Source organism: Melanotaenia boesemani, chromosome 20, assembly GCF_017639745.1.
Source record: "Melanotaenia boesemani isolate fMelBoe1 chromosome 20, fMelBoe1.pri, whole genome shotgun sequence".
Lineage (NCBI taxonomy): Eukaryota > Metazoa > Chordata > Actinopteri > Atheriniformes > Melanotaeniidae > Melanotaenia > Melanotaenia boesemani.
In genome coordinates this window covers 22,811,591-22,883,679 of record NC_055701.1, presented here as the reverse complement: position 1 = coordinate 22,883,679, position 72,089 = coordinate 22,811,591, and the positions used below count along the sequence as shown (strand labels likewise).

The window sequence follows — 72,089 nt, the reverse complement described above, 5'->3', positions numbered from 1 at the left end:
ATTTTACTTCCTGTTGCGCCTCTATCATCGCCAACCAGTCTGCCCATTCTTCTCAGACCTCAGCAAGACATTTTAGTCCAGACAACTGCTGCTCATTGGATATTTTCTTTTCTTCAGACCATTCTCTGTAAACTCTAGAGATGGTTGTGTGAAAATCCCAGTAGATCAGTGTCTGAAATACTCAGTCCAACAATCATGCTGCATTCGAAGTCACTTAAATCCTCTTTCTTCCTCATTCTGATGCTCAGTTTGAACTTCAGCAAGTTGTCTTCACCATGTCTACATGACTAAATACATTGAGTTGCTGCCATGTGATTGGCTAATTAGATATTTATGTTAAGCAATTGAACAGGAGTATCTGACAAAATAATGAGTGTATTGTGCTCAAGGCTCAATCTTTACAACTTTATGTAAAGTGTCTTAAAATGGACTATATACCCCAAATCTGGGTTTTATATTAAAATGCGCTGGCCTTCAACAAAATGTAATGAAATACAGTTAATCGAATCCTGCTCCCAATATGTGGGGTAAGGAGCGTTAGAGGAGCATTGGATTTTTGACAAGCCTTCATAGCTGGAGGAAAACCAGAGTTAAATGAACATCTGTGTCCAATATCTTTCATGGATATAAATAGGCTTACCAACTCTGCACCTCATCACATGACAGTATTACATAAACATTAGGTTTATGTCTGTGAACGTGGGGAATAACCAACGCCATCACAATCCAACAATCTTGCACTTTCAGCTGCAGCCCTCTAGGTGACGCTTTTCAAAGCTCTCCTCTAATATTCTCTACATTTTGTGTGATTATCCTAAAACAGTATTAACCAGCTCATGTATGACAACGTGCTGTTGAAACGTTGTAATCCTCTTGTGTCAGGCCGTGTGCAGGTTTATGGGATGATGATTATCAGATATTGATATCCAGTTGCTAGTGTGTAGTGCTGTGTGATAAAGTTCAGAAAGTCATGAAGTTATGAAGTGCTACTTTAAAGAGAAATTCTCAATATAATCCAATTACAATCCAAGTCACTACAATCCAAACCCAAATATTGCACTGAATCTTTACTTCAATCCAATCTTCTGTAGGGCCACTCAGCATGCACAGGTCAGTGGGCGGTAGTGGTGAGGAAAAACTCCTTTTAAACATAAGAAAAACCTCCAGCAGGGCCATCTGCGTTGATCGTAAGCAATATTTTTTTTAAAGCGTTAGACCAGCGATTCAAAACAGGAAGCTAGTCCAAATATGAGCTCTTAAAAGCACAAATGCTATTAACATCGCAGGCACCACCACTATAATGTACAGTTAGTTTACATGTGTTGTAAAGAACCGATAAAATAAGATGTTAGCAAAAACTTTGAGGTGTACATAACTAAGAGAAAGCTACACAACATGGTTCAACAATCAAGCTTCTGCTGGCTGCTAGTAGCTAGCAGCTGAGACTTTGACTTGCTGAGCATGCATGCAATAATTGTTAGCTTCTAGAAGTCAGTCCAGGCACTGGCACCAAGGTTCTGGGAGGGGTGTTAGCTTGTGACTAACCTGGAAGATGCTAGCTGTTAGCACTGTGCCTGGCTAAACAAGTGGGTGATCTCCATCACTGATGCACATCCCCATTTACTGAATAATTAAAAAGGTCTATTTTCAGACCCAAGCCACAATAAAGCCATAAAGAGTTTTTTTTTTCTTTTATTGGAAGCAAATTTGATACGTACAATTTTGAGGAACACAAAATTGTTTTCTGGGGGATGAATGATCGTGGCAGTTGGACTTTAAAAGCAAACTGAGAAATGCTTTAAAATATGAAAGTAAATAACTTCTGACTGGTGTAGTTTTACACAAATGGAGTTATCACTATTTTTCTCAGCTTTATTGGATGCGGCAGGTATGATTATAACAGCATAAATGCAGTACTTTTCTGTCTTCACCCTCAAGGACTAAAATACACTTAAACTATTTGTCTTGAGCACCTTGATATTGATAATAAATACATTCACAAAATATCTGAGTTGACCTTGTTGTCCAAAACCTTTTGTACAAATTTGAGTAAACAAAGATTAAGAAAATTTTGAACAATTTAACCATTCAACTAAAAACCAAAATGAATTACTCAGGAAAAATTCACTTTAATAGTCAGTATGATCTTAGATTTTAGAGCACTTAGACTTTGACAGATGCACCCGTCTTCTCGTGTCTCTGATTTATTCATTTTTTCATGTAGTTCAAAACCTGCTCAGTCTGCTCTTCCAAGGCTAGATAGTACCTACTGTCTGTAAAATAAATCTGGTTATAAAAATCCATACAAATGAAAAAATAAACTTCATTCAGAACTTGCCACAAAAACAGTTCTTTAAAAGGCTGTACATGCATCACACAGACTGTACGACTGACTTTATAAAATATAGCACACACTCAGACGAGAGAAAAAATATCACCACTTGAATTTTCCATTATAAAACAACAAGCGTTGCTTTTTTCTAATAGCTACAAACTGAAATTCATGGTGGGGATTTGTAGCACCTGAAAACAAAGGGTTTGTGTCTTTCTTTCTGAGCTAGTGAGGCGTATGATTATTATTTTAAACCCCCACTTTGGCTTTTATATTGTTGTGTAATTATTGTTGATTAGGAAATCTTGTTGTTGAGCTGTCCAGGGTATTTCTCAAATCTCCTCTCTGCCTCCTCACTGAATGCATCACCTGCAGGGAGATTAACAACACATATGTCAGTTGAACAGTAAACAAAGAGCACATTTTGCACTGAACACTGATAGCTGCAGGTGTTTCTCACAGCTTACCAATGTGGCAGTTATGCAGCCATATCCGGTGCCCGTCGTATTTGCAGTTGCATTTCATGGCGTTGTTAGTGAAGTCACTTTCAGCCACCTCGAAGTTTGGATTGATCACAACCTGAAGAGGTTTAGAAAAGTAAACTAATGCGTTGAGTGTAAAAGAAAAGAGTGGCCAGTCTAAAGCGTTCCTGAGTGTGTTTTTATTTCATGCTAAATTGGATTCTTCCAAGGCTAAGAGTAATCAAGAATTAAAATTTATGTGGCCACCAATTACAGAAGGTTAATGTCACATTTAGACAACAGTGAAGGAAATGCCAGCTTAAGAAGGTTATGTTTTTTTAATTGTATAGTTTTTTTTGTGTGGGTGTGTTTTCTTCCACTTAACATAATACTTTACTCCCACACATACTTGCAAACATCATTACAAATACCCCAGTATAACTCTGATTGGTTTGCGTAAATGGCCTGAGTAGGCTCCAACCACTCCTGTGCATCAGTTCTGCTGAAATCGGAAGTTAAAGAAAGTGTCATTGGATGCCAAGAAAAGCACCCTTCCAGTCAGAAATAGGAGGAGGTGCATAATCTGGCAGAGCGGTCTGCCAAAACATGCCCCTCCTGGTAAATCTGTCTCTTCTGGGCCCAGAAGTATTTACTTTGAGTATGTTCATAATATGACCATTGATAAATGTTGTAAGCTTCTAGCTTTTGTATATACTTAAAAATTCTCTAAGACAATTTAATCTGTTTCTTAATCAATATCAGGCTGGTAGAGGTTGTTAATAATAACATCTTAATGATAGTGAAGATAAATGAATACAAGGTTTTAAGGAGTGTTTGTCACAGGGTTCTTAGATCAGCACAACACCAGTTCTTGGCGCCACCTACTGTGGAGCGCTACTGTAAGCTATCCAAAATCCCCCCAAATAAAAAACAAAACAAAAAAAAAAAAAAAACAGAAAGAAGCCCTCAAGAAATAAACAAGATTATTCTTAAACTCTTTGATTAGCGTCACTTGCTTTGTATACTCTGAGTCTCCTATGCCCACCTGCATTATGTAATTTCCAGGTTTGACGTCTGTGATGTCGATCCACTGGCAGTCGATGTCATGGCGGTACAAATCCCAGCAGCCCACAGTGATGCCCTGTTCACCAAAGTTGGCACACTCGTATCGTTTGGAAACACCTGCGTGTCACAGATGAAATACCAACACAGCTTTATTAATGGTCATGGAGCAAATCATTATTTGAAAAGTTTAAATCACAATGGATTTCAAACTTTAATTAGCAATACATGGATTCATTATCAATATTTTGATAAAATATATCTGGATAGCAGAAAAATCTATTATCTGAGTAATTATTTCTATTAAAGGCAATGTGCTGTCAGTATAGGTGTCACTGTCAGCATCATCAATCTCACCCTCTTGACAATCAGTGTCTTCCAGGCAGAAACTGGCTTTGTGACCCTCTGCCACTTTGGAACCGTTTGCGTTCAGCAGATCATAGTGTGTGAAAATATCCATGCTGTGATAGTGGCTGCATGACAAGAAATTGTTAATTTAAAAAGGAGGAACATGCATCAAGAAAATATATTGACCCCACAAAACAAGCTGTTGTTCTTTGTTCCTGACTACTTACTACTTACTACGTACATTAGACATCCAGACACCAACTTTTATATTTTCGAATATGCTGACATGAAGAAAATTTCCTTTCTTTTTAAAATAAAAAAATTGAAATAGATCTATATATATGAAAAGAAGTCCTGTTTTCTTTACAACTACAACATTACCCATGACACGCATGCCAGACCCATGAGTGCCGCCCGGCCTTGGGCTTGAAGTCTGCTCGACCGATGTTGTGGATCTCAGAGGAGAAGCGAAGCAGGCGTCGGTGTCCGTACGGCCAGTTGGCCTTAGCAGCAGATTTTGACAAGCAGTTCTCTTCTGCAGCACAGTAAAGCATATGCAGAGGGCGGTCCTCGATGTAAACCGTCTGCTGCACCAAAGGTGCATTTAGGACGAGATCCGAGGCCGCTGGACACAGGTGGAGGGCGGAGGAGGATTAGGAGTGTTATATTGCTCATACTCTTCCTGTGGCACTAAAATATCTTTGAAAACAGTTTTTGAAAAGATATACAGTGAATAGATTAAGTTTTTTACTATTATATTTAAACATTTCAGATTTATCAAGAGTGTATAGTCAGATTTGAGCTCCATAACTAAAACACACATGGAATTTAATGAAAGAAAAAAACCCCAATGGTCACTGAAATCACTTGAAACTGACAAAAGTAATGAATAAAAATTTACTGAAAAATAATCAATGAAAACCAGGCGTTGCTTTTAAACTAATGTTCAACAGAATCAGTTTAAAAAAGAAACTAATGAAACAGGCCTGGAAAAATGATGGCACATTTAACTAAATATTTTGTTTTTTTAAGGAAGTCACTGCAAATCAAACTTTTTTCTGCACATCTCAACAAGTATTTTGGCCCATTCCTTGTGAGCAAACTGCTCCAGTTGTCTCAGGTTTGAAGGGTACCTTCTCCAGAAGGGATGTTTCAGCTCTGTCCACAGATGCTCAACAGGATTTATGCAGGGCTCATGGAAGGGCACTTCAGGATAGTCCAGTGTTTTGCTCCTAAACATTCTTGGGTGTTTTTAGCTGTGTGTTTTGGGTCACTATCTTGTTAGAAGACCAATGACCTGCGACTAAGATCAAGCTTTCTGAAACTAGGCAGCAGTTTATAATCCAGAATGCCTTGATAGTCTTGAGATTTCAATGTGCCCTGCACAGATTCAGGACACCCTGTCCCAGATGCAGCAAAGCAGCCCCAGAACATAACCGAGCCTCCTCCATGAACTTAAAGCTGATGTGCCTTGCCAAAAAAACTTCAGTTTTGTTTCATCTGTCCAAAGGACTTTCTCCCGGAAGCTTTGTGCAAAGCTTTGCAAATTCCAGTCTGGCAGTGGTGTCCTCCTTGGTCTTCCATGAAGTCCACTTTGGTGCGATCTGACCCTCATGTACGTTGATCCATCTCTTTACTTTATGACCAATTTTCCTCTTGTAGCCACATCCAGGGAGGTTGGCTTCAGTCCATTGGACCTTAAACTTCTGCATAACATGTGCAGCTGTAGACGCAGGAACACCAAGCTGCTTGGAGTTGGTCTTATAGCCTTTAACTTTAACATGCTTGTGTAGGATTTTCTTTCTAATCTCCTGAGACAACTCTTTCCTTTGCTTTTTGTGGTCCATGTTCAGTGTGGCACACACCATGTCTCCAAACAGCACAGTGACTACCTGTCACCCTTTAAACAGGCAAACTGACTGATTACAAGTTTGAAGACACCTGTGGTGCTAATTAAAAGACACACCTTAGTTTATAATGGAAAAATCTGTATTGACTGTATTGATGAGATAGTAACTATCTGTGAGAGAATAATTGTGACCAGAACTGTTTTCACAGGACACTGTTATTTTAAGGTCAACCTCTGGGAGTGAATACAGCTGTAAATACACATCAAAGGACCTTATTACCCTCCGGCTGTGATGGGTCAACGTGAAATCTGACTAGTGGATGGGACAACAGTTTTCCAGGGGGTGATGCCGGTATATAAAGAAGTGTCCTGGACTGAAAGCCAGTTCTAACACTGTCAGCTGGCCTGTGTTCAGCTTGTCTCCTGGCTGTGTTGTAAACAATTGCAGTAAACAGCTGTGTCTTCTCATCGATCTGAGTGTCCATCGTTCACTGAGAGAATTTTCCCAACAGTTTAACATGTCATTAAATTATCTGAATCGTTTGTAGGGATGCCATCATTTTTGTCCAGGCCTGTTTTATTAGTTTGTAAATAAGATTTTGTTGTTAGACAATTGAAAATGTCTAATTTCCATTGGTTTATTTTCAGTAAATTTTTATTTATTATTACTTTTTGTCAGTTTCAAGTTATGTCATGTCACCACTGTGGGTTTTTCTTTCAATAACGGGGTAACAACAGTTTCGTCTATGTACATATTTGCAATATTTACATTAAAATTATTGATAACATGACCCAATTTCAGCAAGCAAAGCCACATATCTGACTGTTCTAATTACTTTTTGTTGCTGAACTCACTCTCAGAGCAGATGACTCCTGCTGAAAACTTTGCAGCTGCTCGCTGGCAGCTGACCGTCTTGTGATGCTGACACTGACTCAGAGACATCTCGTTTCCTACACACTTCACACCGCTCATCACCATCTCGGTCACGTTACTGCTATCCCAGTACCAGGTTTCCTTAGAGGAGGTTGGACAACAACAAACAGAGAAGCATGCAAAAGAAAACAACCACATGATGATCAGGAAGTTTTACATGTGGAGCTGTAGGGACTGTAGAAAAAGGCTGTGGACTTTGGGATTATTGGAGGGTGATAACTTTGTTTGGTAATGAAATTATTCAATAATCAGAACATATTACAAGCCACTAAAAACTACTGACACCCTTAGTAGAAATATATATAAACCATAAACAATAACCAAGCAGATGTAATTTATTAAGTCACACAGGAATTTTTCTTTAGATTCAGTTTTTAAAAATATCAAGTTTTTCTTTTATATTAAATATTTTTACTTGTTAAATATTTCTCATTTACTCATGTTAAAAGTAAAAAAAATATGTTATTATTGTTTAGTCCTATAAAAAAAAATCAAATCTTAAAATGAGCCCAGAATTTGTCTATTTACTCTACTCAAGTCAATAAGTTAGATTTTATGCAGAGAGCCACAAAATAACAAAGCAGATGGGTTTTGATGAGTTTTTGTTTGATTTTAGGGGACTGACGTCAGAGGAAAGAAGTATGATGTGTCTACCCATTAAAGGAGAAATATGCATACAAGTTATTTCCTGTCACTGTGAAATTTTACACACATGCTACATCATGGTTTCCACTCCCATTTGTAGCCACATATTCATCTTCATTAAGATATCATTTACTCCACGATGACATGAACCTGACAATGAAATTGTAAGAGATTTCCTGCAGTTCTCCAAGAACAGTTACGAGGAGGATGTCCAAACATCAGCGTTGGTGCAGCTTTGAAACTGACAAACACCAAAAACTTTTGGTGATCTACTTTTCAGTCCAGAATTTGGTTCTAAAACTAAAGAACACAAAACATGAAACACAACCGAAAGACAATTTGAATGAAATCATTTACACTCGGCGGCCACTTTATTAGTTACATGTTAAATTTTAGCATGAATATCTAATCAGCCAATCACGTCATCATCTCAACACATTTAGTAGACATGGTGAAGACGACTGAGGAAGAAAGGGGGTTTAAATTACTTTGAACGTGGCATGGTTGTTGGTCTGAGTATTTCAGAAACTGCTGATCTACTGGGATTTTCACACACAACCATCTCTAGGGTTTACAGAGAATGGCCTGAAGAAGAGTATTAACCAAAATAACTTCTGATTTCAGAGGTCAATGGGGAGATTGATAATGTATACTTTTGAAATCCTAACTGGGAAATTATTTCTCTGCATTTAACCCATCATAGTGACACAAGGAGCAGTGGACTGCTGTATTACAGTACACAGTTAGAAGTTGGGGCTTAATGTCCTTGCTATGGGTTGGGACCTTTGAGCCAGTTCAGGGAGATGAACCTGTGTTCACCAGCCCCATGTCCATCTCTCTTATCATTAGGCCACAACTGCGCCTGCTGGTTACAAATATCCAGTGAGCAGCAGTTGTCTGGACCAGAATGTCTTGTTGATGTCAGAGGTCAGAGCAGAATGGGCAGACTGGTTGGAGATGATAGAAAGACAATAGGAAGTCAAATAAGCACTGGTTCCAACCAAGGTCTGCAGAACAGCATCTCTGAACACACAACACATCCAACCTTGAAGCAGATGGACTACAGCAGCAGAAGACCACACCGGGTGCCTCCTGTCAGCTAAGAAAAGGAAACTGAGGCTACAATTCACACAGACTCATCAACACTGGACAATAGAAGATGGAGAAAAGGTTGCTGGTCTGATGAGTCTCCATTTCAGCTCCAAATTCAGATTGTACGCTCAGAGTGAGGTAGAAGAAACATGAAAGCATGGATCCATTCTGCCTTGTCAACAGTTTAGGCTGCTGCTGGAGGTGTAATGGTGTGAGGGATTTTTTTTTTTACCACACTTTGGGCCCTTTAATACCAAGATGCCATGGTTAAACTACCACGGCCTACCTGAGTATTGTTGCTGACCATGTCCATCCCTTTATGACCACAGTGTAGCATCTTCTGATGCTTCTTCCAGCAGGATAATGCACCATGTCACAAAGCTCAAATCATCTCCAACTGCTTTCTTGAACATGACAATGAGCTCACTGGACTCCAAAGGCCTCCACAGATCTCAATCCAACAGAGCAGCTTTGGGATGTGGTGGAACGGGAGATTTTTATCATGGATGCAGCCGACAAACCTGCAGCAACTGTGTAATACTGTCATGTCAATATGGAGCAAAATCTCTGAAGGTTTCCAACACCTTGTTGAATCTCTGCTATCAAGAATAAGCCAATTCTGAAGGTCAAGGGGTGGTCCAACCTGGTACTAGCAAAGACCTAATAAAGTGGCCAGTGAATGTATGATCAACAAGATGGATGGATAGCATAAAGTTAAAATCTGAGCCATTAATTTGTAGTTATAAAACATAACTTCAGTATTATTTGGACATTTTTTCTCATCATGTGTCTTCTGGCTTAAAATGCCAAAACAAACAAAAAATCCAATGCATAAACTAATTTTATTATTATATTATTATATTATATATGTACGAGGAATTTACTTTAAAACATTATCAGACTTGTCCTCATTTCTATGTGTTTCCCATTTATTTTGCTCAACTCACAGTATGTAAGATGCATCAAAACAAATTTGGGGTAAATCTCCTGATTTATATATCTAGTCTACTTACAGTGATAGCATGCATGGAGTAGCCGAGCCCTAGCTGCCTGCAAACCACCATGGCCTCCTTCGTGGTCCAGCCTGTGCTGCACACTGTGCCCCACTTGGACCCAACCTGAACCTCGACACGGCCTTCATAACTGCTCCGGCCGCCCACTATCCGGATCTGCAGAAAGGTCCTGCTGGGAGTCAGTGAGGGGGACACACTTCCTGTCCTGTCTCTGAACTCTGCGCTGAGATTACCAGTGTTTAAATGCAGACCTCGAGTGGGTGGAAAATATGCCACAGAAGCAGAAGTCTGGTTAGTCTTTTTGTAGGTGAGATCAACGTGGTTTCCAGAAGAAGTCACTTTTTTGATCTACTCACATGGAACTGACATTTAAGAGAATGCAGAGGAAGAAAACTCTACTGCATATGGAAATTATATTATGCTGTCATATATTAATGCATGCATGTTCAAATATATTCCAAAAATAAATGTAGTCTGCTTTTAATCAAGTCTACAAAATCTATACATGTTAACGAGTCTGTCACTAAAAACTACAGATGTGAAATATTTGAACATATATGCAAAAAAACTGAAAAAAATTAAATACACCCAGTGGACATCTTATATTACCACACTCAGCTTCTTCTGCTGAGCCAGAGAGATGATTACATAACAGTAAACACACTCCTGTTGAGAGGCTGGATCCAGTATCTCAGAAACAGCTGGGATTCCTAAATAAAGCCCAATCTGGACTTTATGAGGAAGCAGGAAAGGAAAGGATCTTACCTAAAATAAGGTATTAAGCAGAGCAAACTAAGGTGAAACCCCACTGAGTGTACCTGACAGCATATTATATTTGCATATGTGATGTCCATGATAAGGCAACCGTTTTAAAAGTTGTCCTTGGTGGTATTAATAACCTACTTGCAGGCCTTGGTTAGCATAGCCCAAGCCCAGCTGCCTGCAGGCCACCGTGGCCTCCTTGGTGGTCCAGTTCTCACCACAGATCAGACCCCAGATCTGTGTCCCGTTAGGGTCTGAGCTCAGCACCTCCACACGGCCCTCATAGCGGGTTCGTCCTCCTGTGATTCGGATCTGTGCAAGACCAAGTGGTTAAGCAAACAGCGCAGAATGTAGATACACAGGAGCTGAAATGAATAAAAAACTCCATCTCAGACTGATGGAGCTTCTCCAGATGTCAGAAATATTAAAGCTGATGTTTCAACAGAATATTTTACTGATGGACAAAGTATCTCTGCTTTCATTGATTACAGGATAACTTTTAGCCCAGCGCCTGTGTATCTACAGGAGACACTGACAGCAGCAAAAAATCTAAACAAGTTAAAAAGAAATCACTGTTGTCAAAAATCTGATTTTACTTATAAATGATATGGTTTAAACAAAATAATCTGACCAGTTTGATCTGAATTCAAACAATTTAGTGCACACAAACACAAAACTTCAGATATTTTGTGACAACAGTGAAGAAGAACAATTATTTAAAGATGTGAGATTTCAATCTCTAAATCTCACATGTTAGTACATGCAGACAAGATTGTTAAAACAGCAAATAATAAATGAATAAATAAAACAAACAGGTCTGATAACATTTTTTCCATCCTATTTTCCTACTCTAATGAATTCAACTTGATGTGATAAACTATTAAACCTACAGTATCTTCCACTTTCTAATCACTTCAGTGAACATAAAAAACTCAAGTTAACAGATCAGCAGCTTTAAAATCAAACATTTTGCTATGAAGGTTCAGGTCTGACCGAGTTCTCGAGGCCCATGTAAGGCACGTTGCAGCGAACAGCAGCGTCCTCCATGTGTTGACAGTCCTCTGATGTGATGTTTTTAAAGGGGCAGTTCCAGATTGACTTCTCATGACCGAAGCACTTCACCTCACTCATGTAAATTGGACCCATTCCTGGAAAAACACAGAGACAGTAGCTCAAAAAAGTCATTCATGGAGCAAGTTCAAAGATTTTCAGGCAAAAATTTGGTCAAAGGAGATGCAAAGTATCTGGTTGTTTTTGTTTGTGTTAACAGCTTCTTTAACACAAATAAACTCACTGGCCACTTTATTAGGTCCACCTTGCTATTACTAGGTTGGACCCCTTTTGCCTTCAGAACTGCCATAATTCTTGCTGGCAAAGATTGAATGAGGTGTTGGAGCAAATTCCTCAGAGGTTTTGCTCCATATTGACATGACAGCATCACACAATTGCTGCAGACGTGTCAGCTGCATCTATGATGAGAATTTACCATTCCACCACATCCCAAAGGTTAGACTGAGATAATAATGTCTGTAATGTCCAACCAGTCTGCTCATTCTCCTCTGACATCAACAAGACATTCTGGCCCAGACAACTGCTGCTCACTAGATATTTTCTCTTCTTCAGACCATTCTCTGTAAACCCTAGAGATGGTTGTGCGTAAAAATCCCAGTAGATCAGCAGTTTCTGAAATACTCAGACCAACAATCATACCATGTTCAAAGTCACTTAAATTCCCTTTCTTCTTCATTCTGATGCTCAGATACAACCATACAACTACTTTGTGTGTGTGTATACATGTGTGTGCGTGCGACTGTGTGACAGACTTTGAGTGTTTTTAATTAACTGCTTTGTTATCTGTTTTGATGTGTGTTTTATTTTGAATATGCATGACATTTCTTTTTTCATGTAAAGCATTTGGGCTGCTTTCAGCATGAAAAGCACTTTATAAAGTTTTTTGATTTCATATATGTAATTTCTGTAAAAGGAGTTCTTCAGTGGTGTTAGTTTCCAGCTTTTAGTTGATGTTTCTTGGTCTGGTTCAGTGAGCTGGTGGTCTGACATTGATCTGAACACAGCGCAGGTGTGTTACTTCCTCTAACACATCCATGACGAGTCTCCACAGCCAACTTCCTCTGTGGTACAAATCATAATGTGCACACACGAGAAAAAATATTCCCTCTCAGAGTTTCTGAGAACTGCTCCTCAAAAGCCTGCTTGTTTTTCCTTTGATGGAATCTCTGGGTAGCTTAACCAAACACACACACCTCCATCTTGTTAAGGAAAATCACTAATGAGAAAACTACACACAAACACTCACACACACACTGACAGACTAGTTTTATGTGTAGATCACTGATATCCTGAGTGATGTGGCTAGACATGGCTTTAATTTTGTATAATTAAATGACTTTCCCATTTTTTCACACTGCTTTTAAAATGTGGTACACCTACAAGAAATGGCTTCAGCCTTTAGGAGAGTATTTTACAACAACTTTCTACATTCGTAATTATATAAAATATCATTAGTTTTAAATGACACATGCTAATCCCTACAGATTTTACTTCTTCGTTGTCACATGAAAAGCCCATGGCCAACATGGCCTAACAGATATAAAGTCTTTTCTGTTCTAAAACTGCCACATCACCACTTGGGAGCCATCCACAAAGCCTTGCAGACCTTTCAGTTTTTCCTTCTTTGTTTCATTGAAAGCTGACATTTAAAAGCATATGGTTTTATTTAAATCTGAATTAGTCATGCAAGAAGATTAAAAGCATGGATCCAGCATTCATGAAGAATAAATTGTTTGGCCATAATAATCAAGCTATTGTAGGTTTACATCATGTCTTAATTTGATGTCATTAAATTCCACCTTGGCTGAATAAAAATTCTTTTCAAATATCAGCACTAGAGAAGTATCATAAAGTCATCATGGGCAAAGAGCAGATGTTCTTGTTTTTACAATGCAAAGTTTTCCTGCAGAAACTTTTTTCAGGGATCAATAGAATTCCTAACCTTAAATCAAGTCTGTTTTTTGTTGCAATAAGCAGGTATCTGTTATAAATAATGTCTTTAGGGTAATTTCTAAAAAGACTTTTCTTTATACCTGGTGGTGAGGATGCTGCTTATAATTTAGCCCGTCATTTTTCTTATCCGTTAAGTCCAAATCTTCTATACAAAATGATGGCAGCATGCATTCCAGCATATTCAGCGTTGTTTTTGAGAAAGCAATAATTACTACTACTGGTTATTATTTTGCACGTTCCATTTTTGTGCACATTGCTCCTGCAAAGTTTTAATGTCATGTGACATGGCTAAGTTGTCTGATGCAGACAAAAGTTCGACAAAACTGGTATGCATTGCTTTAGGACCATCATGCATTAGGTCAAGTCAGTGCTGCATCAAGCCAATGGCCCCCATACACACATGATGTATGAGGCTCTAGAGTTTACAAAACTACTTAGCAAGCAGCACACTGAAGACCAGGGAGCTCTTCATACTAGTCATGGTCAAGGTTCTGGAGAACTACTGATTGGGGTTGGATTATTCAATATCCCACAAGAAAGAATATGGCACCACAGCATACCTGTTAAAACAGGGCAGACTATAAAAACCCACCAGCCCAGACATGGAGGGTGTTAATCAGAGAAGAAACATTCAGGCAGGGCTAGAGGCATGGCACAATCCAAACATGTCAGCCGTTCATCAAAGGGGCCAGCAGAGCCAAACAAGACAAACAAACATACATACTCATACTCACTTTTACAGTCATACATGTTTTTATGTCAATGGGGGGAGGCTTGAGTACTTAAAGAAAGCCTACACTGATACAAACCACCACACCATCGTGCAGCCACAGAGAAGCAAGAGGCCAAAACTACACCTAAAGGGAGTCTGTCCACAGGAATACCTCATGCAGAACTTTCCACAAAAGTAATTTTCATAAAAATAGTTGAGTTTACAATAAAGCAATGGAGACTCTTTAAACATATGAACAAGTCCATTCTGTGACTCCATAAAGCATGGTGGTGGCAGTATTATGGTGGTGCATTACATCAGAAAGGCCAGAAAAAATGATCAGAATTTTCCGTAGTATTTCTTGGTTTGTTTCATTATTGAAACACTGCACCTTCGAAGTGACAGGTATGCTGTGTTGAACAAATAAAAATGAAAAACAAAGAACTAAAGTTTAATTTCAGGCTCCACGCCGTGAGGCAACGAAATAAGAAAAATGCCAAAGATAGTGAATATTTTTAAGGCATTGCAACAGTCATAAACAAAACTCATGAACATAGGCACGTGTTCAGCCAACCCTATCTACAGCTCTTTAGCTTGAACTTTTTCCATGAACAGCATTTGTTCATTAAAAAACAAACAAAAAAAAAACAAGCTTGAGCAACTTACATTTTCTTATATTATTCAACAATTATATTTGCTGCATAATTTCTTCAGTTATTCTTGCATTATGTAACCTCGGGTTAAAGAAGCATTTTAAACCCAGATGGGCAAAACCAGTTTTCGTTTAATGACTACAAACATTTTCATTCCTCACCTTGTCCCATGCGGGCGCCAGTGAGCGCTTCTTTTGCGCTTCCGAAACCGAGCTCCCTGCAAATGACGCTGGCTGATAGCAGGTTCCAGCGGTCGTCGCAAACCGTCCCCCACTCGCTGTCTTTTAGCACCTCAACGCGGCCCTCACCGACCCTGGAACCTCCCTTCAGCCTCACATTTTTCTGAACAACAAAGGAAAAGAAAGTAGCTGCATGACTGAACACAATGCTGGTATACTGACGAGTAGTCTGCATAAGATCACTATTTAAAACAACAATTTTAAGCCATATATACAACCGTTGGAAATTTAGGCCAGTATATGTTATTGGTCAACTTCGATTCCCCTGTGTTACCTTACCGAAATTCTTAGTTTCTTTTTCAAGCCACTGTTTTGCATAAACAAGGGCCCTGGCATGCAGCTGACAACAGCTGGCATGCCCCCGGCGCAGGATGATGTGGTGTTGGCTTTGCTGAACTCCATGGGGCAGGCTGCTAGGTGGACCTCTGTACCTGTACAGGCTACAGAGTGGATGAAAAAGTAGTTCTTCTGACGCTCCAAATACAACCTGAAGGCAACAGAGAGGAGGAAGTAACACATTAACAAACTATTTCACAAATGACTACATAAATAAATAGATTAAAAAAAAAACTTGACTTGGGTGGTCAACAAGACTAGAGGAGCACTACATAAATTTAGGTAATTTACCGTTTATATTTTGGAAAATACACATTTACTTTCCTTTTGAGATTTAGCTGAGACAATGGATACCTGTAATGTTTGTAGCAGAGAGACAAATGAGGAAAACAGCTGACATGGCTCTTTATGAAGGTCACACATTTCACCTACAAAAAATTAATCTACAACTTACTATTTTAAATGCTTATATCGTTTTTACTTTTACATTTGTTCAGCATGCGAGTTTAGTGCAAAGCTTACATCATGGCAAACAAGAGGTCTAATAATACCAAAAAGCAGAAATTTTAATTTCCACAATTTTTATACATTAAAGAAAATTCAAATTAAAATAGTGATTCAGTGAAATTTAGATGTCACTTCACAAAAAAGCTGGAAAAAGGAGGAAGAATTTACTTTTCCAGGCTACAAACTCCAGTCTTGTAGAAAAAAGTACACCCTCTATCAATTCTAAGACTCTAGGTATAAGGACATAATAAATAATCTGGTCCTTAACAAGTTTTACAACTTCAGGTGAACAACAGCACAGAACAGATTACATTTCTTTATTACTTATTTGAGAAAAACTAAACCAAAATGCAGAAGCATTGTGTAAAAAACAACATACATTCCAAGATTTAGTAACTTGTAGAAACACCTTCAGATTACTTGAAGTAATCTTATTCTATGTAGAACCCATTTGAAAAGTTTGTTTTGTGGTTTGCAACATTCATTTTTACACAGCCCTTGTACAATCTCACCACAATGTTCAATCAGGTTGAGGTCTGGATTTTGACTGGGCCATTGCACCATCTTGATTTCTTTGCCCTTTCAACCTTTTGGTTCTGCTGCAGACCTGCAGCTGTCATGTGTGCCAATGCAAAATTTTTATTTTAATCTACATTTTAGTGAGTGTTGTACAAAGACTGTATATAAAAGAGGTGTTGTAACATCTACATGTCCAGGACTGCAGGTGGAAATGAGCTTTTGCCTGGCATCAAACATATTTCCCTTTGACGTCAATGTATTGTTGTGCATGTCACTGTGAAATAAATAAATTCAAATTTCAGCTCAACTTTAACAGTAGACTGACTCTGAAATATCTTGGCATACAGAGACGATCATAGTCAACTCAATGACTGGAAGGTGTCCAGTACATGTGGCTGTAAAAACAAGCCCAAACCATCAGCCCTCCACCTCCATGCTTGACAGTTGGTATGAGATGTTTTGTGCGTGATTTTCTCCAAACATGATGCTGTGTAATTTGACCAAACATCTACATTTGCGTCCTCTCTTGACCAAAGGACATTGTTCCATAAGTCTTGGCTTTTGTTCATTTTCAACTCTGCAAATCAAGTTATGCCACCATGTTCTTAAAGAGAAGAGGCTTTCTCCTGAAACCCTTCACAAAATGCAATAATTGTTTAGTCTCTTGTTGTTGTTGCCATGGCACTGTCAACTTCAACATTTCACATGCTGACTGAAACCTGTAGAGTCTGAGATGCAGCTCTTTCTCTGAGAATTACACAATCATGAGGTGATTAAATGGGACGTCCACTCCTGGGATGATTGGTAACTGTCTTTAATGTTTTCCACTTGTGAATAATCTTTCTCACTGTAGAATAATGGACTCCAAATAGTTCAGAAATTACCTTATAATCCCTCCTGGATTGATAAGCAGCAACAATTGCTTCTCTAAATTTCTCTTTCATGGTGCTGTCTTTACACACACCTGAAAGCTGCTGACCAGCAAATCAACAAAACTTCACTTGCTCACACCTGCTGATAATCAGTTAATCAAATGCATTTGATCAGCAGCACCTGGCTGCTAAATACCTTCTTAACTCAGGAATATTAACCTCCAATCCTCAAGGGCTAGAGTCCTGCAGGGTTTTGATGTGTTTTTTTGTTTCCCTTCTCCAACACACCTGATTTAAATTAATAGTTAATTGAAAGACTTCTGGAGAAATTCACAGAAGGCTGTGGGAGACCTATCTCCTGGGATCAAATGTGTTATAGCAAGGAAACATCTAAAACCTGGAGTTGTCCATCCCCGCTATAGATAGTGTGTACATAGTTTTGTACACACTGCTTCAGCATTTTAGTTTAGTTTTTATTATATAAAAAAATGACAGGGTAATATTGAATGTTCTTTTGAGATTTTGCATTGGGCTCAATTTATAACCTGGCAAGAGCCAGATGATTTTTTCTAACATGTCCTGATACGTAAACCTGATAAATGGCAGGGGATTAATTTTGTTTTATTTGAATGTTAAATTCAACAAAAGGTTTTGAACTTGAATGAGTGTGGCAGCATTTAACAACAGCAGAGCTCCTAACTGATCATACTGGCTAAAGTTTCTGCTTCATCCAATCACTTTTCTAGGATTTTCTAAGTTTCTATGCCACCCCAACAGTTTCTCTTGGAAGACTTCTCAGATGGTTCTGTGGAACAAAAAAACTCAGAGTTACAGAGTCAGGCAAGCTGCTTCCCCATGTTTTCTCATCGTACTGCTAAGCTAAAGCTAACTTTAGCTCCATGCATCGTTTTCCTTTCCGATGCGAGAGTGGAATCAATCCTCTTATCTAACAAACAATTTCCAATAAATACAACATCAAACTACTTGCTTATAATTTACCTTAGACAAGCACAGACAAAGAATATACAAAGACTCAAAAAATGCTTTCTTTGTGGTCATACTGGAGAGGATAGATGCGCTGTACACATTTACTTTGTCTGTTATACACATTCCCTACTTCATCATTTAAAATGTCATGCTGTGTGTAAGGTATGTGGAAGATGCATGAGGCTGGGTCTTTTCCCATTTACCCACTGAAGTGTTTATCCTGAGATTACCTTTTGCCAGGGCTGCTCTGTTTAGACTTAGACTTAGCTTTAGCTTTGGATGTCTGCCTGCAAGGTAAACACGGGTTAGACTGCACAGCTAGGGGAAGAAAATTAAGTGAAAAGTGAGAAAGAAACAAACATGATCCACAGTTTTGTTAAAGTTGGAGCTACAGTGTTTGAAAGGACGTGTCACATTCAACACAGCTGTTCAGCATTTGTCTCCACAGGCGTAATTTCTCAACTAACAGCATTAAAGACTTTTCTGTACTCATGCTATGAAGTACTGATGTGTTAAATATAAAATGCACATGGATTAGTTGAAACGGATACAGCTTTATTAAATTCATGATATAACATGATAAACTAAAAGGATAACACACTACGTGATCAAAAGTATATGGACATCTTTTTACATGTAGGTATGTCATCATTACTGAAGCAAAACTATTGGCTGTTTCAGTCCATATACCTTTAATCACTTAGCATTGTACGTGCCGTGTACTCTAGTTAGTGCAAAATATGCTACGATGTTACTACATTTGACATTTCTGACATGAATAAAGCACTGTTTTATGTTTGGAAGAGGTCAGACCTGATCCTAATTCTCCTCCTTGACCTTTCCTTCGTTTTACATTAGATGAGATAGTTGTCTCTTTTCTTTTGGAAATCAAGCTGCAGTGGCAATGCAGTCATGCAAATGGATCCAATCACCTTCATTTTAAGGCTTGAAGTGATTACATTCCCAAAAGAAAACGGACACCTACCCTGTCTGCCACAATGTAAAAACAGAGGGGTGTTCAAGTTGTGAACTGGGACTGGGTTTAATAATCTAAAGAGGATGATCATATACATTCATGCTATGCACAGCTGGGTTCTTGAAGCTGTCTCTGCACAGGAGTCCTTACTTACTCATCTTCTATTCAAAACTTGGTTGTGTATTTCATTATAGTCAAGATATTAGTCAGGTAGAATCTGCAAAATATGAATGAAATGAAGAGCAAATCTGATTTGAAGAGGATGACAGGAAATGCTAATATCGTCGTATTTTCCCCAAGAAAAAGTCAGTTATTTTTTCAATAAGCCCACAAAAAGCTGGGAGGTACTGTATCTCCAATATTATTTTAATTCCAACACATCAGAGTTTTTGGAGAGAAATTATAGAAGTGAAATCAACAACTGGTTAGCTACACTGCTGGAATTTATTGTTACATTTGGATCCCTCCAAATTACAGCTGCACTTCACAGTTAATGATTACTCTACGGTTTTATGTTTCCAGATCTTTCCACTCAGTAACTGTGATTTCCACGGTCTTATTAACCCTTTAAAGGCTGGACTGAGAAAAAAATGGTATATATATGGTATATATATATATATATATATATATATATATATATACACATAAATAAAAAATTAAAGTAAGCATTTTAATCTGAAGTCTTTATTTTTGGCCCTTTAAAAAATGAAAAAAAAAAAAATGAACGAAACTAATTTTTGTATATTTACTGTAATATTATTGTATCCACCAGGGGGCAGAAGAAACGTATCAGATTTTTATACAACAGGGTTTTGAGCTTTTACCATAAAATGATGAAAAAGGTATATATAAAAAAAAACTATCAATGTATCATAACTTTGTTAATCATGGGATTAACAAAGTCTCAGATGCCTCGTCTGCTGAACAGCACAGTGAAGTTAATAACAGGTGGAGGAAGCCGCACAGGGTGCTGAAGATCATTTTATCAGAAATAATAATCATCCAGTGGATCTCTAGTTAATTTGTGATCAATAACTTGAACGCGGTTTTCATGTTTTCTCATCTTCTTTCTTTAAAATGGTGTGTGCTGCTTGATAAGTTTCAGCACTTCGAGTGCCAAACATGAGTAAAAGGGAATAAAACTCTTACAAAGCAGTAAATAAAAAAATTCTCCTCAGACTAAGGATTTTTTTTCTGGAGATTTTGTGTATTAAGTGCCAAACCTAAGTAAAAAACATAACAAAAAAGGTGCTTTGTGCAACTGGACCCTTACTGTTTAGAACAAATGTCCAATCTCAGGACACTTATTGTCATGAAACTGTTGTAAACATTTTGATGACAATAAGTGGACAATACATGGACTGACTTCCTAATACTCTGATGTGGAAAACTCCACCCATCTGGTACTCTGAGTCCTAGACAAACACAGCTAATTATTTGCAGATTCTACCAGCTCTGGTGATATGAACTCTGAAGGGTCAGGCCTGTGACTATTTCAGCTAAAGAAGCCAGCACCTCTTTCACAAAGCATGCCAGGAAGAATGGGATTTGAGACTGTTGTGATAGATTAAAAGGACTGAAAGGTGAAAAATTAGATCCTGGTCACTAACACAGCACAGACTGACAACCATCTAATCAAGAAAAAAATGGTCAAACAGCTGTTAAAGAGACACATTTATATGTGTCTCACAGTTATAATAGAAACTGTATGAAGAAAAAAATGTTAAAAAGCTCTTGATTAGTTTTCAGTGTCAATCTGTGCCTTGAAAGTAGTAATGCTATAAAAAAGAGGGACAAAAAAGAGAATCATGAGTTTTCAACCCATTCACATTCTGCTCATTATAATATTTTCAAAGAGAGATAGGAAGGTCAACTAACAAGAAACAGGAGCTAAATGGCTGCTGTCTGCCCCGACAGGAAACCCACTGTCAAGACTACAGTAATCAGAAAGCTGAGAGGATGGACGGTGGGTTTTCCTGTGACAGTGTACCTTCCAGTGGCTGAAACATTAACCTTTGGACCGGAGACCTTCTCTGCTGCTCGCTTTTTCAGACGTCTGCAACAGTGAGACGGTCAAATTCCATCACATACAGGAGAGAGACGACATGCAAACACACACTTAAACCGGTTGCATATGTACTCACACACACTCCAACTCTGGACGGCAAGGGTCAGCGGTGAATAAGATTTTTGACATTCCACAGCTCTCCATTGTATCACATTACAGACTTAAGGTCACCTCAGCTTGATCACAGTTACAGAGCTGTTCCAACCATCAAAGTTATTGCTGTGTTGTGGCTATTGTCTGTATCTGACCTCTAAAATCCATTTTGTCAACCTTGGATCACTCTCCAGAGCCTCACATGTGTCTGAGAGAAAACACAATTCCCCTCATGTTACTGTGAACCATCAGCAAGGGACAAATAAAAGGCTCTGAACTGGAAAGCAGCCAGAAATGTGTGCACTCTAACAGGAAGGACAGACTGAGAAGACAAAAAAGATCACTAAGCCATCTTAATTTAAAGGATAAGTAATGAAGTAAGGATTCCTCTTTAACTTCTTCTGCAAAGTAATGAAAAAAAGCCAAAACATAGATTATGTGACCTAACAAACACACACACACACACACTAAAATGTCTTGCCTTTACTTTCTATCCAAAGAAAAAGACAATATCCTTGCATGAAAGAAATAAGAAGCAGAAAAGAACAATCGGACACTAAAACAAACATTTTAACTTCCATCACAAGAGCTGTAGATGACAAAGAGAATCTGAACTCATTCCCTCACATAAACACAGTAAACAGCAGGCATGATGATTTCCACTCATTACCAAACAAAACTTAAGATCTTGCTTGTGGTTTGGTCAGAGTGTTGCCACTTTCCGTTACAAACTAAAATTGTGGGAGAGTCAGACAGGATGCAACAATTAGAAAACAACAACAAAACAAGCAGCCAGGATTTCCTTTAGCTGCTCTTTTTTCTACCACTTAGCAGATAGCTCAGCATTATTGGAAACCTGCTTCTTGGTTTTTCTGCTGAATGTTAAATGATGAGAAAGACACCTTTTGGGCACCTTTTGTACTAGTCTTTATGCTAGGCTAAGCTAACAAGCTGCAAGCTTACCATGGTCACGTTCAACACATCTGGTGTGTTGATATCCGCTTGCTAGCGTGTGATGCAGTGCATAAAGCGAAACTCAGCTAAAATGGCAAGCAGCGTCCCTGAAGAAAAAGTTGTGAAGTGCAGTTTCTCAGCAGTGCGTACTGCTGACTCCAGAAATGTACACAATAAATGTCACAGTGCCATCAAACAAGTCAGGGACACAGTTTTAAGGTCTGAAAGTTACATACACTGTAGTGTGTCTTTAAAGGTACAGAGTGTAAGATATACTGACATCTGGTGGTAAAGATGGGCATAGAAATTACTTTAAATGGCAAGCACAGGTGCCCACAATTCTTCCAGACATAATCATGTTTTAATCTGCCAGTGGATCCAGCAGCCCAGATGTCTCATGTGCCATAAAGCCTGTACTACAGGCAACTACTGTACTTTTAGGCTTATCCAAAAGGGTGCTGCAAAGCCGGTACTGCAGTTTTAAAGCTCAGAGCAGGGATCACCAACTCCAGACCTCTTGGGCCAGTGTCCTGCAGGTTTTAGATGCTAATTAAAAGGAAATGGTTCTAAAACTGCTTGTTGTCAAGTTCAACACAAACAAACCATAAAAACTATGTGATTCATTACAGTTTTTTTGCCTAAGTTCCTCAAGGTCTAATTCATCTTAACCACTTGTGTAACTTTCAAACCCACATCAGTGTCGGCTTTTTGTGGCTCAGTCTGGGTGAGTCACTTACTTGTAGAAGTTCTTGTTGACCTTCCTCTCATGTGGGAATCCTAGCATGCCACAGACCACATGGGTGTTTTTGATTGTCCAGCCAAGGTCACAGATCTGTGCCCACCCATCTTTGTATTTCACCTCCACCACACCTTCGGTGATGGGCATCTTCTTCTTGGCAATGGGCACCACAGGCCGGAGTCGCACCTCCTCCACTTTGCTCTCGTCAACTTGCGCCTGGTAAAAGAAAGAATTTTAACTTAATCTGTAATATATTTTAAATGCACTGTGTTTATGCAATTTGAACTCATTAGATGAAAGCAAAACCATGTTGCAAGGGAATTTAGACGTGTTTCTTTCTCTTTAACGTCTTTATCAAGCATGGTCATTTTGGCAAAAGAGCCTGTAAAATGACCTCTCCAAATTAGAATTACTGCTGTTATTGATCTCTCTGGATTGTAAGTACAGGCTTGGGCTCTTTGTAAAGGTTACACTCTCTAGCTTCACCCACAGCAATCAGAATCACTGTAAGTATTACTGATAAAAAGTTATACACTTTAGAACACACAGAAAAAAAATATTTTTTTGTCCTTGCCTAACCTGTACGGACAGAATGAGACCAATCTTGATGGGAAATATTGATGTTTGACGTATAGAGAGCCCTCAAAGGTAAGGAAAGCCAACATTTAAACGTTCTGCTTATCTGTAAAAAAGGCTTTAGTGTTAGCGCTGTGGTTGTTGCGTGTCAAAATGGTTTATATCATCGGAAAGACGAGACTTTGAGCTTTCATTTGATGTGTATATTGTGGGCATTCATGACGGAGGGGTTTGCACACATGGCTGCAATGTTGTTGATTAGTAGTCATGTACCGGGACCGGTACGTCTGCATCGTAAGGGGTTAAAGCCACTCACATGAGCTATACAGATGACACAGTTCATCACAGCTGTCATTCAGATCTAATCGGTGTTGCAATGGCTCACTTCCGCTGTGGTTTGTGGAGGAAAAAAATGGCTGTGGTCACAGATTTAAGTCTGGCCGCCACATTTGACTGAGAATTCACTCAGCAAAAGGATGACGATCTGCCCACTTACGCTTATGAAACCTTTTTTGTGCACTTTTTTTCCCCTATAAAAACACAAATTCCAATCATTTAATATGTTCTCAGAAGTCTGCAAGCCAAGTCACCATACTAACCTAGTTCACCTCAGAGTATTTGGTTGCATAAAAACATAAATCAAAGCATGCATTTGGAATAACATAACTAGGTGGAGATATCTTGGCCAGCCTCCCGCTGTTCTCGGGATCCGACGGCACAAACAGTGAACTTTTTCTGACTATTTATTGTTTACATCTGGAGACTTTTACAGCAGCTTTTATGAGGAGAAAATTACAGTTAGTACGTGTAATCATGACTGAGCTGAAAATAAAACTCTAGCTGCAATAGCTTCCTTGGTTTCTCATTAAGTTATCCAGTTATCATATAGACAAATCTGTGGTATACTCATGAAAAATGCCACAACACTTTACACAGTTTAGATGTGAAAGCTGTCAACACGATCAGAACCACAACACATTTTGCACATTTAAAGCTGTTAATGAGGCAGAGCTTAACAAAGTGTGGCTGTAACTTGACTGACAAACACATTTGACCCTGACCAGTTTGAGCTTGTATGCAATGAGTCATATCTCTGAAGATTGCAAGATTTAGTAGGAAAGAAGCAATACATTCCATTACCTCAGGACAAAAACAATAAAGTTACTGCTTTAAATCAGACATGTGATATAAAGCAACATGTTTGAGGCAGCAGCAGGTGGAGTTTGGCGGAGTATCTACTATTTTAGCAAAACAATAGAGTCTATAACCTGTAAAGAACTCAAAAAGCTTCTTAAATTAATCAATTAAAAAACATCATTACAAAATCTCTCTTAGATGTATTTTTTGCAACTTACATCAATGACATTGGAGTTCACAAAGCCGGGAATCCTCTCGTCTTTGCACACAACTCCAGCATCTTCATCGTGCGTGCAGTCACTGTTGCCCCAGCCGCGAGACCTGCAGAATTCGATGCTCTTCTCACCTCCGTTACACAACACGTTGTCCAGCCAGATTTTTCCTGCGTAGACACCAGACAGTTAGTGAGGCTCCAGCCCACTCCCAGGCCTGGAAGTCACACTTGGTTGCTTATAACTCCAGTGCTCTTGGAACTACCTACTACACTCACCCTGCAAGTGTTAATGCAGTCCAGTCTATTTTTTTTTCTATTTTTGAGGACTATCATTTTCTTTACAAAGCTTTGTGGCAATTAATTATCTGGATCAAAGATCAAAGATTTTATCCCTAAAACCGTGAAGAAAGACAAGCTAACATATTCCATATACTAGGAACACAGAAAATGAGGATTACTCAAGTTTAAAATGTTTAAATATTAGTCTGGCCCACTGTGTGATCAGAGAGTCTATTAGACATTAAGGTAAACTAACTAAGAGGCTGTAGCCAGTCTTACCTTGGCCCTTGCCGTATTTGGCGCTGTGGGTCCATCCTGTGGCTGAGACAAAGCCCAGCTGGCGGCAGAGAACGTTTGCGTTGGCTATCGAGAAGTCATCATCACAGATGGTTCCCCACTCTCCCTTGTAGAAAAGCTCCACCCGCCCCTCATTGTGTTTTCGAGGGTATCCAGACAGTCTGACCTTAAGCTGTTCAGTCTGAGCCTGAGGGGATGGAGATGGCGTCGGGGTGGCTCTGTTTGGCGGTGTGGTCTGGGTTATACAACATGGAAGCCACAAGCTAAACAGAAGGCTGAATGCTAACTGCTGCCTGCGTCTCGACTTCTCCATTATTTCAGCTGCATGTGAGGAAAAGTAAACAACAATGTCAAGATGAGCATAATGACACATTTTTAAATGAGAACATGTCCGGGTAGAAACTGAGTTTCATTCACATTTTTTCTTGAACAACTTAAAGTTTGTGCACAGAATAATAAAAGGAAATGGTAAAAGGAGTATACATTTTTTCTTTTTTATCAATTTTTGTATGTGAACATACAGTACATCAAAAGTAAAAGATGGATTTGAAGTGAAAAGTATGGGCAACACATGGAAAGAAGATCATGGAAGTGTGTGGAGCCACTTTGTAATGTGTAATTTAAACCATCTGGCCAGTGTTGATGCGTTTTTTGAGGGTAATAGAGGAAAAATGTCAAATATGTAGAACTTGGCTGACACTTATGCTACTCGCAAAAGCTAAATTAATGCTAATATTTAAACTTTCCTGTCCCTTTCTTTCTTTTTCCTCAAATGGTAATCTTATGAATATTTTGAACACAGTGTCAACATTCATTCATTATATTATTTGACCAATTTTTCCCTATAAGGTTGTCCGTACACGTTGCTAAACTTCCTTGTACGGCTCTGGTTGGTTGTTGGTGGACGCCACATAGACCTCCCATTGATAACTTGTAGGTTGCACTTCTGTTAGTGAGCTGGGTGGGAAGACGGGATGGGGGGGGGTTGTTCCACCATAGACACAAATACAGTAGTGTGATGTGTTTGTACAGGAACCACAAATTTAAAACAGTCTGAGGGTGACTACATCATCATATCTGACACTGGACTGCACGTCCGAGTCCGATTTTCCAGTCTTCGAAGGGACACACATGATCACAAAGAATTTAAAGAATGTATTTTTCTGTCTGAACTAGACTGGTAGATGAGCTGAGAGGTCCTGAACCAGATAAAATAGCTAATCTCTTCATTTAAGCACTAAGAAAAGAAAAACGTTTCTCACAGTGTTAAAGTATTCTGATGATCTGATTTATAATAACCTGCTGTAGAAAAAAATATAATGTCACATGCTTGTAAATAAATATAAATACAGTAGATTAACCATTTAATTAGCTTTTAAAGCTGCTTTAGACACATCGCATGTTAACAGGTGATGCTGAGTTAGAGAGAATTAACCTGGATGTCATCATTTGATAAAGTCCGACTGTTATACCTGGTTATTGTAACTAATTTGTAAAAATATTTACTTTGATTTCTACTAATAGAAAGTATTCTTTCAGTTTTCCTAAAAATTAAAACTACAAACTTAAAGCTCACTATACAGAATGTGGGACAGTCTATTTTATTAAAAGAACAAATTAATTTTCATTTAAATGTCTAAGTTTCCAGATTCAGTCACAGTGAATTGCAACTGTGGCAGTTAAATAAATAAATAGATGGATAGAAAAAGCATTTCTTGTTCTTTCTTTATTCATATTTTGTAGCTATCAGCAGTAACCTCCAACATATCCGTGACCAGAGGCTGGCCTGTATCGAAGCTTAGTTAAAAGGCCACTGTAACCCTCATCCTACCCTCACTTTCCCACAAAACTCTCTCTTCCTCTCAACCCAAACCAAAGCGGTGACTCTCCATACCAATGTGCCCATGCATCAGGTCCTGTGAAGGGCTCCAGTCCACTGGGCAGCAGTTCCCTGGATCATCACGGCTCTGTGCTCCCACACAAACTAATTGCTAATCACTACCAGAGATCTGTCTGCTTTTGTGGATGAAAATAAACTGGGGGTGAATGCTAACCAGGCATTAAAAACAGATTTCCGTTCTTTATTGTGGTGGGTTGTTGACCTCAGAGGAACTTGGTGAAACTTTATCTTTTAAACTGTAAACATGAGTCCCATCACAGGGAGATGAATAGACAATGGAAGAAACTAATGAATTAACTCTGGGTTATCAAACTCAAATAAAGTCCAGATGTAAATTCCTGAAAAGAAACTCATACTTCTAAAAAATTTTAACTGCTGTGAGAAAATCCACACACTGACTGAGTTATAGCAACTGGACCAAAACCCATTTATTAACATTAATAAAGTCAATTTTGATTAAATTGTTAGTCTATCAATTAAAGTACAATGAAATACACTAAAGTGGCTTCATTGTCCCAATGGGAAATTAGTTTGCAGCCAGGATTACAAACAACAGACCACATAAAGATGCATGCATCCTAAAACTGGTAAAATAAATTATCTGCATCAGTCACTAAATACTTCTGCAGACTTTCCTTAACCTTGTGTGAAAGTATGATGTTTTTTGTTAAATACCAAGTCAATGGTTTGTGTGTCAAATCATATTATTCTTACAAACCGGGACGTTTTACTAGCTCGTCTTGCAGAAAGGCCAAGTTTTACGTCTATGATCAAGTTTGTAATATGCATTCTTTAAAACTCAGACAACAAAAACTATAATTTGCTTTACCTTATAATGCCAGTGTGATGAGGTTATAGCGGTTCCAGTGGAGAGAGGGGAGCTGGCTCTTAAACCCTGAAAATTCACAAGTTTATACCCTTAATCCTTTAAGACGCCTTTAAGACGGAATCTCACTATAGCTAAACACCGTTTTCGTTCCAGGTCATGTCCTCGGTCAAACACGGCTACAATTTGCGGAAATTACTTGTTACGACGTTTTTTCTTTTTTGTCAGTGAATTGCCAGCTGTGCAGCTTTCACTGAGGAGGAGGAGGCGGAGGAGGAGGAGGAAGAGGCTACAAGACCAGAAGGGGTTGGATTTATTCCCTGGAAAGACACTAACTCTTTTCATGGATAGTTCCGTAACGGGCTATCCAGAACTTACGAAACGCTGAACCCCCCCAAAAAACGTGAATTTCGATCATTTCAGAGGCAGCCTACGTGCCTGCGGATGCGCACGTGCGCAAGGAAAACCGCACTTTTCCAGCCAGTGCAAACAGTTTTCCATGCAACACACAGCTCTGCTTCATTCTGCAGCCTTACCCGTTATGCACCAGACTCTGGAACAAAGTCAACCTGCGGTAAAGAATTAAGGCTTTTCCATCACAGTGCTGTGAATCAGATACGTTAAGATAAGACGTTCATCGTAACTTAGCCAGCACTGTGATCACTGAAACATCTATCTACAATCGGAAACAGAATAATACCAAAATGGGACTAACAATTAAGTTCAACGATGAAAATAATATATTATCTTTATTGTTGTTGTTGTTATGATGCTGTCATATAACAATATCACATTTAAAATGTCTAATACTGGATAGATGTGATTTATCATTTTAAAATGTGTTTCTTTGACTTTGGGTCTTACAGGGCATTCTATAAAATTAGGCTTTATCACTGAAAAAAGTTTAGAATCTGCTGTTTGTCTGATGTGTCGATCATAATTATGGAATATCTTAGATTTAAACATGTAGTAATCAATTTAATTAAATTAAGTCCTCCGACTGCAATTTCTGTTAAACTTGGTTTCAGAAGAGAATATTGCAAACCATTGTGTAAGACAATAAGCAGGGGTACAGGAATTGTTTGCAAACCTTAATGAATTCTATTTTAGGAAAATAAAAAATAAATTTAGTTGAAAAATGTTGAAAAAATATTTATGTCCAGAAAGTCTATTACAAAGACAATGCCTTTTTCATATCAATTCTGTTTAAATATTGTCTTCCTATTAATGGTTATGTTAGTTTGAGTCGGCAAACAAGCAGCTAATTTGTTATTACTGTGATCTTCTGGGCTGAAGAGGGGAGCAGAAGTTTGTTAGCGACAAAATAATTTCAACTATAACTACTACAAGAAAAATACTGGCAAATGTATCGGTCGCCATTGTGCGAGTGGATGAAAAATTCACTCAAAAATGCGACCATTTGGTCGCCGTCTGGAGCCCTGAACCAGATGGTGGAAACATTCCTCAAAGATTTTGCTCCATTTTGACATAATAGCATCACACAGTTACAGATTTGTGACATGGCAGCCGCGGCAAAGACTTGGTCCTCCAAGGTCCGGTGCTTAGTGCAGGTGATAAGTACGAGAAGGTTGGTGTTGGCTGAGGGGTGGAGTGGACGTAGGCAGGCGGTGTTATGAAGGTGGAAGATGGATGTTTGAAGCACCGCATTTTTTGCGTTTCTACACACGAAAGCTGAAAGTACCTTAACATCCGACCCTGCAGCAGATTTTCTTTTTGTTGATTAAATCTCCGTTTGAAACTGAGATACGAAGCAAGATGAACACAAACTGTTGGATGACCTCCATCCTCCTCCTTTGTTTCTGAGTCGTGTTTAGGTTCTACTTTGAGGAAGGCGTCATGTTACGTAGCTGAGGCATCTATGGCTGTGGCGAACTGTGGAAACGCAGCGAGATTACAGTTTACAGATCATATCCGCACCCTAACCGTCCCTAGCTGCACCCGTTGGTGGAAACAAGGCTTTAGTGAAATGTATCTTTGATATGAGAGGGTGGAGTCCATTATGATACCAAGGTTACATACAGAGGGGAGGGGGTGACCATGAGACTATCAGTGAGGAGGGTAAAGTTCTGTACAGAGGGGAGAAGAGAACTGGGTCTGGAAATGAGGAGTTCTGTCTTATTCTCTAAGTGAAAATTAAGTCACTAATTAAGTGGTAACATTCACACACATACACACCCCGATCGGAAAGCAACTTGGGGTTTAGTAGTCAGGAAAGCCAGGAATCGATCCACCGACCTTCCGATTGGAAGGCAACTGCTCTTCCCCCTAAGCTACAACCGCCCCAGTAGATCACTATCACTACTATGTTGCTAAGAGACCTCTATTTAGACCTGGACATGATGATGAAGCCACTTCCTGTCAGACTTTCCACCAATCAGAGAGCTTAGATTGATGGTAACGTCCAATCAGGAGCAGCCAAAGATCAACCAGTGAGCAGAAAGTTCTATGTGTGTTAAAAGAAGAAAAATAATGCTCCTCTATGGCTGGAATAAAGCTAAAAAGACGTTTCTGATGCACGGTGGCGCCACAAAGCAGCTGAGCTAGAGTTGGTTTAGTGAGGATAGCAGGTAAATAGTAGCAGGAATAACTGGAAATGAGGAAAAAGTGGAAACATGGAAATAGTTTCTGTTGTGTGTTTGTTTCAATAACAATATTTTTTCTCCTGAAAGCCAAGACTTGAGAGAATGATGAGATGAGAAAAGGCTTGGTCATGTTGATCTGTGTGTTATTTCTACAAAGTTCTGTTAGTAATAAATTCTGCTTTCTTCTTCTGGTCGACCTTTATGCTGCTATATCTATTCATACATTCATTTTACATCATTTTAGCCTCATAATCTGACAGCTGAGTAGTGTTGTGTAGTAACGGCGTTACTTTTGTCAGTAACTAATACTCAAACGCATTACTCTTTAAATAAAGTAACTCAGTTACCGTTACTCTATCACGCGTTTGTGCGTTACTAGCTAAATTAATTAATATTGGCCAGTAACTCATTACTTTTTGGTGTAAGTAATCAACAAAGTAACTGAGTTACTTTTTGAATGAGGTAACTAGTAACTGTACTTTTTTTCAGTAATTAGCACAACACTGCAGCTGAGGCTGGAAACATCATGTCTGATGCTGACTGGTTTATACTGGGATTAAAATGGTTGAAGATCTACATACAGTTTTATATTAAAGTAAAAACAGGTTGACCAAAAATATTAAAAGATGGCTTGGAGTTTTAAGAGTTAAACCTGCTTTCTTTCTCATGCTGATGCTCAGTTTAAACTACAGCAAGTCGTCTTCACCACGTCTACATGACCAGATGTGTTGCGTTGCTGCCATGTGATTGGCTGAGCAGGTATTTGTGTTAACAGGAAGTTGAACAGGTGGAGAGGATATGTCCCAACGTTAAACTTAAAGTTCCTCTGAGTTAGTGAATGACAGAGAAACACTTAATAAATCATTTATTATTTACTCTGGAAGAAACTAAAACCTGGAGCGTCTTCTTTCATTGGATCTCTGACACATTAAATCAGTAAATTTAAAGAAAATGTTTTTAGAATTTCTGTCTACACGTATTCAGGCTGAAATGGGATCCAAGTCTGTTTCTAATGAGATCAGAACATTTTTCCATCAGGTTATTCTCAGTAGCAGTAAACAGATCCTCTGATGAAAGACTATGTCTGTGGGGGGGTCTGCAGGTCGTCGGAGGGATGCTGCAGGTTCCCGAAGCTGATCTCCAGTCAGAGGTTGAGCGATGGCGGCGTCTGGCCCAGGACAAGAGCAGAGAGCTTGAGGCTTTCCGCTCAGAGCTGGACTCCATCCTGAAACACCTCCAACAACAGGGGGTGGTCCTCCCCACTCCTGACACCCTGAAGACGGCCCCCCTCCTCCAGAACAGCTGATCTGATGGCAGTTCAGCTTCCTGCTGTTCTCTGTGCAGATTTTTAACTTTTTGTTTAAATTATTGTAATTTATTGAAGACGTACTGAAAATAAAACTGAGCCAAACGGTTTCTTTTTCTACATCTTCATCCTAAGTAAAAACTAAATAATCATAGAAGCACATTCATCTTCAGGTAAAGCTGCCTCACAGACCTACTTCCTGTCTCAGACCTACTTCCTGTTTCAGACCTACTTCCTGTTTCAAACCTTCCTGTCTTAGGGACTTATGACAAGATGGCATGTTGAGCTGTTAGTCTGGTCATAGCTGCATTCGCTTTGTCCCAAATAAAGGGCCAACATGAACTCTGACAACCACTCCTCAAGGTCCAAATTAAACCAAAGATGAACAAATCGAAACCGTAACATGAAGGAAACGCTGCAATGACAGATGGTGAAAAAGCAAGAGCAGAAAATGAAATGTTAGCATGACTACGCGACGGAAACAAACACAGCTAGTGAAAGGAAAGATGTGGTACCTGCCACTCCAGAAAGATTCCAGTTTGTAGGAAAAGTAAGGCTGAGCAGGTTGAGGATGTCTCAAACGCCACAATATTAGAAACCATTTGAAACACGACAAAAATTTGACTCACAATACTCAGAGAACAAGCTCAGCAGAGCAGCTACATGATAGTCAGCTTAGAAAAAGCTGTCCAGTTTAACAATGAAGGGATCAAGGAATTAAAGACGAAGACAGGAACACAAAATGAACTGCTGAGCTCAGAGCAGGTTTCAGGTTTCAGGAAAGATACAAGACGAGGTGGTGCTTGAAAGTTGAAGGAGAAAACGTCAAAGCAGATGGCCTGCTATTTTTCAACAAGCTCATTCCCGACGTAGAAGTCCGTCAGCTGGAAGAAGATATGTTGACATCATAAACAGTCGGCTGAAGGGGTGACAGCAAACCTCGCCCTCTTGTGGTGCTGTTTACACGGAGGCTCGTCAAGGAGACCATATGGAGATGTCATGGCCAAGCTACCGAGGGAGGACAAAGAAGCGAGGAAGAAGCTATGGCCACAGATACAGTTACACCTGAAAAAGTTAGAATATCATGAAAAAGGTCTGTTTTGTGTCACTCATTTCAGAAAGTGAAACTCATTATTTATGACACAGGGGGAAAGGTTTAAGCCTTTATTTCTTGGAATTGTGGTGATTATGGCTTACAGAAAATGTAAACCCAAAATTCAGTCTCAGATAATTAGAATATTGCATAAGATGAATAAAAAGGATATTTTAAACAGATGTCAGGCTGCAGACAGGTATGTCCCTATGCACTCAGTACTTGGTTGGGTCTCTGCAGCGTGGAGGCAGTCAGCCTGCTCAGGTGTGATGGAAGCCCAGGTTGCTTCAATGCAGGTCGTCTGCATTGTTGGGTCTGGTGTCATCTTCAGGTTAGGCGAGTGTGCTGGCCAGTCATTCACAGTAGCACCATGGTCATTGAGCCAGGTTCTGGTTCTCCTCCAAAAAGCTTTTCTGAAGGAAGCATGAAGTGCTCCAAAATCTCCTGGTAGACAGCTGCATGGACTCTGGACTTAATCAAGCCCAGTGGACCAGCACATGGACTATTGGCTTGGAATATTTTTCTCTATGTGTCACAAATGTTTCACTTTCTAAAACGAGTGATAAAAATTTTGACATTTTTCTTGATATTTAAATTTTTTGCGAAGGACCTGTAGAACGAGAATGAGGGGAGGGAAAGTGAGGCCACACCGCAGTCCTCACGGCTGCTTTGAGGGCCAATAAAAACTGCTTGATTACAGAAGGCTTGTCCCTCGTGCAAAACAACTGTGAGAGCATTTATTAGAAAATGAAAGACATACAAAGCCATTGACAATCTCCCTACATCTGGGGCTCCACGCAAGATCACACCCCGTGGGGTCAAAATGATCATGAGAATGGTGAGCAAAGAGCTCAGAACACGGGAGGACCTAGTGAAAGACCTGCAGAGAGCTGGGACCAAAGTAAGAAAGGCTACCATCAGTAACACACTACGCCGCCAGGGACTCAAACCCTGCAGGGCCAGATGTGTCCCCCTGCTTAACCCAGTACATGTCCAGGCCCGTCTGAAGTTTGCTAGAGAGCATTTGGATGATCCAGTAGAGGATTGGGAGAATGTCATATGGTCGGATGAAACCTTTTCAGTAAAGACTCAAGCTGTCGTGTTTGGAGGAGAAAGAATGCTGAGTTGCATCCAAAGAACACCAAACCTACTGTGAAGCATGGGGGTGGAAACATCATGCTTTGGGGCTGCTTTTCTACAAAGGATGACTGATCCATGTAAAGGAAAGAATGAATGGGGCCATGCATTGTGAGATTTTGAGTGAAAACCTCCTTCCATCAGCAAGGGCATGGAAGATGAAACGTGGCTGGATCTTTCAGCGTGACAATGATCCCAAACACACCGCCCGGGCGAAGAAGGAGTGGCTTTGTAAGAAGCATTTCAAGGTCCTGGAGTGGCCTAGCCAGTCTTCAGATCTCAACACCATAGAAAATTTTCTGAGGGAGTTGAAAGTCCGTGTTGCCCAGCGACAACCCTAAAACATTACTACTGTAGAGGAGATCTGCATGGAGGAATGGACCAAAATACCAGCAACAGTGTGAAAACCTGGTCAAGACTTACAGAAAACGTTTCACCTCTGTCATTGCCAACAAAGGGTACATAACAAAGTACGAGATTAACTTTTGTTACTGACCAAAAACTTATTTTCCACCATAATTAGCTAATTAATTAATTACAAATCAGACAATGTGATTTTCTGGATTTTTTTTCTCATTTTGTCTCTCATGGTTGAGGTTTACCTATGATGAAAATTACAGGCCTCTCATCTTTTTAAGTAGGAGAACTTGAACAATTGGTGTCTGACTAAATACTTTTTTACTGACTAAATACTTTTGAAATGGACCAAGAAGCTCACTGAAGCTCACGGGATAAATGTTGAACCTACTTGAACAGTTAATATATATGGTCACAAAACCATTTCTGTCTCTGTTTTGAATTGTAACTAATATGGTTTCAGAATTTAAACTCCTATACCCCACATATTATAATGGGAGGTGACCGGAATGTGATAGCAGATGAATGGAAAGACAGATGCCCCTCCCAGTTTGAAAATTTTCACTACAGTCAGTAAGTCACAGACAGAAGTCACTAGTAGATACATGGAGAATCCAAAATCCAGGAAAGAAACTGTTTACTGGGCACAAACCCACTCTAGGATTGACCTGGCTGGTCGCTGAGCCAGCTGCTAATTTTGTTTCTAAAGAGGCCATTTCCAAAGCTCCACTAACCGATCTCTGCATTGTAGAAAGGAAACTCGGCTCTGCCAGCAATGGTAGAAAACACAAAAGTTACTGGAAATTTAACTCCTGCTGACTGAAAGTTGAAGAGGATTGTAAACACAAAAAAGAAACGATCATTGAAATTGAAAATTCAGAGTCTCTGCAACTATTCCAACAAATGGCAATTTCTAAAATACAAAATGAGAAAGACTTCAGTAAAAATGATATGAAAAGGAACCGCTTGGAGGAAAGGAGGCTGTCCTCAGAAATAAATCAATGCTGCAACAAAGTGGACATGAAAGAAACAGTGAAGGCGTTCCAATCCAGAGAATATGTACCTTAAACTTTAGTTTATAAGCTTCTCTTTATATTTTACTGAAATATTTGTGACACTATTATTAAATTATACAAAAGCAGTTTTTCTCTATTTTCTCTTGTACCCTCATTTGGAGCCACATCTGCATTAAGATGTGAATACGTGACCAACAGTCTGGAAGCACATGAAGAAGAAAACATGGTGTGTGATGGTCAAGTCATGACACGGAGAAGGAAGAAACACTGCTCCCAGTCGTCAGAGCTCATGGTGGTTGGGGGTCTACAGATAGAAGGGACCGGTGTAGAGCTGACCTACCACAGCGGGGGCACTTTATTTTAACTGACACACCATGCAGCCAATCGGATGCAAGGAAAGATTAGGCTCATAGGACAGGTACACCGACTGAAGGAGAGCGAGTAGGAACGTTTGCCATTACAAGCGCATCAAGAACTAGAGATTAGTGAATCTAAAGCGTCATAATGTTCAGACTTTTTTAAGTTGTTCATTCAAAGGTTTGATAAAATTTTAAATAGTAAACTAATTTTTCTAATGAAAAAATGCATAGAAAGAAGGCTTAAATAAAACAAAGTAAAGAAATAAAAACATTCACAGTACCTTAAGTAGGCTTAAACAGAAACAGACCTGATCAGATTTAAACATCAGCGCGGTCGAGTGCGTCAGGTGAGATGCAGCTTCGCTGGCTCTCCTGTCCAATCACTGGAGACTTTAAATAACTGCTAAAAACTGGTCCTCAAATGCAGCACAGGACAGAGCAGCTATGTGTCACATTCAGGTGATTTTTTGTTGAAGGAAAAAATCATTACTTGAAGAATCACTGCAAAAATGATGAATCTAAGCAAGACTTAGAATCTTTTTTCCAACAAAAAGCCTTCTTGGTCTGGTTTAGAGAGGGATACGCGGACAGGAACAGAGCGCGGAAGGTTATTAATCATGTCTTATGGTTTTTACTTACTTTATCCTAAAATCGGTTATTTTACAGGCACATTATATTAAATAAACTCACTGAGACTCTTTTAGACCCAATTATAACTTAAAACTTGTTTCAAGGCCTTCCAGTCCCAGAACACACACTGCAACAACCAGCCATCTTCGCTAGGGAAGACATTTAAGTACTGGCTAATATGGAGTACCGACATGAGTACTAATAGATCCCATTAGTTTTTACTAGTAAGGAGTGTGGACCAGGATGTCAGAGAGGCTGGTGTGATGATCACACGGGTCATCCTGCTGCTTCCTCCACATGTAAGACCAGAAAACTGTCACCACCTTCACAAATAAGGAGGTTAAAGTGGTTTTTGTTCACCGCCGTGACCACATGAGGAATATTAATAATGAATCTGTTTGTATTAACATGTTAATGTTGGCAGTCCTGGTTTTCACATTGGTATTGGGTTGTGTAGTATTTGAACACTTTTATGAGTACAAGTACATGCACAGTGTATCATAGTATCAGACTGATACTATACTGGTATCAGTATCGGTGCATCCCTCATCTCAGTGTAAGAAAAAAGAAACTTTGTCCAATTTCCTGAAATAAATATCAAGGTTTTAGATAAGTGAGAAACATCAAACTACTTTTTATGAGTTTGCATTATATAGTTATCTTGTTAGAGTACATGAAGTACATCAATAAGTGGAGAGATTAGTGAATCTATGTGAAGACTTTGCTCTTCTTTTATAGGGGTGTTCAACCTGCGGCTCCAGAGCAGCAAGTGTCTCTCTGGACCTTTCACTGTGGCTCTTAATACATGCCTAAACATGCTAAAGAGCTAACTATTGTTTTAAATATATATATAATAACAAATGCAGGGTTTTAACAAGTTTTCTGTGTTTTCTTTTGTGTGTTTTTTTCATGGAATAATTGCATTGACTTTCCACAACATCACAACACTAAAAGTAGCAGTAATTTTATTTTTAAACTATTTTTCTTCATCCCACATAATAAAGTCTTTCTTTCTGCAAAAGATTTGTTTTTCTTTATTTCAAAACCTAAAAATAGAAATAAAAATGTGGTTCTTTAAAAATGACAAATTTCCTATGGTAGATCACTGGACAAAAAGACCTAAGATCCAGAGAGATCCAAGCGGATACAAGTCTCGGTATCCGCGGCATATCCTGACTGTTTCCGGGGACATATGGAAAGATTGGTGTGTAATAGATCCTATTATAGGATACCCTCCGTATACACATCTATGGCAAATCCTAGTATAGGATATGCCGCAGATACACATCTGTGATAGATCCTAGCATTGGATACCCTCCATATACACAACTTTAAGAAATCCTAGTGTGTGATATTCTCCGTATACACATCTGTCGCAGTTAAATCTCCGTCCTTCAAACGTCACGATCAACGGCAACATTGCATTTAATTTTAAATATGTCGTCGCCTGTCTTTCTGTTTTGATTACCTTACTTACATACTTGATACAGAGTGAAGGATGGATAACATTATAAAAACGATTTAGGATAGACTTACTAGCTTGTTACACATTTAATGATCAGAGTGAATGGTGAATAATATTTCTTGCAATAAAAACGATTTAGGAAACTATCTGTGACTGAAACAGATTGTGGCATCATCCTGTGGACACACACAAGCTGTAAGAGCTTCAGCCGCCCTCTGAAATGTTTGTGTCACGTAGTTGCAATCATCTCCCTTCTCTCCACTGATCAGGTCTAATACACCAGCTGACCGACCGGGCTGCAGGTTCCGTGTCAGAGCAACGAGCCACATTAAATATTCCACTCCGCTGCTTCTTGTGAAGAGTGGTCGTCTTGTTGCCTGAGGGTTTGACCCTCTGCCTGTCAAGCTCATGTTAAGGTGTCTCTGAGCAAGACACCAAACCCCAGATTACTCCTGATGAGTCGTGGTTAGCGCCTTGCATGGCAGCTTCCACCAGCAGTGTGTGAATGTGTGTGTGAACAAGTGAATGTGATGTATAATGTAAAGTCCTCTGGGTATCTTTCCAGGTACATTAAAGCGCTATATAAATACTTTTACCATGGCAACTTTTTGTTACCTTATTGTTGTTATGGCAGTTGGCAAACATTCACCCTCGAGAATGAACATCTAGTTTTTAGTTTCTGTGATTTTTCTGTGGTGCCCAATAAATAATGTTTTTCCATTAGTAGTTTTTATTTAATATTAAATGTCCTTTTTAAAAGTCCTTGGACATTAAAAGTAACTTAATTAGAATTAAACACTCCCTAACATATTCAACAATATTTTCATTATGTGATATTTATCGTGTCGATGAAGAAAAGGAGTAAAACCTGATAAAAGTCTGTAGTTTCCTTAGAAAGCTACAGGGACCAAAATGGAAAATAAGGACATTTATGTCATTAATTGTTATGATACTGTTATTCATGAAGAAGTCCAAATAATATATTTTAAAATACAAAATTATATAGAGAAACAATAAAACATAATACATTTCTAGTATATTTTTTCTTTAGATTTTATTGATTTTTTTGTTTTTGTTTTGTTTTTGTTTTCTCCATTTGGAGAAAATTTAATTAAATTAAAAAAATATAAACTAAAACTAATGAATAAAATGCATTAAATAAAAAAGAAAAAACTAATAAGTAAAATAATGCATAAAATTAATGAAAGAAAAAACTAATAAGTAAAATAATGCATAATATTAATTAATTAAAAAACTAATAAGTTAAATAATGCATAAAATTCATTAAGTAAAAAGGATAAAACTAATAACTGAAACTAATGAATAAAATGCATTGAATAAACTAATAACGGTTAATTAAAAATTAACTGTGAATATAATCTGGAATCCTCTGCTGAAACAGAAGATGACTTCACTCCAGATTTAATAGTTTTTCTTTAGGTTTTTGTGTTGGCGTTGATGTGCCGGACTGGTCTGTTTTTTACAGCGCCTCCATTCTGGCAGGGTCTCTGCTCTGGTCTCCTCTGGTCCTGAGATTCTTCTTGGTGTGGAAGACTCTCCTGAGACCAGTGTTGGAGGACGTTTATCAGTTTTATTGAACTGGTTTTGGCCTTTGTATTGGTGGAGATGTTCTGGTGTTTCCGATTTAAGACATCTCCACCGAGAAGAGGATTTTGGCCTTCTGAAGTGCACATCTGATGTTGAGTCCTTCTTTGGTCTAGAGACTTCCTGTGGCTGGAAATCCACTCCTGTTCCTGAGACCTGAGATGATAGCTGACCTTGCTGATTTGACCTGGATTCTGGGTCTGGCTGTGGTGCAGGCTGTGAGACTTCCTGTACCAGGAGGTCCTCTTGTTCAGAAACCGCCTGTGGTTTTGAATCTGCTTGTGGTTCTGGGACTTGAGATTCTGAGTCCACAGATGTTTCTGCGAGCAGTTCTGGTTTGAACTCTGCTTCCACTGAGGGACAGCCTGGTTCAGATACCTGATCAGGGATCTGTGGGTCGTTGATGCCAGATACCATCCTGAACTGGACAGTAAATTCTGCCACCTTCCACTCCAGATTTTGTATCGTCTCCTCCTGAGACTTCAATTTGGATTTCAGGTCTTGGTTGGCTCGGGTCTCTTTTTCCAACCGTGTCTTTAAATTTTCCAGCTCGTCAGGGTTTCCCATCTTGGCTTCTACCTGTATGAGATCACTCTGAGCTTCTGGGTTTGCTTCCTCAGGTGATTGACCCAGTTCCTCATTGTTCTTGTATTTTTTCAGCTCCTGTTCATAAAGCTTTCTGAGATAGCATTCTTTCTTCAGTTCCCGGCCTTCATCTACAAATCTTTTCCAGGCACTTTCAGATTCTTTTTCAGCTTTGATTCTCTTCTCTTTCTCCAAAGTGAGAAGCTGATTCTTCTTCTGCAGTCTGGTTCTCAGATCCTCAACCTCATTATTCAGGTAGTTAAGTTGGTTTTGGCTGGACTGAGATTCTTGTTCTGCTTTCATTCTTTTGTCTTTTTCCAAAGTAAGAAACTGATTCTTTTTCTGGAGCCTAGCTCTGAGATCCTCTACTTGATTTCTCAGATAGTCCAGTTGTGTTTGGTATTGTGATGGTGATCTCTGACCATTATTTGCAGGATTTTGGAACCTGCGTTCTCTCTGTGGGATGTTGGCTGCACAGTCAGCAGATGTTTGGGATCGTGTCCCATTATTCCTGATGTCTTGTGAATGAATATACGCAGAGTTACCAGGAGTCTGTTGATAAGACTGCTCCTGGACATAGCCAGATCTCTGAGCTTCTTTCTGAGCAGGGCCCTGGAAACATGAAAACTTTTGCGTTTCTTCATGTCGACCGGAAGTCAAAGGTGTCTGGGAGCGATTACAACCCTGAACGCTCTGTGATTTCTGAGTTGTCGAATCCTGGCCACCAACCTGCACGTCCTTTGAAGATGTGGATGGGGTAGTCCAGGTTTTGTAAATCTCCTTATTAAGGGCGACATGTTCAGTGTCGTGATCTGGAGTCTTTCGTTGGATTATGGGCTCCATTTTAGTTTCTTCACTATTGAAGGTGAAGATAAAAGACGCTGGATCAACGTCTTCAGGCAAACCCAATTCCTCGTCAATAATATCACTCCAGAGTTTTCCTGTCAGGGCCTTGTTTTCCTCCATTTGTGTTTTCTTGGAGTCAGACTACTTGATGTTTCCAAAAAAATGTCCAAAATCCTTTGAAAAGTTGAGAAATTTGATATTTCCCAACACAGTGTCCAAAGATTCGTTAAAGTCCTTGAAAAAGTTGAGAAATTTAATATTTCCCAACAGTGTCCAAAGATTCGTTGAAGTCCTTGAAAAAGTTGAGAAATTTAATATTTCCCAACAGTGTCCAAAGATTCGTTGAAGTCCTTGAAAAAGTTGAGAAATTTAATATTTCTCAACACGTTGAAGAGCAAAGATCCGTCAAACTCTTTGGAAAAATTGAGAAATTTGATATTTCCCAACACAATGTCCAATGATCCGTTGAAATCTTTACTTAAACTTGAGAAATACAATCTTTCTCAAAACGATATTCAATGTTATAACGTTCTACAAGTTTCTGTCGTGTACCAAACAATCTTGAAAAGATATGAAAATCAATTCAGATGCTTCGAACAACTTTACTCCACGCAAGATAATCCCACAAAGAGGTGAGCTTAAAATCTGACCTTTATATAGGGGTGGGACTACATCACGTTGTCATGACAATTTTTATGACCTGTGTTCTGTCCTCAAAGTGATGTCACAAAGATTCTAACACAACTAAGGAATGGTCAGCAATTCTCCTTGTTGCTAGGCAACATGAGGCAGGTTGGGGCTGTGTCTGAACGTGCACCCTACTCCCTATATAGTGCCCTATATAGGTAGGGGTGTCCGAATGTCCAGAGAGAAAAAAGTAGGGCACTCAAAATTACCCACAATGCATCTTGAAAAGTAATGAGCATCGATGGTCACTAGACAGGCCAACATAGACCACAATGCATTGCGGGCAGAAGCTCAACATGGCGCAAGGAGGTGAAAAAATTGAGCTGCGCGAAATTACCTATAAGAAAACAAACAAAGAATAAAATCCAACATAAGGAATAAAAATAAAAATATTTACACACAACTTTGGATTGGATTTGGAATGACATCTTGACGTGGGTTGTGGTTGCCGTGGTGACGGCGGTAGTCACGTGATTTGCGGCGATGAAAAAAATAGGTAGCTTCGTGTCGGAATCGCCAAGAGAATGAGTCACTATGTAGTGTGCTATATAGTACAGCCCTATGTAGTGAACGAGGGGTTAGGGAGTAGGGTGGACATTCGGACACAGCCAAGGAGGTCTTCAGAATTCAGAATTTAAATGTAAACAGATCAGATTAACCTCTGATAACAAAGACTGGCTGATCCCAGATCATCATGTGTTTTAAAGCTCCGTCAGAATCGGTTCTTTTAGTTCGAGCTGGTTTCATTTCTTTAGAAAACACCCCCTTTACCTTGGAAACTTTTTAAAAAATTGTTTTTCTGAAATAACAATTTACCATAAGATTGTGATTTGCTTTTTCCAAATTGACATAAAAAAAATCTCAACTTAATTTTCATTATTATTCTTGATGTAATTATTTTTCATTATTTTTTTTTTAATAAATGGAACTTTTTTCAATCATAAAATGTTTTTTTTCTAACTCTTGGTGAATTAAAAAAATTCTTTATTTTATTATTTATTAATTATATTATTTATTATTTTTCTTTAATTTAATTTAATTTTATCTTTATTTCAATAGGCATGTCCAATGGAGACTAAGCCCAAGAATATTCTTGCTTTTTAACCTTGCGTTCCCCTAAGCAAACAGCTCTGTTAGGAGTCGAACTTTTTATCTATTTGCTTGTTTACTGCACTTGGTACCAGAGGGCTCCACTAGGGGCTCATCAGAGCACTCCGACTCTCCGGGTAGAGTTGCTGAATGTGTAGATAATAAACATCATGACAATGGAAAAAGACTACTTGCCCAGGGACCAAAGATCAAAATTAGCTGACTATAACCTTGCATAGTTATGTGAACGTGTCCATTAATATGACTTCTACCTGTTATTACAAATAAATACATTTTATTAATTAGCATTTGGTTAATTTTGAGATCCCAGCAGAAAGTTTTACAGATGGTATGTAAATCGATCACCTATGTAACCCTGACTTTAACAGCTCCCAGGGAACCCCAACAGACTCTCTCTGTGAGCAGTTTGCAGACCACTTCAGAGGTAAAATCAGTGCTCTCAGATGTGGTATTTTATCCAACCAGAACACGAACACATCTGTGTGCTTGGTTTTACCCGAGGAAACACTGGACAGTTTTGTCCTGGTTAATGCTGAGATCCTTGATAAAGTTTTCTCCACAGTAAAACCCACCACATGTCTTTTAGACCCAATTCCCACTTCACTTTTTAAATCATTTTATGGATTTTTTAAAGGCAAGCTTTTATGCATGATAAATTGCTCTCTTCAGATGGGCGTTTTCCCTGCGGCCTTTAAAACGGCGGTGGTGAGGCCCCTTCTGAAGAAAAGCAATTTGGATTGTAATGATCTTAATAACTATAGACCTGTATCCAACTTACCATTTTAAGTAAAAATTTAGAAAAACTGGTTTTTATTCAGCTTAATGATTTTTTAAATAGTAGAAATATCCTTGAGATATATCAGTCTGGATTTAGAGTGAACCACAGCACAGAGGCTGCTCTGCTGAAGGTTTTAAATGATTTTAGGATTAACTGTGACTCACAGAACCTCTCAGTCTTGGTGCTACTGGATCTTAGTGCAGCCTTTGACACAGTAGACCACATTATTCTGGATGGCAGAAAACTTTTTACAGCTTAACCAGGACAAGACTGAAGTTTTAATCATTGGTCCTGAGGCTCAGAGAGAGAAACTCTTAGCTAAATTACACAAGTAAAAAACCTGGGCGTTATTTTTGACTCTGAGCTTGGTTTTATTCCACATATTAAACATGGATTTTATCACCTAAAAAACATAGCCAGAGCCCGCCCCATTCTCTCTCGGGCCAACATGGAGATGCTCATGCATGCTTTTATCAACAGTCGTATTGACTATTGTAATGCCCTGCTCTCTGGTCTTCCCAAAAAGAGTATTGCACCTCTACAACTTCTACAGAACTCAGCTGCTCGTGTGCTGATGAAGACCAGAGGGCGGGCCCACATTACACCGGTTTTAGAATCACTGCATTGGCTCCCCGTGTGTTTCAGGATCAATTTTAAGGTTCTCTTACTGGTATTTAAATGTCTTAATGGTCTTACTCTATTATTCCATAAAGTGGAAGCATGGGGAGAAAGGTGTGAAAATCTGTGAAAAAAGAGCTTTTAACAAATTAATTTTAATGGTACCTACCAATGACACAAAATCTAATGCACTAATACTTAATTTTTCATATTATTTTACCAAATGTCATTTTATGTATGATGAGTTTTGTTCTTCCATAAAAATGTAAAAAAATAATAAATTAAATAAATTAAAAAATGATAATAAAATAAAATTAACCTTTCTTATATTTGTATCGGCAATGTATAGTATGTAGCTATCACTGATTTAAATGTCTCATAGTGGCAGAGACCACTCATTACAGTGGTCCGTACCATCGACTAGTGGCAGGGACCACTCATTATAGTGGTCTGGACCATCGACTAGTGGCAGGGACCACTCATTACAGTGGTCCGTACCATCGACTAGTAGCAGAGACCGCTCATTACAGTGGTCTGGACCATCGACTAGTATCAGGGACCGCTCATTACAGTGGTCCGTACCATCGACTAGTGGCAGGGACCACTCATTATAGTGGTCTGGACCATCGACTAGTGGCAGGGACCACTCATTATAGTGGTCTGGACCATCGACTAGTGGCAGGGACCACTCATTACAGTGGTCCGTACCATCGACTAGTGGCAGGGACCACTCATTATAGTGGTCTGGACCATCGACTAGTGGCAGGGACCACTCATTACAGTGGTCCGTACCATCGACTAGTGGCAGAGACCGCTCATTACAGTGGTCTGGACCATCGACTAGTATCAGGGACCGCTCATTACAGTGGTCCGTACCATCGACTAGTGGCAGGGACCGCTCATTACAGTGGTCCGTACCATCGACTAGTGGCAGGGACCACTCATTACAGTGGTCTGGACCATCGACTAGTATCACGGACCGCTCATTACAGTGGTCCGTACCATCGACTAGTGGCAGGGACCACTCATTACAGTGGTCCGGACCAAGTGTAAAGGAGCTATTGCAGGTCCTTGATTCCTGCAGTAGTTAGACTGGAAACCAGCACTGCTCCCAGCAGAAAGACACTCAATAAAATCCAATATAATGTACATACTTATTTTTTCTTATTTTTATAATTCTGATATATTAGCAACAAGTGGGTTTATGGAAAGAACCTGTGTGGAGTTTGCAAGTTCCCTCTGTGTATGCAGCTTCCTCCTACTGGCCAAATGTATTTGATTTCACATGCGGCCCCTCTGATGCGTTTAAGGAAAGGTGATGACAAGTATTTGGACTACATGGTGATGGTGCATATCTGGTACTGTTTCTCCCATCAGTGAACTTGTTTGTGTTGTAAACTAGAAGCTTTATGAAACGAAGGGTCATTTGTCACCTTTTTGCTTTGAGAAAATTAAGATTATTGGTTCTTCTGCTTGTGTGTATTGGATTATCTCAGTGTGTTTTGTTTATTTTCATCTGTTTACGTCAGAATAACAATTCAAATTTTACAAATAAACATTTCTGACATTTAAAAAAATAGAACCTTTGTACAGTATAGCCACCTTTCTTCTCATTACTGGTCATAAGCCTTCCATTCATGGAGTCTGTCAGTTTCTTGATCTGTTGACGAGCAACCTTTTGTGCAGCAGCAACCACAGCCTCCCAGACACTGTTCAGAATGGTGTACTGTTTTCCTTCTCTGTAAATCTCCTGTTTAGGAAGGGCCTACAAGTTCTCAATAGGGTTTATGTCAGATGAGGAAGGGAGCCATGTCATTAATTTTTCACCTTTAAGGCCTTTACTGGCTAGCCATGCAGTGGAGTACTTCAATGCATTGACCTGCATAAAAATCACAGACCTCCTGAAAGATTCAGACAAATCTGTCTTCGGATATTTCTTAGCCCAGTCTTGTCGTTTGAACTTATGTATCTTGTTCAGTGGTGGTTGGGTTTCAGCCTTCCTTACCGTGGCCATGTCTCTGAGCACTGAACACCTTGTGCGTTTGGACACTCCAGGTAGATTGCAGTTCTAGAATATGACAGCGCTGGAGGATAATGGGTTCCTGGTAGCTTCATGTTTAACTCTTCTCAAATCTTTTGCATTTTAATTTTGTCTTTTTTCCCTCAGCACATTTCTTGCGACACTATTGACTACTTGCAACAAAATGTTTGATGGTTCTGTGATCACTTCAGGAGTGCTGCATCTCTCTGAAAGACTTTTTACAATTTTTGACTTTTCAGAGTCAGTTAAATCTCTTTTTTTGGCCCATTGTGTCTGAGGAAAAGAAGCTGCCTAATAATTATGCACACCTTAATGTAGGATGTTGATCTCCTTAGGTCATAACCTCCCTCATTAGACAAATACACATCACCTGATTTATTTATATCCAGTAAGCATTCAAGTTTATACAACTTGGACTTGGAGAATATGCATGGAAATGATATGTTTAAAATACTCCCTTGCCTAATTGTGCACACAGTGTTTGCTGTCTTTTCCATCAAAGATCATTAAAATTATTGGTGGTGTTTGTATTTTTACTTTTGCAGCTCATATTATAGAGGTGCTATTCTCACTTTAGTGTACATAAACACACGATACAGTATACATACAGTTTTTTAAATAACATTTTTCAATGTTAAATGAACAGAGGGGTATAACAAAAATAATAACGGTCACAATAAAAAAGGAGAAAAAATAAACAAGTAGAATAACAAGAAATAAACAAATAAAACTTTAGTAAGGTTGCCAAAACACTGTAAAAGAAAAATATTTAGGAAAACACTAACAATTATACAATTTTTACTAGTTAGAGAACAACAGAGTTAAACTAATGAATAACCTATATTCAATACCAGACGCTCTCCTCTAGAGACATTTTTCATCCGATCCACCGAACCCAGTCTAAAGATTTTATGTAAAACACACACTACACTACTGCCTCCAAGACTACTTTGCTTTCACATGATCTCAAGATTCATGATAATAAATCATTTTCCACAATTAAGAAATTTTTACAATTTCAATGATCTGTTGTTTAGAGTATATAAAAAGCCTATTTACTATTATGATGTATTGTGTACATAAAGTCCATAGAATCATCTCTGTATGGACTTCATCTTGTACTCATATATAATATATACTGTAAAGCTGCTTTGTTAAACATACCTCAGTTATGTATCATGGATTTCCTTGAATTTTATGGAATTATAACTCTACTTCTTGTATTTTGAATTTGAATTACAGTTCTGATTCCTGTTTAGATTGTAAATTCAAATTCAAGAAATGAATTGAAATTGAGGCAAAATTCTCAATTCAATTCTGAAATTTGTACAAGCCTGGTTATTTCCTCCAAACTTTGACCCTGCCATCTGAATGCTGCAGCTGAAGTGGAATCTGAAACACTTTTCTACCATAAAACACCATCAGAGAATGTTAAAGATGCCCGATCAGATCAGGAAAATAACTATGAGGGGCTGTTTGAGATATTATTCAGAATTACCCTCTCACAGACGCATGTGAAATTTAAGTCATTCACACATACTAAACCTCTTGTATATCATAATGAAATATTTCATACACTATAGTGAAACCTTAACTTATTTAATGCTTAAATGTGCAGATGCCAACTATTGTGTACCAACCTAACTTTGTTGTAATTACCCACAATGATGAATAAATTTTATTCTTAAAGAAGATATTATATAAATGATGTGTTTAATAAATAACTGACCCAAACTTTTTACAACCTACTGGTGTTGGAGTCAATAAAAATAATTTAAATAAAAAATTCTCTGTTCTGTGAAAACTTACTTTGATCAACAAATGTCTCTTAGAAGATGATCACATGTTTAGTAAAACTGTCAGCTCACAAATAATGTAAAAGGGATTTTGACTTATTTTTTCTTTCTTTTTCTTTTTTCTTAAACTTGTCCTGTCCAGCAGAATGAAGGTCTGGCTGCTGTGTTGTGCTGAACAAATTTGCTTTGCCATGGGAAGCTTTATGGGCATAAGGCTCTTGTAAATCTGACTGATTTGGAGACTCCATCTGCTGCTGAGTGGAGGCTGCACATGCCCAGACATGAGAGTAAGCAGCTGGTCAGATGTCAGGCTGCCATCTGCTGGATAAACCTGCAACACACCACTCAGAGTTTCATTTCTCTGAACATTAATTTTAAGTAAAATGTCTTTGAATTATAGATAAAATAGATGGTGACAGCTACAGCATCTTGCTTATTTAGTTTATTATTAGATTTTGTTCAACTGACAGCTTCATGGTATCCAACGAGGCAGCAGTCTGTCATTCACAAACTTAAATTCAGTGTTGAAGAAAACTGGTGAATAAAATAACAAAATTCTCTGAAGTTTCAGGAAAACTGAGCAGAGAAATAATGAAGAAAGTGAAAATCATGATGATGATTTCAGAGGAAAGATAAACATCAGTAGACATGACCATAAACATTGAGAGCAGGCTATAAACGCACTATGTTCATTCAGCATCGAAATTACCCTGAAAACATTAAAAGCTTTAATTAATTTCCTGAACACATTTGTTTTAGGGAATTTAAGAAATTTTAACACATTTTGACAAAGTTCTAAGACTTATAACTTACAATGTAAGTCGTTCATGATGCATGAAGAGAACATTTAGAAACATAAGACATGGCAAATTTTAGTAAAACTTACAGTTTTACTAAAATTAAAATATGAAAAGAAAGAGAAAGAAGTCACTGAGATAAAAAAAAATACAAAAAAAAGGAAATAAAAAGAATTGCTAGTTAATTAAATTATACAATTTGGGAATTTTTTCCCCCAAATTTAAAAAGTTAGGAAATGTTTCTGTATTTAAGAAAATAGAATTTCCCTTCATATCTTGTCATTTTCCATTCATTTCATCAGATATTTCTCTACATGAGTCTTTCCAACATGATCAAACAGGCTTTTCTCTGTTTCTGATTAAAGCAGCACTATGTACATTTCTGACCTTAAAATATGTTTCTGACTCATTTTGATGACACAGTGACTTTTATTCCTGGAGCCATCGTTGCTCTGCAGTGTCCTGAGGCCGAGAAACTGAAATTCACAACACTTTTTAAATCATTACAGCTGAATTTTGCTTTACACTCCACATCACACGCTAGCAACTAGATATCAACACACCAGTTCTTTTGAACACTGGGACTGATTTATCAAAGAAATGAAGGAGGACATTATCAGAGGAAACGAGGAAGAGAAAGACAGAGCGAGAGATTAGAGTCAACATCAAACTGGCTTTTACTGGCTGGAGAGATCTCAGAGAAGAGAAAGGATGCAACACAGAAGAACTAATTAATTGCAGTTAGGGGCAACCTCACTGAGAAAATCTGCTCAAAGTTCAGTAGCTCAGCTTTAAAATCAGAAATAATGTAGAGTGAGGTCCTGCAGGGGGAGCTCCAGGACCACTGCATCAATGATAGAGAAGAATCAAAGGTATTAAGATCACAGCACACACACACCTGCAGCTGTATAATAAATCTGTAACACAGCCTGAGAGTGGAACAGAACATGAATGTCTTATAACAAGGCCTGCTCACATCGTCTGACTTTCTGTTCTGGACGTCAGATCATTAAAAGCTTCAGTTTTAGCTAAAATAAAATGATGTTAACCAACCAAACAAATCAATAAAGGATCAATACAGAAACAATGAAAAAGAAATAAATTAGTTTTTTTTTTCAGGATAATTGTTTATTATCTGGTTGTTGTTATAGTTTATGGTTTTGATTAGTTTTTCTTTTCTTATACATAATCTAACCACATGATCAGGTGTTGACATGATGACAGGAAACTGTTTAATTTATTTTATTTATTTTGCTAATGTTGCATATATGAAAAACTAAAATGGTCAAATTTCTGTCACATGATTATTGTGTCACATAAAAAATGATCCTCCAGATTTTCAGCTGTGTTTACTTCAGTTCATCATCACATGTAACAAATGTGACCTTCTGATTGGTCCACATGATCAGAGAACATCACACCCCGCACTGACACACCTTCCTGCATCTCTTCATCTCTGTGGAACTACACTGATAGATAACTGAGCTTTTAATTAGTTTTAGAACATGACTGCTATCAGACATGGTCTCCTCAGCTTGTTGGTGTTTGTACTCTGGATGAAAGGTAAACATCTGGAACATCAGCAGAATGAATTTAACGACTAGAAGATAAAATAAAAAAAAAAACATCTGTGAAACTATAAATTATCAAAATGTTAACTGATGGTAACTTTGACTGTTGTCCACACAGGTCTGACTGATGGAAGTGATGTTAACCAGACCCCCATACTGTGGGGGAAGAAGGGTGAAGATGCAACAATATTCTGTAACCACACGAAGGATGCTAATCACTACCAGATGTACTGGTACAGACAGCTACCAGGAAAAACTATGGAACTAATTGTTTTCACATCTACAGCAAATAAAAAACATGACTTTGGAGATTTCAGTGGAGAGAAATTCTCAGCCACCAAGACTGAAGCTGAGAGGGGAACATTCACAGTAAAGAAGCTGCAGCCAGAAGATAAAGGCTTATATTTCTGTGCTGTGAGTAAGCACAGTGATACAAACACGTGTGGAAGCTGAACAAAAACCTCTGCATGTATCTGCTCTACTGCCTCTACAGGGAACCTCAGCTACAACCACACAGTCATGTGACACTCCCAGATACAAGTCTTCATCTCTGTGTTGGGATATCAGAGCTCCCATCACACACACTGACAGTGTCTGTGGTCTCTGAGTTCAGTCTTCTTACAACTCAATCATGATCACAGTTGCTCTGATCAAACTCTCTGCAGCTCTGCTCTGTATTGGAGGTACTTTATGTCCATGATGATGCTGAGCACTGAAAGGAGAAGCTGCTGCTTTAGCTTTTAACTGATGCTAATAGTTTTATATTGTTCATCTGCATACAGAGGAGTTGTTGGAGGATCTGTAACATGATGTGATTTTTCACTCCTGCAGGTTTAACTGATGGGACTGATGTCAACCAGACTCCTCTGCTGTGGATGAACGAGGGCCAGTCTGCAACAATGAACTGTAACCACAAGGATGCTTCTTACTACCAGATGTACTGGTATCAACAGCTGCCAGGAGAAGGAATGAAGGAAATAGTTTTTACTGTAGAAAATTCTCCACATAAATATACAAACGGCTTCAGTGAGGAGAAATTCCCAGCAGAGAAGAAAAATGCTCTGACTGGATCTCTGACAGTAAAGAAGCTGGAGCCTGAAGACAGCGGAGTGTATTTCTGTGCTGTGAGTAAACACAGTGATGCAGGTGGTTTAAAGAGCTGCACAAAAACCCAAAAGCTGCTCTCACAGAGAATTAAAGATGTTAATGTCTCTAATTATCTGTAGGTGGAGCTCTGGTTCTGGAGACTTTATCATTAGATTTGTTGAATGTGCTGTGACATCATCTAACAGATATAACAACATGCTCATGTCACTTTATCGTAGAGTCCATTGTTTTATTAGCTTCTATATCAAATCATGTCCTCATTTTTCATCATTAGTATTTCTGATTGTGTTTGTAAAGTTTCCACTGCTGTACTGTGTTCTGTAATTGACTGGTGCAAAAAATCTTGTAGAGAAATATTTTTATTTCCAAAAACGGTATATTTTGGGTTGTGATGAAGTTCATCTGACCTAAAGGGGTGAGTTTGTTCTGATGCACTGTAAATGTGATCTCAGTGGGAGTGACTTTGAGTATTTCTACAGGCTAAAATCTCCAGACTGAAGCTGAAGATCTTCTACTATGAAGAATAATGGAGGAGGTGACATCAGTGTGTGTTTCCTGATGCAGATATTTGACATGTTAAACGTAAACATGACTCAGTCTGCAATGTGTCTGGTATATCCATGTCACATCAAGTATGTAGTTAATGTATGTAGAGACTTACTTCTATGAAAATATAAATCAGAGGATGAGAACAAGCAGATGTTTCCTGAAATGATCCCAGTTTCTGTCTCCTCCTCTCTGAGCTGAACTCATAACTAATGTTCTTCCTGTCAGTCACTGCAGAGACGAAGACCAAGATAAAGACATGATCAGAAACTTCAGCAGGATCGTTCTTCTGCTTCTCTGCTTCTCCTGTAGGTTTGAGATCAAACTGAACTCATTAAGCTAAATGAAAATTTCTCTTTTCTTAATGTATTTTTATCTCACATGACAGATGTTTCGCTGAGCAACAAAGTCCATCAGGATCCACCATCAATATTGGGAAGTCCTCAGGGTTCTGCAACAATCAGCTGCAGCCATTCAATCGCTTCTTTCACCACAACGTTGTGGTACCAGAAGCTGATGAATGACTCTGCTCTTAAACTGATTGGATACATCGTGTTATCCAGCCCAACCCTTCAGGATGAATTCAACAAACATTTCAGTCTGAGTGGAGACGGTTCAAAGAAATCTGAGCTTCAAGTGCAGAAACTCGACACATAAGACAGCAGCATTTATTACTGTGCAGCTAGCAGCCACAGTGACTCAGTTACTGTCTCATCTGTACAAAAACCCTCTGATAATCCAACACTGAAGAAAAACACACCTGCATGTAACAAATCAGCAGAGATCTCAGCTTTAAAACCTCTTCCTGTGTTAACCCACACAGCAAGATGCTGTACACATCCACTGATGAAATGTGATGCCCCGTGATGCTGATCCCTCCTCCTCCTTTACATCCAGGCAGCTCTGTTCAGTTTTCTCATCATCATAGTTTTGTTTTCTTCTGCACTGGGATCATGATCCAACTCTTTGTTCTCTCAGCAGTTCTGCCGCTCTGTTTAACAGGTAACATTAAGCAAAACACAAGAGATCCTCCACAGTTCAGTTTAGTCTCAGCTTTCAAACTGTTTGTCTCTCTTTTCATTTGCAGAACTCTCTAAAAACAGCGTTTATCAGACTCCCATCGCTGTGATCGAAGATCCTGGAGAAGAGATCCAGATAAACTGCAACCATTCAAACAATAATTTTGATCTGATCCAGTGGTACAAACAGTCTCCTGGGAAAACTGATATGGTTCTGGTTGGTTATGCCCGTTTTGACACTAAAGTCGTTGAAGATCCATTCAAAAGCTCCTTTAATGTGACTGGTCATGGCAGCAGTCTGTCATCTCTGGTTATTCCAAAGCTGAGACAGTCTGTGGACAGCGGTGTGTATTTCTGTGCTGCCAGTGATGGAAAAACCCTCCAGCTAGAACAAAAACCTTCTCTGCTGCAGACAGTAACAGTTATTCACCTGCTGATAACGAGAGAAACAACAAATAAACCACAAGAGAGACAGATGCATTCTGATTTCATCCTTTAGGGGGCAGTGTTTCTCAACACATCCTTTAATGTCAATCATTCCTTTTAAGCCACATTAGCTGGAAAAGGAGACAATGTGATGCAGAATGAATAAGATGCAAGTTTAAACTGATAAAATAATGGAGGTCTAATTTATAGTTTCATGTTTTTAATTATTTAATAAATATTTTTATGAATCATGATTATAAAGCAGCATTTATACAGCATCAACTTATTTGTGGGTGATAATATGTGCCTGTTTAATTAATGAAGAGTTTGTAGAAGTTATAAATTCTGATTCAAACAAACTTGAACAGCTATTAATACTGAAGAAACACTGATAAAACTTAAGTAAAGCCATATAATGCAAGATCCTCCACAAATAGCACTATATAACTTTCTGACCTTAAAAGTTCCAGACTTGTTTGAAGGCACAGTGACCTTCATCATGCACGTTCCTGGAGGCATCGCTGCAGAGTAGCATCCTGAGGCCAAGAAACCACACTTCACAAGTTTTGCCTCCTGGACGTTACAGCTGCGTTTAGCTGTAAGCATGACAGCAACTGGATATCAACATGCTGGCCGTTTTAAATGTGCAACATGGCTGATTCAGCAAAGAAACAGGGGAAGATGTTATGACAGGGAGAGGGGAAAAGAAAGAGAAAATGGGACAGAGCATGGGATAACAAAAGAGTCAACACAGGACTGACTTTTACTGGCTGGAAAGAACTCAGAGAAGACACAGGATGCAAGATGGATGCTGAATCAGCCGTCTTCCTGGGGTGCCATAGTGTGAAAATTTGTCAACGTTCCTAGTGTTTCTTTAAGTAAACAATTATTGCTGAAAAATAATGTCATTAGCAGTTTGTTTTTACACATGTGCGTTACTTTTAGGGCTGGTATCACCACTAACTTCCTGATTCAATTCAATTCACAAAAACCTGATTTGATTGGATTTTGATTAAATCTGATTCAATATTGATTCATTTACAGATGTTTATGTAACAACACCATGAATATTAAAGACATTCTCAGATAACTATTCTTTAGAAAACACTGAGCCTTTTACATGACCATCAAAACCAGATACCTAGGAGTAATCAGATTACTGTAATAATCCTATATGACGTGTCTACATGCAATTCTAAAATATGATATTTTAAAGATCATTGTCTACATTTACTGGCCCATTATCAGATTAGATGTCCAATAATCAATTAATAATTTCCTAAAATCCAGTCCTTGTGATCTGGATCCTGCAGGTTTTAGATGTGTCCTACTACAACACACCTCTGCACAAGCCAGTTAATGACCCAGTGATTTGAGTCAGGTATGTTGCATCAGGGTAGAATCCAAAACCTGCAGAACAGTAGCTCACGAGGACCGGAGTTGGAGATGCCTGATCTAGACCCTTTACTTAAAAAATAAAAAAGTGTCAATTACATGTGGAACACTTTTCCTGGTCTGTGACTTTGCCTGGCCCCCCAATCTACACAATTTTGAAGAACCTGGTCCTCAGGTGCTACTGTCCTACAGGTTTTGGGTGCTTCCCTGCCCCAACTCACCTAACCTCAAAAACCTGCAGGAGTGAGGCCCTCATGACCAGAATTTGATATCCCTGATTTTGATCATGTTTTGGTTCTGCATAACTTTGTGCAAACATCCTCTAGTTATTTATGGTCATTGTCAATCTAATGTTAGGTAAAGCCTGTGGTTCTCCTTGCTGGAACAAAGGATTACTGACAGGATTATTCTACCATCTAAACTCAAACTGTACCACTTCAACTTTCTATTTCATTCAGTTTTCCCCAAATACTAAAACTTGATTAATATTAACCCTGTAAAATGATATTATTGCGTTTATGTACATGATGTAACACAAAATAAACCAGGGAAAGAAATGTAAATTATAATCTTTATTTGGTTTGCAAAGAGCTTTTAATCTTATATTTCTTTGATCAGAGGACAGAGTATTCTTCCTGAAACAGTGGTGTGTAGCAGCAGATTGGCTTTAATGTGTAAAAGGAGGAGGAATAAAGTCACAAGCCACCTTAAAAGGTCGTGTGTGTTTCCTGTTTCTTCAGAGACAGAAATATGCAGCATACCTGCATGTACTGTTATGGAGACACATTTTCAGCTGCAATCATGTTGAATTCAGAAAGAAAACTCAACATCATACACATCTTCATCTGTATAACCTTAAATATTGTGCTGACTTCAGGTAATTTTATCATCTTTGTTCATTTAAAAGGTGAATTTACAGTTATTTTGCAGATTGTGAAACCAGAAAGAACAAATTTGTCTTAAACTATTATTAACTTCTCTGTCATGTTTTATTTTATCTCTTCACACCCGGTCTGACTTCATGCAGCTTTATATTGTTTCATCTCGTATGTTGAAATCTCCTCAACAGGATCTTCTCTCAGTGACCACGTCCACCAGACTCCAGCTGATCTGCACTGCAGCCCTGGAGGAACAGCCATCATCAACTGTTCACACACTAGTGATACTTATGATCGAATCCTCTGGTACAAACAATCAACAAGCCAGATGCAGTTCCTGGGATACGCTACTCAAGCTGAAGGATATCCAGAGTCTGGACTGAATGTGAAGATAAATGGGAGTGCAAATAAAGACAAGACGTGTACTTTAATAGTTGAGAAACTCAGTCTGAGCAGCAGTGGAGTTTATTTCTGTGCTGCTAGATACCACAGTGCTTCATATCTCTGCTCCTCAGTACAAAAACCTCCTCATCACTGTTTCCATCTTATTCTAACATCACACAGCTGCTTAAACTTGTATGACTTCCTTTCACAAGGTGGCAGTAAATCTTTATACATCTTCTCTGAGGATTTTCTTAAACTCCTCTCACACAATAACGTTATAAGACTAAAGTTTACTCAGTGAGCAGTTTTCATATCATCAGAATATCTTCTGATACACTGAGAATATTTTTCTACTTTTAACAAAACAGTTAAGTCAGTATGATTCTTCTATCTCTGAGCATTTATTTGAACAGTTTTCTGCTGTCAGGTAATGATATGAACTTTTAAGCTTTGTTATTTCAGCTGTAAGTGGACTCTGGTTTCCTTGAATTTATGCAATTTCTTTATATTTTATTTACAGGATCTTCTCTTAGTGACCAAGTTCATCAGACTCCAGCTGATCTGCACTGCAGCCCTGGAGGAACAGCCTTCATCAACTGTTCACACACCATTGAAAACTATAATAATATCCTCTGGTACAAACAGTCAAACAGCCAGATAGAATTACTGGGTTACATGAATATAATTTATGAAAATTTAGAGGAAGGTGTGAATGTGAAGATAGATGGAGATGCAAACAAAGACAAGATCTGCACTTTAATAATAAAAGAACTGAGTCTGAGCAGCAGTGGAGTTTATTTCTGTGCTGCTAGATACCACAGTGCTTCATATCTCTGCTCCTCAGTACAAAACTTCCTCATCACTGTTCTTCATCTCAAACAGCTCAGTACACCTGTTTGACGTCCTTTGAAAAGATGAATTAGTACATGACAAATCTAATAAAGAGTTTGGTTTCTGCTGTGATCACGCCCACTTACAGAGCACATGTTCATTTTCCTGACAGGAGGCTTTAAGAACAAGAGAGATCAGATCATCTGCTGACACACTGAGAATATGCTGCACAGTCACAGAGAAATTATCACTGAACAAAACAACAAGAACAGCATGTACTTCATACTATTAATATTTGCTTTCAACACTGTGCTGGTTTCAGGTAAAAACATTATTATTACAGGTTTTAAAAAAAACACTTTAAACTACTCTGATAATTTAATGAATAATATTGCTGTTTTTCTTCTCTTTAATACAAGATCCTCTCTCAGTGACCTCGTCCACCAGACTCCTCAACATATTCATGCAAACCTAGCAGGAAAAGCTAAAATCACCTGTTCGCACAGTATCCAGAGCTACGACGTTATCCTCTGGTATAAACAATCAGAAAACAGACAGCTACAACTCCTGGGATACATGTATTTTACAAACAACTATACTGAAGCTGGAGTGAACGTGGAGATGGAGGGAAATGCAGATAAAGGCCAGAACTGCACTTTAAGTGTTAAAGACCTCAGTCTGAACAGCAGTGCAGTGTACTTCTGTGCAGCCAGTTACCACAGTGCAACATTTCATTAATCCTCCGTACAAAAACCTCTTCACTGTTTTTTTCATCTCTGTCACAGCTGACATCCTCTTGCAGCTGTATCAGCTATTTCCTGCATGATTTTTGTCTACTGGAAATTTCTTTTTGAATTCTGACTTATTAAAGGCATATTAAAGACATAACTGGAACATGTGTGAAGGATACATGCTGTAAATGTTTTTTGGAGGTTTTATATATTATGAGACATTCAAACAGTTTTCTGTTTTCAGGACTATAACTAAATCTTCTGATACAAGCAGTCAGGACAACAGCTGCTCCTTCTGGGACATGTGTGCTATGAAACATAGATGTAAATACAAATAAAAAGCAGAATTGCACATTTAAAACCTCCAACAGCAATGTAGTTTTCACACAGCGCCCCATTTGATGGATCTTCAGTGCAAAAACTTTTCTCCACACACCTGCATCACTACAGCTCAAAGCCGTCACATCTGGAATAATCTTTCCTTTAAATATATGATATTTTGACTTTCTGCTTTTGAAGATGTAAATAAATACATTTAAACATGCAATATGTAATACACGCAGAAATTAGGACAACTTACAGTATAAACACTTTATTCCACAAATATTTCTAAATTTGAATTTAGAAACCATTTATTTACAAAAACACATCCACTTCATCCAAAATATATATTCATTATTTTTATCTGTGGGTTTAAGGCAGTATACACATGTACACAGTTGTACTGACAAATACAGACTCTTTTCTGTGTTTGTGTCTTTTGTCTACATGAAAATAACATTTTTATGCACAGATAAACTTTTAGGAAAAAGGTCTTACAAGTTAAAAATGTTCAGATACCCGTCTGTGTACAGAATAATAGGCATTCTTTTGCTCTCATGGACAGATTTTCCACCGCCACCTTATGTTTCTTGTGTCACAATTTGCTGTTAGCTCCGTTGTTCACATGGCAACAGCAGACGTAGCTTAAGTTTGTGTTGGTGCTGTTCTTATTAATATAACATTTTACATGTTTGCATAAAAATAAACAATTAGCTGTAGACTGCTAGACCTTTAAAATTCTAGCATTTATTGTTGGTTGTATCCTTAAAAGATAGCACACCTACTATTTAGTTTTTACAGCAATGCTCATTTATTCATTTCTCTTCCAATTTTTATTCTAATTAGTGTTGAAAAGAGGTTGGAGCCTATCCCAGCTATCCAACTGCAGCCAACACAGAGATATGGAAGACAAACAACCGAGCATGCTCAGCCTCACTTGGAGGGCCACTAATTCAGGATCACTAATTAACTTTACACATATACCTTTGGACTGTTTGAAGACACATATTTTCAACAACTCTCGCACAAGCCGTGGTGCCATCTTGCTTAAAATCTGCTACCATCATTCCGGTCACCAAAACGGAAAAGTCAGCTAAAGAAAACCTAAAAGACTATAGTCCTATTGTACTGACCCCTGTGATTATGAAATATTTTGAGAAATTGGTCCCCAACCACATTTAATCGTGTCTCCCACCTCATTTTGACCCATATCAGTTTGCCTTTAGGGCAAACAGATCTATGGAAGATGCCACAGTAACAACACTACACACCATCCTGAGCCATCTGGAGCATCCGAAGAGCTATGTGAGAGTGCTTTTTGTTGACTTCAGTTCAGCCTTCAATACAATCATCCCGGACATCCTGATCTGTAAACTGCTGGACCTCGGCCTCTCCCCATCTATCTGCTCCTGGATCAGACAGTTCCTGACTGACCGCCTCCAGCGAGTTAACTCTGGCCCTTTTATGTCCTCCTCAGTTACCCTCAGCACTGGCTCCCCACAAGGCTACATGCTCAGTTCTCTCCTTTATTCGCTTTACACCTATGACTGTTCTCCAGTCCAACCATGCAATCACATCATTAAATTTGCTGATGACACAACCTTCATAGGGCTCATCTCTGGAGGAGATGAGACAGCATACAGGGATGAGATTGTGAGTCTGTCAAAGTGGTGTGTGGCAAACAATCTGACCCTTAACATTTTGAAAACAAAGGAAATGATATTGGACTTTAGGAAGAAGTGTGACGCACCTCCTCTGCCTCTCTGCATCAATGGTGTGGTTGTGGAAAGAGTGCAGTCCTACAAACTCCTTGGAGTCCATATATGAGAGGACCTTTCCTGGTCACTTAACACCTCCACCATCACCAAAAAGCACAGCAAAGGATCTATTTTCTCCGGCTGCTCAAAAGAAACAGTGTGGAGCGGCCAGCCAAGAGATGTAGTCCTTCCAGCCCGTTCTGGATATTCCACTTGGTCTCCTCCCGGTGGGACATGCCCAGAACATCTCACCAGAAGGCATCCTAACCAGATGCCCGAGCCACCTCATCTAGCTTCTCTTGGTGCAGAGGAGCAGCAGTTCTACTCTGAGCCCCTCCTGAATGACCGAGCTTTGCCTTTTGGCTCAGTTCCTTCTTCACCATGGCAAACCGATGCAGAGTCTGCATCACTGCAGATGCCGCACCGATCTACCTGTCGATCCCCCGTTACATCCTTCCCTCACTCAGCGACAAGACCCAAAGATATATGAACTCCTCCACTCGGGGCAGGACCTCATGCCCGACCCGGAGAGGACACTCCACCCTTTTCTGGCTGAGGACCATGGTCTCAGATTTGGAGGTGCTGATTCTCATCCCAGCTGCTTCACACTCGGCTCCAACTTGTTCCAGTGAAAGTTGGAGATCATGGCCTTATGAAGCCAACAGTACCACATCTTCTGTAAAAAGCAGAATTCAGTGTTGAAGAAAACTGGTGAATAAAATAACAAAAGTCTCTGAAGTTTCAGGAAAACTGAGCAGAGAAACAATGAAGAAAGTGAAAATCATGATGATGATTTCAGAGGAAAGATAAACATCAGTAGAGATGACCATAGACATTGAGAACAGGCTATAAATGCAGTATGTTCAGTCAGCACAGAAATTACCCTGAAAACATTAAACGCTTTAATTAATTTCCTGAACACATTTGTTTTAGGGAATTTAAGAAATTTTAACTCATTCTGACGAAGTTCTAAGACTTATAACTTACAATGTAAGTCGTTCATGATGCATGAAGAGAACATTTAGAAACATAAGACATGGCAAACTACTTATAACTGTTTATAAAGGCTAACTGAAACTTACAGTTTTACTAAAACTAAAATATGAAAAGAAAGAGAAAGAAGTCACTGAGATAAAAAAAAATACAAACAACAAACAAACAACAAAAAAGAAATAGAAAATTGCTAGTTAATTAAATTATACAATTTGGGATTTTTTCCCCCAAATTTAAAAAGTTAGGAAATATTTCTGTATTTAAGAAAATAGAATTTCCCTTCATATATTGTCATTTTCCATTCATTTCATCAGCTATTTCTCTACATGAGTCTTTCCAACATGATCAAACTGGCTTTTCTGTGTTTCTAATTAAAGCAGCGCTATGTAACTTTCTGACCTAAAAATATGTTTCTGACTCATTTTGATGACACAGTGACTTTGATTCCTGGGTTTTGCTTTACACTCCACATCACACGCTAGCAACTAGATATCAACACACCAGTTCTTTTGAACACTGTGACGGATTTATCAAAGAAATGCACGAGGACATTATCAGAGGAAACGAGGAAGAGAAAGACAGAGACAGAGCGAGAGATTAGAGTCAACATCAAACTGGCTTTTACTGGCTGGAGAGATCTCAGAGAAGAGAAAGGATGCAACACAGAAGAACTAATTAATTGCAGTTAGGGGCAACCTCACTGAGAAAATCGGCTCAAAGTTCAATAGTTCAGCTTTAAAATCAGAAATAATGTAGAGTGAGGTCCTGCAGGGGGAGCTCCAGGACCACTGCATCGATGATAGAGAAGAATCAAAGGTATTAAGATCACAGCACACACACACCTGCAGCTGTGTAATACATCTGTAACACAGCCTGAGAGTGGAACAGAACATGAACGTCTTATAACAAGGCCTGCTCACATCGTCTGACTTTCTGTTCTGGACGTCAGATCATTTAAAACTTCAGTTTTAGCTAAAATAAAATGATGTTAACCAACCAAACAAACCAATAAAGGATCAATACAGAAACAATAAAAAAAAAAAAGAGTTTTTATCAGGATAATTGTTTATTGTCTGGTTGTTGTTGTTATAGTTTATGGTTGTGATTAGTTTTTTTTCTTATACATAATCTAAACACATGATCAGGTGTTAGAAATGACAGGAAACTGTTTTATTTATTTTGCTAATCTTGCATATATAAAAAACTAAAATGGTCAAATTTCTGTCACATGATTATTGTGTCACATAAAAAAATGATCCTCCAGATTTTCAGCTGTGTTTATTTCATCATCACATGTAACAAATGTGACCTTCTGATTGGTCCACATGATCAGAGAACATCACACCCTGCACTGACACACCTTCCTGCATCTCTTCATCTCTGTGGAACTACACTGATAGATAACTGAGTTTTTAATCAGTTTTAGAACATGACTGCTATCAGACATGGTTTCCTCAGCTTGTTGGTGTTTGTACTCTGGATGAAAGGTAAACATCTGGAACATCAGCAGAATGAATTTAACGATTAGAAGATTAAAAAAAGAAAAAAAAAAAAATCTTTGAAACGATAAACTATCAGAATATTAACTGATGGTAACTTTGACTGTTGTCCACACAGGTCTGACTGATGGAAGTGATGTTAACCAGACCCCCATACTGTGGAGGAAGAAGGGTGAAGATGCAACAATACTCTGTGACCACACGAAGGGTGCTGCCTACTACCAGATGTACTGGTACAGACAGCTACCAGGAAAAACTATGGAACTAATTGTTTTCACATCTACAGCAAATACAAATCATGACTTTGGAGATTTCAGTGAAGAGAAATTCTCAGCCACCAAGACTGAAGCTGAGAGAGGAACATTCACAGTAAAGAAGCTGCAGCCAGAAGATAAAGGCTTATATTTCTGTGCTGTGAGTGAACACAGTGATACAAACACGTGTGGAAGCTGAACAAAAACCTCTGCATGTATCTGCTCTACTGCCTCTACAGGGAACCTCAGCTACAACCACACAGTCATGTGACACTCCCAGATACAAGTCTTCATCTCTGTGTTGGGATATCAGAGCTCCCATCACACACACTGACAGTGTCTGTGGTCTCTGAGTTCAGTCTTCTTACAACTCAATCATGATCACAGTTGCTCTGATCAAACTCTCTGCAGCTCTGCTCTGTATTGGAGGTACTTTATGTCCATGATGATGCTGAGCACTGAAAGGAGAAGCTGCTGCTTTAGCTTTTAACTGATGCTAATAGTTTCATATTGTTCATCTGCATACAGAGGAGTTGTTGCAGGATCTGTAACATGATGTGATTTTTCACTCCTGCAGGTTTAACTGATGGGACTGATGTCAACCAGACTCCTCTGCTGTGGATGAACGAGGGCCAGTCTGCAACAATGAGCTGTAACCACACGAAGGATGCTACTTACTACCAGATGTACTGGTATCAACAGCTGCCAGGAGAAGGAATAAAGGAAATAGTTTTTACTGTAGAAAGTTCTCCACATAAATATACAAACGGCTTCAGTGAGGAGAAATTCCCAGCAGAGAAGAAAAATGCTCTGACTGGATCTCTGACAGTAAAGAAGCTGGAGCCTGAAGACAGCGGAGTGTATTTCTGTGCTGTGAGTCAACACAGTGATGCAGGTGGTTTAAAGAGCTGCACAAAAACCCAACAGCTGGTCTCACAGTGAATTAAAGATGTTAATGTCTCTAATTGTCTGTAGGTGGAGCTCTGGTTCTGGAAACTTTATCATTAGATTTGTTGAATGTGCTGTGACATCATCTTACAGATATAACAACATGCACATGTCACTTTATCGTAGAGTCCATTGTTTTATTAGCTTCTATATCAAATCATGTCCTCATTTTTTTATCATTAGTATTTCTGATTGTGTTTGTAAAGTTTCCACTGCTGTACTGTGTTCTGTAATTGACTGGTGCAAAAAATCTTGTAGAGAAATATTTTTATTTCCAAAAACGGTATATTTTGGGTTGTGATGAAGTTCATCTGACCTAAAGGGGTGAGTTTGTTCTGATGCATTGTAAATGTGATCTCAGTGGGAGTGACTTTGAGTATTTCTACAGGCTAAAATCTCCAGACTGAAGCTGAAGATCTTCTACTATGAAGAATAATGGAGGAGGTGACATCAGTGTGTGTTTCATGATGCAGATATTTGACATGTTAAACGTAAACATGACTCAGTCTGCAATGTGTCTGGTATATCCATGTCACATCAAGTATGTAGTTAATGTATGTAGAGACTTACTTCTATGAAAAGATAAATCAGAGGATGAGAACAAGCAGATGTTTCCTGAAATGATCCCAGTTTCTGTCTCCTCCTCTCTGAGCTGAACTCATAACTAATGTTCTTCCTGTCAGTCACTGCAGAGACGAAGACCAAGATAAAGACATGATCAGAAACCTCAGCAGGATCGTTCTTCTGCTTCTCTGCTTCTCCTGTAGGTTTGAGAACAAACTGAACTCATTAAACTAAATGAAAATTTCTCTTTTCTTAATGTATTTTTATCTCACATGACAGATGTTTCGCTGAGCAACAAAGTCCATCAGGATCCACCATCAATATTAAGAAGTCCTCAGGGTTCTGCAGCCATTCAATCGCTTCTTTCACCACAACGTTGTGGTACCAGAAGCCGATGAATGACTCTGCTCTTAAACTGATTGGATACATCGTGTTATCCAGCCCAACCCTTCAGGATGAATTCAACAAACATTTCAGTCTGAGTGGAGACGGTTCAAAGAAATCTGAGCTTCATGTGCAGAAACTCAACACAGAAGACAGCAGCATTTATTACTGTGCAGCTAGCAGCCACAGTGACTCAGTTACTGTCTCATCTGTACAAAAACCCTCTGATAATCCAACACTGAAGAAAAACACACCTGCATCTAACAAATCAGCAGAGATCTCAGCTTTAAAACCTCTTCCTGTGTTAACCCACACAGCAGGATGCTGTACACATCCACTGATGAAATGTGATGCCCCGTGATGCTGATCCCTCCTCCTCCTTTACATCCAGGCAGCTCTGTTCAGTCTTCTCATCATCATAGTTTTGTTTTCTTCTGCACTGGGATCATGATCCAACTCTTTGTTCTCTCAGCAGTTCTGCCGCTCTGTTTAACAGGTAACATTAAGCAAAACACAAGAGATCCTCCACAGTTCAGTTTAGTCTCAGCTTTCAAACTGTTTGTCTCTCTTTTCATTTGCAGAACTCTCTAAAAACAGCGTTTATCAGACTCCCATCGCTGTGATCGAAGATCCTGGAGAAGAGATCCAGATAAACTGCAGCCATTCAAACAATAATTTTGATCTGATCCAGTGGTACAAACAGTCTCCTGGGAAAACTGATATGGTTCTGATTGGTTATGCTCGTTATGACTCTCCAGTTGTTGAAGATCCATTTAAAAGCTACTTTAATGTGACTGGTCATGGCAGCAGTCTGTCATCTCTGGTTATTCCGAAGCTGAGACAGTCTGTGGACAGCGGTGTGTATTTCTGTGCTGCCAGTGATGCACAGTGATGGAAAAACCCTCCAGCTAGAACAAAAACCTTCTCTGCTGCAGACAGTAACAGTTATTCACCTGCTGATAACGAGAGAAACAACAAATAAACCACAAAAGAGACAGATGCATTCTGATTTCATCCTTTAGGGGGCAGTGTTTCTCAACACATCCTTTAATGTCAATCATTCCTTTTAAGCCACATTAGCTGGAAAAGGAGACAATGTGATGCAGAATGAATAAGATGCAAGTTTAAACTGATAAAATAATGGAGGTCTAATTTATAGTTTCATATTTTTAATTATTTAATAAATATTTTTATGAATCATGAATATAAAGCAGCATTTATACAGCATCAACTTATTTGTGGGTGATAATATGTGCCTGTTTAATTAATGAAGAGTTTGTAGAAGTTATAAATTCTGATTTAAACAAACTTGAACAGCTATTAATGCTGAAGAAACACTGATAAAACTTGATTAAAGCCATACAATGCAAGATCCTCCACAAATAGCACTACGTAACTTTCTGACCTTAAAAGTTCCAGACTTGTTTGAAGGCACAGTGACCTTCATCATGCACGTTCCTGGAGACTTCGCTGCAGAGTAGCATCCTGAGGCCAAGAAACCACACTTCACAAGTTTTGCCTCCGGGACATTACAGCTGTGTTTAGCTGTAAGCACGACAGCAACTGGATATCAACATGCTGGCCGTTTTAAACGTGCAACATGGCTGATTCAGCAAAGAAACAGGGGAGGATGTTATCACAGGGAGAGGGGAAAAGAAAGAGAAAATGGGACAGAGCATGGGATAACAAAAGAGTCAACACAGGACTGACTTTTACTGGCTGGAAAGGACTCAGAGAAGACAGAGGATGCAAGATGGATGCTGAATCAGCCGTCTTCCTGGGGTGCCACAGTGTGAAAATTTGTCAACGTTCCTAGTGTTTCTTTAAGTAAACAATTATTGCTGAAAAATAATGTTATTAGCAGTTTGTTTTTACACATGTGCATTACTTTTAGGGCTGGTATCACCACTAACTTCCTGATTCAATTCAATTCACAAAAACCTGATTTGATTGGATTTTGATTAAATCTGATTCAAATTGTTTCATGAATAGATGTTTATGTAACAACACCATGAATATTAAAGACATTTTCAGATAACTATTTTTTTGAAAACACTGAGCCATTTACATGGCCATCAAAACCAGATACCGGGGAGTAATCAGATTACTGTAATAATCCTATATGACGTGTCTACATGCAATTCTAAAATATGATATTTTAAAGATCATTGTCTACATTTACTGGCCCATTATCAGATTAGATGTCCAATAATCAATTAATAATTTCCTAAAATCCAGTTCTTGTGAGCTACTGTCCTGCAGGTTTTAGATGTGTCCTACTACAACACACCTCTGCACAAGCCAGTTAATGACCCAGTGATTTGAGTCAGGTATGTTGCATCAGGGTAGAATCCAAAACCTGCAGAACAGTAGCTCACGAGGACCGGAGTTGGAGATGCCTGATCTAGACCCTTTACTTAAAAAATAAAAAAGTCTCAATTACATGTGGAACACTTTTCCTGGTCTGTGACTTTGCCTGGCCCCCCAATCAACACAATTTTGGAGAACCTGGTCCTCAGGTGCTACTGTCCTACAGGTTTTGGGTGCTTCCCTGCTCCAACTCACCTAACCTCATAAACCTGCAGGAGTGAGGCCCTCATGACCAGAATTTGATATCCCTGATTTTGATCATGTTGTGGTTCTGCATAACTTTGTGCAAACATCCTCTAGTTATTTATGGTCATTGTCAATCTAATGTTAGGTAAAGCCTGTGGTTCTCCTTGCTGGAACAAATGATTACTGACAGGATTATTCTACCATCTAAACTCAAACTGTACCACTTCAACTTTCTATTTCATTCAGTTTGCCCCAAATACTAAAACTTGATTAATATTAAACCTGTAAAATGATATTATTGCATTTATGTACATGATGTAACACAAAATAAACCAGGGAAAGAAACTTAAATTATAATCTTTATTTGGTTTGAAAAGAGCTTTTAATCTTATATTTCTTTGATCAGAGGGCAGAGTATTCTTCCTGAACCAGTGGTGTGTAGCAGCAGATTGGCTTTAATATGTAAAAGGAGGAGGAATAAAGTCACAAGCCACCTTAAAAGGTCGTGTGTGTTTCCTGTTTCTTCAGAGACAGAAATATGCAGCATACCTGCATGTACTGTTATGGAAACACATTTTCAGCTGCAATCATGTTGAATTCAGAAAGAAAACTCAACATCATACTCATCTTCATCTGTATAACCTTAAATATTGTGCTGATTTCAGGTAATTTTATCATCTTTGTTCATTTAAAAGGAGCATTTACAGTTATTTTGCAGATTGTGAAACCAGAAAGAACCAAATATGTCTTAAACTATTATTAACTTCTCTGTCATGTTTTATTTAGGCTCTTCACACCCGGTCTGACTTCATGCAGCTTTATATTGTTTCATCTCGTATGTTGAAATCTCCTCAACAGGATCTTCTCTCAGTGACCACGTCCACCAGACTCCAGCTGATCTGCACTGCAGCCCTGGAGGAACAGCCATCATCAACTGTTCACACACTATTGATAATTATGATACAATCCTCTGGTACAAACAATCAACAAGCCAGATGCAGTTCCTGGGATACGCTACTCAAGTTGAAGGATATCCAGAGTCTGGATTGAATGTGAAGATAAATGGGAGTGCAAATAAAGACAAGATCTGCACTTTAATAGTTGAGAAACTCAGTGTGAGCAGCAGTGGAGTTTATTTCTGTGCTGCTAGATACCACAGTGCTTCATATCTCTGCTCCTCAGTACAAAAACCTCCTCATCACTGTTTCCGTCTTATTCTAACATCACACAGCTGCTTAAACTTGTATGACTTCCTTTCACAAGGTGGCAGTAAATCTTTATACATCTTCTCTGAGGATTATCTTAAACTCCTCCCACATAATAATGTTATAAGACTAAAGTTTACTCAGTGAGCAGTTTTCATATCATCAGAATATCTTCTGATACACTGAGAATATTTTTCTACCGTTAACAAAACAGTTAAGTCAGTATGATTCTTCTATCTCTGAGCATTTATTTGAACAGTTTTCTGCTGTCAGGTAATGATATGAACTTTAAGCTCTGTTATTTCAGCTGTAAGTGGACTCTGGTTTCCTTTAATTTATGCAATTTCTTTATATTTTATTTACAGGATCTTCTCTTAGTGACCAAGTCCATCAGACTCCAGCTGATCTGCACTGCAGCCCTGGAGGAACAGCCTTCATCAACTGTTCACACACCATTGAAAACTATAATAATATCCTCTGGTACAAACAGTTAAACAGCCAAATAGAATTACTGGGATACATGAATATAATTTATGAAAATTTAGAGAAAGGTGTGAATGTGACGATAGATGGAGATGCAAACAAAGACAAGATCTGCACTTTAATAGTAAAAGAACTGAGTCTGAGCAGCAGTGGAGTTTATTTCTGTGCTGCTAGATACCACAGTGCTTCATATCTCTGCTCCTCAGTACAAAACTTCCTCATCACTGTTCTTCATCTCCAACAGCTTCAGTGCACCTGTTTGATGTGCTTTGAAAAGATGAATTAGTACATGACAAACCTAATAAAGAGATTTGGTTTCTGCTGTGATCACGCCCACTTACAGAGCACATGTTCATTTTCCTGACAGGAGGCTTTAAGAACAAGAGAGATCAGATCATCTGCTGACACACTGAGAATATGCTACACAGTCACAGAGAAATTATCACTGAACAAAACAACAAGAACAGCATGAACTTCATACTATTAATATTTGCTTTCAACACTGTGCTGGTTTCAGGTAAAAACATTGTTATTACAAGTTTTAAAAATCACTTTAAACTACTTTGATAATTTAATGAATAATATTGTTGTTTTTCTTCTCTTTAATACAGGATCCTCTCTCAGTGACCTCGTCCAGCAGACTCCTCAACATATTCATGCAAACCCAGAAGGAACGACTAAAATCACCTGTTCTCATAGTATCCAGAGCTACAACGTTATCCTCTGGTATAAACAATCAGAAAACAGACAGCTACAACTCCTGGGATACATGTATTTTACAAACAACTATACTGAAGCTGGAGTGAACGTGGAGATAGCGGGAAGTGCAGATAGCGGCCAGAACTGCACTTTAACTGTTAAAGACCTCAGTCTGAACAACAGTGCAGTGTACTTCTGTGCAGCCAGTTACCACAGTGCAACATTTTATTAATCCTCCGTACAAAAACCTCTTCACTGTTTATTATCTCTGTCACAGCTGACATCCTCCTGCAGCTGTAGCAGCTATTTCCTGCATGATTTTTGTCTACTGGACATTTCTTTTTGAATTCTGACTTATTAAAGGCATATTAAAGACATAAATGGAACATGTGTGAAGGATACATGCTGTAAATGTTTTTTGAGGTTTTATACATTATGAGACATTCAAACAGTTTTCTGTTTTCAGTACTATAACTAAATCCTCTGATACAAGCAGTCAGGACAACAGCTGCTCCTTCTGGAACATGTGTGCTATGAAACATAGACGTAAATACAAATAAAAAGCAGAATTGCACATTAAAACCTCCAACAGCAGTGTAGTTTTCACACAGCGCCCCATTTGATGGATCTTCAGTGCAAAAAACTTTTCTCCACACACATGCATCACTACAGCTCAAAGCCGTCACATCTGGAAAAATCTTTCCTTTAAATATATGATATTTTGACTTTCTGCTTTTGAAGATGTAAATAAATACATTTAAACATGCAATATGTAATACACGCAGAAATTAGGACAACTTACAGTATAAACACTTTATTCCACAAATATTTCTAAATTTGAATTTAGAAACCATTTATTTACAAAAACACATTCACTTCATCCAAAATATATATTCATTATTTTCATCTGTAAATTTAAGGCAATATACACATGTACACAGTTGTACTGACAAATACAGACTCGTCTCTGTGTTTGTGTCTTTTGTCTACATGAAAATACCTTTTTTATGCACAGATAAACTTTTAGGAAAAAGTCTTACAAGTTAAAAATTATCAGATACCCGTCTGTGTACAGAATAATAGGCATGCTTTTGCTCTCATGGACAGATTTTCCACCGCCACCTTATCTTTCTTGTGTCACAATTTGCTGTTGGCTCCGTTGTTCACATGGCAACAGCAGACGTAGCTTAAGTTTGTGTTGGTGCTGTTCTTGTTAATATAACGTTTTATATGTTTGCATAAAAATAAACAATTAGCTGTAGACTGCTAGACCTTTAAAATTCTAGCATTTATTGTTGGTTGTATCCTTGAAAGATAGCACACCTACTATTTAGTTTTACAGCAATGCTCATTTATTCATTTCTCTTCCAATTTTTATTCTAATTAATGTTGAAAAGAGGTTGGAGCCTATCCCAGCTATCCAACTGCAGCCAACACAGAGATATGGAAGACAAACAACCGAGCATGCTCAGTGTCACTTGGAGGGTCACTAATTCAGGATCACTAATTAACTTTACACATATACCTTTGGACTGTTTGAAGACACATATTTTCAACAACTCTCGCACAAGCCGTGGTGCCATCTGATTAAATCTGCTACCATCATTCCGGTCACCAAAACGGAAAAAGGTCAGCTACAGGAACCTAAAAGACTATAGTCCTATTGTACTGACCCCTGTGATTATGAAATGTTTTGAGAAACTGGTCTCCAACCACATTTAATCGGTCTCCCACCTCATTTTGACCCATATCGTTTGCCTTTAGGGCAAACAGATCTAGGAAGATGCCACAGTAACAACACTACACACCATCCTGAGCCAATCTGGAGCATCTGAAGAGCTATGTGAGAGTGCTTTTTGTTGACTTCAGTTCAGCCTTTCAATACAATCATCCGGACATCCTGATCTGTAAACTGCTGGACCTCGGCCTCTCCCCATCTATCTGCTCTCTGGATCAGACAGTTCCTGACTGACCGCCTCCAGCGAGTTAACTCTGGCCCTTTTATGTCCTCAGCAGTTCCCTCAGCACTGGCTCCCCACAAGGCTACATGCTCAGTTCTCTCCTTTATTCGCTTTACACCTATGACTGTTCTCCAGTCACAACCATGCAATCACATCATTAAATTTGTTGATGACACAACCTTCATAGGGCTCATCTCTGGAGGAGATGAGACAGCATACAGGGATGAGATTGTGAGTCTGTCAAAGTGGTGTGTGGCAAACAATCTGACCCTTAACATCTTGAAAACAAAGGAAATGATATTGGACTTTAGGAAGAAGTGTGATGCACCACCTCTGCCTCTC

At 38.7% G+C, this 72,089-nt stretch overlaps 1 protein-coding gene, 1 long non-coding RNA gene and 2 gene segments (V, D, J or C); 3 read left to right on the top strand and 1 right to left on the bottom strand.

The window, feature by feature from the left end:
- Nucleotides 1–1,690: 1,690 nt before the first annotated feature.
- LOC121631106 (lysyl oxidase homolog 3B-like) lies at nucleotides 1,691–28,730 on the bottom strand. Of its 4 annotated transcripts, XM_041971808.1 has the most exons (15): nucleotides 28,410–28,730; nucleotides 25,663–26,001; nucleotides 25,109–25,272; nucleotides 23,176–23,393; nucleotides 15,406–15,613; nucleotides 15,049–15,229; nucleotides 11,492–11,646; nucleotides 10,640–10,810; nucleotides 9,737–9,892; nucleotides 6,908–7,067; nucleotides 4,585–4,828; nucleotides 4,213–4,328; nucleotides 3,839–3,975; nucleotides 2,800–2,911; nucleotides 1,691–2,701 (listed from the first exon to the last, which is right to left on the bottom strand). In XM_041971808.1, exons 2-15 carry the CDS (start codon nucleotides 25,991–25,993, stop codon nucleotides 2,628–2,630), a joined length of 2,427 nt encoding a protein of 808 aa, XP_041827742.1. In that variant the 5' UTR covers nucleotides 25,994–26,001; nucleotides 28,410–28,730; the 3' UTR covers nucleotides 1,691–2,627. The 4 variants fall into 4 exon arrangements, with proteins under 4 accessions (XP_041827742.1, XP_041827740.1, XP_041827739.1 ...); XM_041971806.1 differs by lacking the exon at nucleotides 10,640–10,810; XM_041971805.1 differs by lacking the exon at nucleotides 9,737–9,892 and having other exon boundaries at nucleotides 28,410–28,728.
- Nucleotides 28,731–51,307: 22,577 nt separating this feature from the next.
- On the top strand, nucleotides 51,308–52,085 carry LOC121631650. The segment is given in 3 exon segments: nucleotides 51,308–51,489; nucleotides 51,638–51,934; nucleotides 52,033–52,085. Coding segments are annotated over 3 exon segments (402 nt in total).
- Nucleotides 52,086–62,620: 10,535 nt separating this feature from the next.
- Nucleotides 62,621–63,821, top strand: LOC121631145. The segment is given in 3 exon segments: nucleotides 62,621–62,681; nucleotides 62,812–63,107; nucleotides 63,525–63,821. Coding segments are annotated over 3 exon segments (360 nt in total).
- Nucleotides 63,822–64,530: 709 nt separating this feature from the next.
- On the top strand, nucleotides 64,531–65,710 carry LOC121631154. Its single transcript, XR_006008678.1, has 3 exons — nucleotides 64,531–64,658; nucleotides 64,739–65,339; nucleotides 65,425–65,710. It is a non-coding gene; the product is annotated as an uncharacterized LOC121631154 (long non-coding RNA).
- The last annotated feature ends 6,379 nt before the right edge of the window (nucleotides 65,711–72,089 follow it).

Bases quoted from the DNA above. Each gene is read 5' to 3' on its own strand.
- LOC121631106 (XM_041971808.1), bottom strand. From the start codon at position 25,993: ATGGAGAAGTCGAGACGCAGGCAGCAGTTAGCATTCAGCCTTCTGTTT. The intron at 9,893-10,639 runs GTAGGTTATTAA...ACCTTTCTGCAG, and splicing joins ATGCTAACCAAGGCCTGCAA to ATCCGGATAGTGGGCGGCCG. The intron at 4,329-4,584 runs GTAATGTTGTAG...CTTGTCATGCAG, and splicing joins GTCTGGCATGCGTGTCATGG to CCACTATCACAGCATGGATA.